Source organism: Ischnura elegans, chromosome 8 (assembly GCF_921293095.1).
Source record: "Ischnura elegans chromosome 8, ioIscEleg1.1, whole genome shotgun sequence".
In the NCBI taxonomy this organism is placed as follows: Eukaryota; Metazoa; Arthropoda; class Insecta; order Odonata; family Coenagrionidae; genus Ischnura; species Ischnura elegans.
This window is the reverse complement of record NC_060253.1, coordinates 105,272,117-105,344,205: the sequence shown is the minus strand read 5'-3', so window position 1 is coordinate 105,344,205 and position 72,089 is coordinate 105,272,117. Positions and strand designations below refer to the sequence as shown.

Below are 72,089 nucleotides of genomic sequence, written 5' to 3'. Positions count from 1 at the left end.
CCATTCGCCTAATTTTATATGACTATCATAGGGAATAAAGATGAAAAGGAATACACTCTTTGGAGAGAAATTTACTGCAGGTGAAAAAGGTACGCGAAGTGCTTTTAGATCTTTAGTATCTGTGAACTTGAAGTGAGAGGGAGCAAAAAAATTAAATGGGCTTGGCCTGAGCTTTCATCTACATCTATATCTACATAATACCCTGTGAGCCACCTCTAGGGTGTTTTGCTGGGGGTAATCAATCACCAGCATGCAGCATGCATTTGGACTCCCACATGCACACCACACCGTCCAAGAAACGTCCCGTATAATAACAAACTATACTACTATATGCTGTTAGAAATAGAATATAGAATAGAAATTCAGAAACATGCAGTAAGTTTTACATAGGTTAGTAGGCTACACTACAACTCATGCAATCTATTTACGAGTTCTATTGCTGCCGTTAAAATCTCTTATCGATCGTGGAAAAAATGTCATTCGGAATCTGTCTGTTCTGCAATCTATCTCTCTTATTTTATTTATATGATCTGATCTTCCGTAGTACGTTGGCGTCCGCAAGATATGGTTAACTTCGTCAGAAAAGACACTGCTCTTGAATTTATCTAAAAGGTTTAGTCTATTTTTCAATCTACGGTCCGACAGAGATTCCCATCCGAGTTTATCTAAGAGGTCAGTTACACTAACAAGACTATCGTAACGACCTTTCACATACCTGGCAGCTCTTCTTTGCACGCGTTCTAACTCTGTTATTAAGATCAGTCATATATAAGTTTCAGTCATAAGCATATGCTGACAAAGAGCTATTATTTCTGTCCTAATTGGTGTCACCTGAAAATGAGTTTCGGCCCAAGGAAGGAAGGAAATATCGTGCCTGATTCGCCGCACCCCTTGAACTTATATTACACGGTAGCGTTTCTTCAACGGTTGCATCATAGACATTTGCTCCATTTATCCACAACAATTTCGTATTTGCATTTAATTTTTGGAATTCATAGTCATTTTACCCGCTCGAAACTAAAACTTCCACTGTACAGAGTTTTTGCAGCCATAATATGGTGGAATTTTTATGTATTAATGAGATAACAGCTACAGAAATACATGATTGCAGGAAATACAATATAGAATACAATATAAGAAACATAGTATCTATGGAATTTGCCGGTAGCCTCCAATTTATCAATGAAAAGTTACATTTAATTTATTTATTTATTTTAAAAATGCCACATTAAAGAAATGGCTTTGCGTGAATCCATGACAAAATCACATCGCTCCGCACTGGAAGATACCTTTGACCATTGCTTAACATTCTTGGATGAAAATAGCTCTCCTGCACTCATCTAAATCCACATGGTACTTCATTGTGAGCGAACTCTGAGGTTTTTGATTGGCGAGAGCTTTCAGCAATATTCATTGCTGAGCAATCCCCATAGAATTGCGAAGTTACATACTGACATAAACTAGAGTTATCTACCCCCAGGCATACCTTGCTTGCTTTTACCTGCCGCCAAAGGCTACAAAAAGAAAACAAAGAGAACCGATGACCAAAATTTCACGAAATGAATTCTTCCTTCGTATTTAAATGTCAATGCATCTCAAAACCCATGGTTATTCTCGTACAAAGCTGGAGATACAAGATTCGAAAATCCGCGCAAATCAAACAAACGAGAAGCTACATAGGATAGGTTTCAATCACGACTTTCATTATCCTCTTTGCCAGTTAGCTTTGCAATATCTTGCGTGGCATAAACTATGCACTTCCGGTAAAGTTTGCCTCATTCTTGAATAATGGTATTCAGAAGTACATAATCAATTTTTCAAGCTTTCTACTGAGCTGGGTTATTCAGTGAATAAGGAGATAAATGGCTGAATACTATTACAAATGAGCGTTGACGTTCTCCCTCGAGGCACTTGTTCTGTGATGCTAAATACTGCTTCGATACTCAAGTTCCGTTCTCTTAATTCAACTCGATGTTTTACCTCGTAAGTGCGCTGGGATTAAGGTCTCAAAATTGCGTATTCGATTCGGAAGTGTTTCGTTTGTCGAGTGCCGCGGAGTTTCAGCGGACGATTCCCAGCGATCACTCTTTAAGCATCCGCACTCCCCTCCGTGCTGATGCAATCGCAGAAGCAAACATCCACGCTGGGCCTCTTCCAGCTTCCTCTCGTTCTCTGTTGCTCTTGTGAGGTCCGCCGAGAGCCGCTCAGTTCAACATCCGCACGATGGAGTGATGGCGTTTATGAGCCACGAATCACTAAACCAAGTTTGCATCTGCAGAAAGTAAATGACCTAGTATCTCCACACATTGTATACGATAACAAATATGAGGAAATTACATTTGAATGATGTCCGGCGATTAACTCGTAATGTTTTGCCAGAGATTTTCCGCATGCAATTGCACCAAAATCAGTGGTGACTTTGGTGCCACCAAAATGGCACGCGCACAAGTGTGGTCGTAGTTAACAGTGAGAATTTCTCGGGGTTTGCACCGGATAAGCTCCTCCATATCTCCTTCTCTTCGGAAGGAACGCCGGTAAAGAAGCAGACATAACATCGTGGTCGTGGATAGCTCTCAGCAAGCGTGTATCATTAATTTCATTTTAAAATAACCAAGGCCCAGCGATAGCTACACCATTAACTAATATATTTATATGCCTTAATTGACCCAAAACTGTTGCTCTAGTTGAAAAATTATTGCATTCATTCAAACTTCTTGCTCAAAATTTCCTAAATGAAATCAAATGAATAAGAGGTGAATACATAAAAACATCCACGTGTACCGACATGATACCCCGTGAGTCACCTCTAGGATGTATTGCAGGGGGTATTTCTATCCAATATGACATGAGCTACATGCAAATGCTTCCCCAGTGGTACGAGCACATATGTGCTATTATAACTCTCACCAAATTTGTGCCATTCATTCTGCGGCAGTGTTCACGCCCGAATCGACGGGTATCACAAACTTAGAGCACGCAAGGAAAGCTGCGCAATATGTCGAGCGTTTTGTCCAACTAGGTATAACATGAGGTAATATTGAATTTTAAAAATTGAACAAATAACTGAAGCGAATGGCCATTTCTTACACCACGTTGAATTCCGTTGTAGTCTTTCACAGTTCAAAGGAAGTGAGAATTTTAAAACTTGTTTCCTCGGTTATTTGCTGAGAACAAATTTAGTAAATAACCACATCTATACTTAAACATGTTCATCAATTCAACTATTTTGGAAGCATATATGAGGAAAACGGATACAGCAGTAAGGTCATCGAGAAGAAAATTGCCTTAGTAAAAGAGGTGTTCAAGAACAGGAAGGAGATTATGAGAGGAACGCCATGTAAGAGTTTGAAGAAAAGGCTAGTGAAGAGTCAGATCTTGAGTGTAGCACTTTACGCTGCGGAAACGTGTAAGCTTAGAAAGGAGGACGAGAGAAAGATGAAGGCGTTCCAGATTTAGGTTTGGAGAAGGGGAATTGTACAAAGAGGAGAAGAAACGAGGAAGTGCTGGACATGGTGGGTGAGGAGAGGCAGCATCTAGATGAGATACAGAGGAGACAGAAGGTATAGATAGAGAGAGTACATAGCGGGTAAGGCATGTTGGAAAGGCGTGTTCGGGAGTAGAATACTACACGGAAAAAAAAGATTTTACTAAAACTATCGAACTGGTGTGATAGGGAGCATTTTCGTTAAATATACTTAAACTTTGATGCAAATTATTAAGCACTTGATTTATTTTACCAAACGCTAGCGTGAGCTCTTGATATATTTCATCAAACATTTTGGTATTGCATAATTTGGTCAATTGTATGGAAGAGTTTCGTAAAAATAACCAAATTAATTCAATACGATTCTGAATTTGGTAACTTTTATCGAAGTTATGATTAATTTTACGAAGGTGATTGCTTGTTTGGTAAAAATTATCAAACTCTACATTGCTATGCAAATTTGGTTTCATAGAATTTACCAAGTGTTTCGTAATCTATCGAACGGTCTACCGTTCCTCTTATGTTTATACCAATACACATTTGCAGTTGAAATATTCTTAAACAGACTTTATATAAAAGATAGGTTGGTAGAAATGATTTTGTTTTCATTATTTGTGATGGCGATAACGTTTTAATTTTGTTTACGTTCATTTTTCTGGTTTTTTCCTGCTTTAAATTGCAATACTACCCGTTAGCTGGTGCATCAAAGACATTGATTGAATAGCATATTATCATAGATATTAAAGCTGTAAGGAGATGTTTGTGTGTTTCGACACATTAAAACTTTAATTAGAGGTATTCCTGAGGTATAATCATTCGCGATCATGTTTAATAACATGTGATAAAAGCCGTCATATTAGACCCAATCCATGCCATCCAAGGATATCACCCAGCACGTTTAAGCCATCTCTATATCGATGTAAAAAGCCTGCAAATAAAGTTTTCTTGCGCATCTGCACTAGATATTCATAAGGAGTAACTACGTAATGCAATTGTGTGCATCAAGTATTCCTCTTAAGCATACAAAGGGATACTGTAGTCACACCTTATTAACATTTCAAAACAAAGGTTAAATACTTACAATGACAATATATTATATGTGTTTAAGTAAACGTTAATTATGGCAACCGATTTAGACTAGCTGTTAGAGTACGTTGTTACCACGCGGGGGGCCCACGTTCAATGCTTCATGCAGGCTTGTTAATTTTCCACTTTTTTTATATTTCTTTTGCAGAAACTTACGTCAAACTCCTAATTTTATGATTTTCAATCAGAATAGTGTTTTCTGGGTTGAAAATCTTTCACATGTGCACGCTACGTCGGTTTTATTACCCTTTCGATTTTGATAGTTTTTATCGAACTGCTGTATCCATTTCGGTAACATTTACTAAATCAGTTTGATAGAATTTATCAAACTGGTTTGGTAATAATTACTGAATTTTTCAATGTGCCATATGAACCCAAAAGTTTGATAAATTTCATCAGAATTCGATACTTCTAACTAAACTTTTTTTCCGTGAAGGTAAACGAAGGAGAGGAAGGAGATAGATGATATGATATTTAGATAGAATGAAAGAGAGTAGGCCTTAAGGTGAGTTGAAGAGGGAAAAACATGAAGGAAGGGGAGCTGCCGGAATGCTTCTTAAGTACTCCTACCTTACTCGGTAGAATACTTAAATAGTAGTAATAATGATTTGCAATATGCTGCTAGGGTGTTGGACCCATACGAGGTAGGACTAATAGCTGAAATCAATCGAGTACAGCGCAGGGCGGCCAGATTTGTGATAAGTTGATACGACAAAAAGTGCAGCGTTTCTAGTATGTTACACGAGTTAGGATGGGAATCTTTACAAGAGCGTAGATCGAAGTATAGGCTTTAATAATTAGGAAATTCGAAGAAGATATTTTCTCAGACGACGTGAATCATATCCTTCGTTTACCATCGTACGATAGTAGAGGCGATCATAAGAATAAAATAAAAGAATTAGACTGCAAAACAGAGAGATTTTAAATTTCATTCTTCCCTCGAACCATTAGGGATAGCAACGTTGTCCCAATTGGTAGGCTTAATGGCGTCGCTCGCTGGGATCACTCATTGCATGTTTTTTTTCATAGTTATAACCTTCATCTACATCTACATAATACCATGCGAGCCACCTCTAGGGTGTTTGGCAGGGGGTGATCAATCACCAGCATGCATTTGGACTCCCACATGCACACCACACCGTCCAAAAAACGTCCCGTATACTAACAAACTATACTACTATATGCTGTTAGAAATAATAATTGAATTAAGAAACATGCATTAATTTTACAATGTTAGTAGGCTACACTACAAGTCATGCAATCTATTTACGAGTTCTATTGCTGCCGTTATAATCTCTTATTGATCGTGGAAAAAATGACATTCGGAATCTGTCTGTTCTACAATCTTATCTCTCTTATTTTATTTATATGATCTGATCTTCCGTAGTATGTTGGCGTCCGTAAGATATGGTTAATTTCGTCAGAAAAGACACTGCTCTTGAATTTATCTAAAAGGTTCAGTCAATTTTTCAACCTACTGTCCGACAGATATTCCCTTCCGAGTTTATCTAAGAGGTCAGTTACACTAACAAGACTATCGTAACGACCTTCCACATACCTGGCAGCTCTTCTTTGCACGCGTTCTAACTCTGTTATTAAGCCTTTTTCATGAGGGTCCCAAACACTGGCAGCGTATTCCAAATGTGGTCTAACGAGGGAAAAGTAGCTAATTTCTCTCACTTTGTCGTCGCACTTTCCTAATATTCTTTTAACAAAACCCATTTATCGATTAGCTTGACCGGTTATTTCTCGAATATGTTTATTCCACGATAGATCATTATTGAGTCTAACCCCTAGATATTTCACGGATTCAACAGTCTCTAATTGGGTACCCCGAATTCTATAGCTACGTTGTAGGGAGTTGTTCTTCTTCCAGAAATTCATTACGATGCATTTTTTCAAATTTAATTCTAACTGCCAAGCATCGCACTGAGCTTGGACAGCAGCAAGGTCATTCGTTAGTTCATCTATATCTTTGCTGGAACGGATTTCTCTGGAAACTACAGCGTCGTCTGCAAATAATCGTAACTTACTGTGTACTACTTTGCCAATGTCATTAATATAAAGAAGGAATAGGATTGGACCTATGACACTACCTTGAGGAACGCCAGAAGTGACTCTAACCTCATTGGAGACTGCACCGTCTAATACTACTCTTTGGGCGCGGTCGCTCAAAAATTCAACCTTGCATGTATTTGCTGTAGGAATTACTAACCATTAGTTATTTTTTATGAATAAGCATGTATATTTTGCTAGTGTGCGTAATATATCTATGACCGTGCGGTGTGCATGTGACGGTCCTCTTGCATGCTGCATGTTGGTGATTTGTCACCCCCTACCAAACACCCTAGAGGTGGCTCGCAGGGTATTCCCTTATTATTATTCCCTTATTTAAATATACCACATCAGGTAATAAACGTTGGCACTGTCGAAGGAATAAGTGACCATAGGGTAGTAACTGCAAAGTTTTCTCTAAATACCGCTGTAAACTTTAAAAAAGAGCGTAAAGTTTTCATTTTTAAAAGAGCTAATTTTGATGTGTTTAAGAGTCATATGAAAAATGCTTTCCCCGAGTTTCAAGAATCAGTATTAAAGTTAAATGTAGAGAATACTTGGAAAGCTTTTCTTTCGCTCGTAACTTCGGGAATAAATAGCTACATCCCTAGTAAAATAGTAAAAGAAGGCAGCGAACCGAGATGGTACGACGCGGAAGTGAGAAAATCATTGAGGCGACAGAGAGCGTGTCATGCTAAAATGAAAAAAGTCAGCACGGATTTATCCGCTAATGAACGCGAGCTAATAATTAAAAAATATAGGATGACTAAAGCCGCCACGAAGGAAGCGTTCAGGAATGCGTTCACGAATTTTAAAAGAAAAACACTAGTAGAGCAGTTACAGGATAACCCAAAAGCATTTTGGTCATATGTCAGGGAAGTTCAAGGTAAACGATCTACCGTATGTTCGCTGAGAAACGACAATGGAGATGTGTTGACAAGCAGTTACGATAAAGCCAATTTATTAAATTCCTACTTTAAGAGCGTGTTCACGGAGCCTTCCGAAAACTCACCCGAGACCGATGACAATCCCTGTCTACATAAGATGCCAGCTATTGACATTAGTACGCTCGGAATAGAAAATATATTGAAATCGCTTAGTCCAAATAAATCACCTGGTCCAGACGAAATCCCTTCTCGCGTATATAAAGAACTAGCCTCAGAACTTGCCCCCTACTTGCAGTTAATATTCAGTAAATCCATCAAGCAACACGAAGTACCTAATGACTGGAAAATCGCTAACGTAACGCCTATATTTAAAAGTGGAGACAAAGAACAGCCATCTAATTACAGGCCGATATCTTTAACGTCCATCTCTTGCAAAGTCCTTGAACACATCGTAGTCAGCTCGGTAATGAAACACCTAGACGCGCAAAACTTATTAATGGGAAATCAACATGGATTCAGGAAAAGCAGATCGTGCGAAACTCAGTTAGCGCTTTTCGCCCACGATATTTTAGTCTCCGGGGAAGACAACATTCCAGTAGACGCGATTTTTCTTGATTTCAAAAAGGCATTTGATAAAGTACCCCACGGAAAGTTAATAATAAAACTGAAATATTATGGTCTAGACGAAGATGTCATTTGCTGGATTAGAGAATTTTTGAGCGACCGCGTCCAAAGAGTAGTATTAGACGGTGCAGTCTCCAATGAGGTTAGAGTCACTTCTGGCGTTCCTCAGGGTAGTGTCATTGGCCCACTCCTATTCCTTCTTTATATAAACGACATTGGCGAAGTAGTGCAGAGTAAGTTACGATTATTTGCAGACGACGCTGTAGTTTACAGAGAAATCCGTTCCAGCAAAGATATAGATGAACTAACGAATGACCTTGCTGCTATCCAAGCTTGGTGCGATGCTTGGCAGTTGGAATTAAATTTGGAAAAATGCGTCGTAATGAATTTCTGGAAGAAGAATAACTCCCTACAGCGTAACTATATCATTCGGGGCACGCAGTTAAAGGCAGTTGAATCTGTGAAATATCTAGGGGTGAGACTCAATAATGATCTATCGTGGAATAAACATATTCGAGAAATAACCGGTCAAGCTAATCGTAAAATGGGTTTTGTTAAAAGAATATTAGGAAAGTGCGACGACAAAGTGAGAGAAATTAGCTACTTTTCCCTCGTTAGACCACATTTGGAATACGCTGCCAGTGTTTGGGACCCTCATGAAAAAGGCTTAATAACAGAGTTAGAACGCGTGCAAAGAAGAGCTGCCAGGTATGTGAAAGGTCGTTACGATAGTCTTGTTAGTGTAACTGACCTCTTAAATAAACTCGGATGGGAATCTCTGTCGGACCGTAGATTGAAAAATAGACTAAACCTTTTAGATAAATTCAAGAGCAGTGTCTTTTCTGACGAAGTTAACCATATCTTGCGGACGCCAACGTACTACGGAAGATCAGATCATATAAATAAAATAAGAGAGATAGATTGCAGAACAGACAGATTCCGAATGTCATTTTTTCCACGATCAATAAGAGATTATAACGGCAGCAATAGAACGCGTAAATTGATTGCATGACTTGTAGTGTAACCTACTAACCTATGTAAAACTTACTGCATGTTTCTGAATTTCTATTTTATATTCTATTTCTAACAGCATATAGTAGTATAGTTTGTTATTAGACGGGACGTTTCTTGGACGGTGTGGTGTGCATGTGGGAGTCCAAATGCATGCTGCATGCTGGTGATTGATCACCCCCTGCCAAACACCCTAGAGGTGGCTCGCAGGGTAATTTGTAGATGTAGATGTAGATGTATTATGTAGATGTAGATGCAGAACCCAGTTTGGCAATATCCATCGCACTTTCCTGTGCATTCAGTTCGAGAAAAGCGTTGACGATGCGATTGGTATGGGCCACAGAGTGCATCTTGAGCGAAGAGGTGAAGACGGTCGGTGTCGCGCTCCGCGCCACTTGTTCCCTCCTCCGACAGTCACTCACGCACGTTCGCATCCCTTCCCACAGTGCCTTGCGTCACAGTCACTCACATTCAGCCGCACAAAGCGTCAATTGGCATAACGAGCATTCAAATATTGGTTTCCTGGTCGAGCGCCCCCTCCAAGCACGCCAGTGGAATATCGCCAGTCCCGGAGAGCAGACGCCGAATGAGACACAAGGCAGGACGACGACTCGCAAACACAGTACACACAGTACACTCAATCACTCCTTCGCTCTGCATAGATATTACATGGGGCCGTGCATTAAGAGGACGTTTCACTCCCACTTGAATAATCTCTCTGCGCGACAAATCGCCCGTTTAACACTTTGCGTGACATGGGCGTAACATTACGTCTACATCTACATAATACCCTGCGAGCCACCTCTAGGGTGTTTGGAAGGGGTAGACAAAATCACAATCATGCAGCATGCAAGAGGACCGCTACATGCACACAGTACGGTCATAGTAATACTACGCACACTAACAAAATATACATGCTTATTCATAAAACAATTGCTAATGGCTAGTAATTCCTTGAGCAAATTCATGCAAGGTTAGAAATATGAAAAAACATGCAATGATTGATCCTTGCGAGCGACGCCATTAATCCTATCAATTGAGACAATGTTCCTATCCTTAATAGTACGAGGGAAGAATGACATTTTAAATCTCTCTGTTTTGCAGTCTTATTTCTTTTACTTTATTCTCATGATCGCCTCTAATACAGTACGATGGTAAACGAAGGATATGATTCACGTCGTCTTAGAAAATATCTTCTTCGAATCCTAAGTAAGTTAAGCCTATACTTCGATCTACGCTCCTGTAAAGATTCCCATCCTAACTCGTGTAACATACTTACGCCCTGTTAATCTTTCTGAAGAATTCCATGGACGCAATGTTGCGTATTTCTATTTTATTGGCTTTGTTTGCGTGAAGCTCTAATATTTCGCCCATAGTACTTTTCCAGTTTCCTGCTTAGTGGTTCTGTTGTTTCAAAAATCAACTTCTCAATTGAAAAAGAGTTCTTTTAATGTCTTGAGGACGAAAAGTCCTCTGTAGCTACCTGCACCCTTATCTCAGCCTACTTTGTGTGAAAATTCTTTGGGGGAAAGAACCGTTCGTTGAGAGTGCAGTGACCCTTTTGGACATCCAGGATTTTGAATTATTTGCTGGAAACAATGCTTTTGTATGATTTAAATAGTTTAAATAGTTCAAATTGAGCATAATAAGAAATATTATACATTTTATGGCGGTACATTAGTTATTGCAACTTTTTTATTTTTCAAAATCATTAGGTTTTTCTTTATTAAAATATATATTTAAAAGTTAACAATAAATGTTACTCAACTCATTCATAAAGAAGAGCAAAGTCCATATTTATTGAAATACACATCGATATAAATATATTTTTGATGCTAATGTTTAAAAAAAATTTGCTAATTTAGTAAAAATGGCTGAATATTTCAGTAGGGCTTTGAAATTAGTGGCCGGCACTCAAAGTGTTAAAAGAACGCCATGAAACGCGTTAATTTGTACATGTGAAGTCACACGCACCAACCCTGAAATTTGCCTCGGAAAAATATGGCCTAGTAGTGTTAAGTGGGAGCATCCAGGATCGAATTCAGGCTATGCAAGATATTTCTGGTATATGGATCCCTCCTAGCAGCAAAGTAGTACTCCAAAAAAATCGTTCCATTCTGGCTTACCTTGAATTACTAGTCCAGAAAATCGTGCATACAGAATCTGAACCATATAATCGTACCTGAAATTCCATCCATAAAATCTTACGTCAGAAAACCAGTCAACAAAACCGTGTCTCGGCTAATAATTCAATCTCCGTTTTGTGAACTCCATTTTCATTTATTTTTACACATTTCCAGGCAATACTGTTACATGAATGGTTTCATTAGTTTGGCTAAGAAACGCTACCTCCATAAATCATGTATATATAAGAACTATTTTCGAACCATTTTCCATGAAAGAACATCAAAAAGACCAAATCTGTCTGTCAAATACATCAGGTGGTTAAAATCGAGAAAATGGATTTTTAGAGATAAGACACGAAAAATTTGCTTTTTCATAAAATTAATACAATTGTTAAAAAAACGATGGAAATCGAGATTCCAAAATAAAAATTAAATTATTAGTCGAAATTCGGCTACCTGGGTAGACTAAGCGAGTAGCGCCATTCATTCCATTAATCTAGACAACGATGCCATTTTTTATAGTACAAGGAAACAATGACATTTTTGATCTCTCTGTTTTGCAGTCTCGTGTTTTTTTTAAACTTATTCTCCTGATCACGTCTACTATAATATGACGGTAAGTAAAGGATATGTCTCTCGTCGTCTGAGAAAATATCTTCTTCGAATTTACTAAGTAAGGTAAGCCTATTCCTCGCTCTACACTCCTGTAAAGATTCACATACTAACTCACCTAACATTGAAAATGCTGCAAGTTTTATGTAAACAACTCATCACGAGTCTGCGCTGTACTATGACATCGACTAGAATACAAAAGAGTTGAATTAAATCTCAATGCGCTGTGTGCGCCAGTTAGCTGTTATACTCCTTCAAAAAAAATGATGGATGGATGATATATTATAATAAAACATTCTTCCAACTATTCATTACGTCGCGCAGTGGGCTAGAAACGAAAAAAGCTGTCCAAAACCTCAAAAACGATTTCTTTGAGCTAGGAGGTTGAAACTTCGCATTAATATTCTCAAATAAATTGTGCATAACTCTCCAGATTATTTCTTACTTATTTTTTCACGTTAACAATATATATGTGGTCACAGTTGAACAAATTTAGCGAAAAACGACCAACCTCGATTTTTTCTGAAAATTGCCAACTTTATCATCGTGCAGTGGTTTCATGAATAATCGACAAAACTGTTATACCAACTTAATTGAAACTTCCTTTTCTTACATTTGAAGGGTTTTTAGAGATTTTGTTTCATCAATAACCATATATATATATATATATATATAACAAAATGGCGGAGCCTGGTTTCAGCCCATTTTTTTACATAAACGTAGAGAAAAAGTAGATATTACCACGGACGTCCGCCATGTGACCGATACCACGTCGTTCTATGAAGCTTGTACCTTGTGAGTCTAAAGTAAAACATTGCACCAACTTGCAACCCCGAATTTTAAATCGTTTTTTCGAGCGTGCGATTGACTCCGTTTCTGGCCGGCGGCGGCGGAGAATCCGGCGACGCGGCAAGCGTGTGAATGCATTTAGGTCTCATTCATTTTTATATGTGGATAATAGATACAGTAGTGATAGAAAATAATCACCAAAAAGTAAAATTAATAAATATTGCTACGAATGACTCTTATTATGCAATCGCTGGGCACTGCAAGAGGTGCACTGAAAGGTTTCTTTCTTTGAATGCATTCCATATACTACTATGGAGAATGGACTTAAATCGCGTGCTTAAAGTAGGGAAACGGACTGTTAATAAATAATTTCCTATTTATTAGCTATCTATTTATTTAAAATAGAGTATGGGGATTAGTTTAAAAAATGGCCACCAAAATCCGATGGCGGCGGTGCGTTCATTGGAAGGAAGATACAACATGGCAACACATTTGTTTATTCAAATAAAAGAAGCAGAAGTGAAATAGAAAATGTGGAAAAGAAGAGGAAGGAGCTAAAATGAAAAGATGAGAAACATAAGGTGGGAAATTTGCAATGTAATTTTTAATAAATGAAATTCTTCATATTTACCTTTTTTTTCCTAAGAAAAAAATTGTTTACATCAAAACGTATTCAAACGAAAAGAAGAGTAGGAAAGGTAGGAAGTTGGAAAGTATTTTTGATGTATTACATTCTGTGTATACAATTTCGGGGTTATCAAAATCGAAGGTGTAGTTGATATAAATTGCATGGTTAATAAGTGCACATAACTTAATGTAAATTTTAAAATATGATAATTGTTGTGGACTATAGTTCCTATCTAGCTGCATATGCACGATTTCTGTCGAAAGATTCCTAAACAAACCTTACCTAATAGGTAGGTAGGTAAAAATTGTATTATTTTCATTGTTTGTTATGGCGATAACGTTTTTATTTTGTTTACTTCCATTTTTCTGTTAATTTCCGATTTGACATGCAATTTCATACGTAAGATGGTACATGAAAGACACAGGATACTAGTACATGGATGATAAGGGCAATTATTGGTATTTCTTATTCAATTGTTTGTACTACGAAAATCACGTTTCATTGAGTGACTAAGTTATTTTGCGGTTAACATATTCAAAATCATAGCTTTCGTAATTCCTTGCTAATCAAAAGTTGTCATCCGCTACTCACGATATGATTTTTATTGCGTATTGTCACGGATATTAAAACTGTAAGGAGATGTTTAGTATTCCGAAACATTAAAACTTTAATAAGATTATTTATTATCTTGTTATTGCAACACTGCAAATTGACAATAATTGCTGTATGTGGGCTTATGAAATAAATAAAATAAAAGAAGTGCTCCTGAAGAATTCGCTATCATGATGAATAATCATGTGATAAAATCCGTCATACTAGACCCGATTCATGGCAAGGTTCCCACCTAGTTCGTTATAGTCAACTTGCACTAATGCAAAAAGCCTGCAAAGCAAGCGTTCTTGCGTATCTGCAATAGATATTGATATACATATTCAATACTTACGAAATACTATTTGTGTGTGTGAGTATGTCATCCTCTCCTAATCTTACGAAGGAAAACTGCAGTCGCACCTTATTCATATTTCAAGAATTTGGTTGAGTAATTAGAACAATTATAAATGAATGTGTCTGGCACTGATTATTATGGCAACCGATTTGCCAGGTCACTGGGGATCGTGTTCGATGCCCCCTGCAGGCATTTACACCTCTTTTTTGTGTTTATTTGGCGGAAATTTGCATTGAACTCCTAATTTTATGATTTTCAATCAGAAAAAGTTTTTTTGGGTGGAAAATCTTTCATATGCGCATGCTACGTTGGGTTTATTACACTTTTGACTTTGGTAGTTTTTATCGAACTGATGCGTGCCATATTGATAGTATTTTTGATCTTCATTTATCAAACTTGTTTGGTAAAAGTTACCGAAATATTCTATGTTCCATATGAGCCCAAAGGTGTGATGAATTTGATAAGAAACTACTATTACTAACTATACTTTTCTCAGTGAGAACTCGTTTCTAGTAATGCTTTATCAATTAAAATGTAATTAACGTTAGTTCATTGTACTTAGTAAATTCATTGCGTTATGATTTTAAGTATTAATTGTGTGCTATGATCGAATATGTGCCGGACGTCTTTCGTTGCATATGAAGCAAATAATTTAGAGACTAAGTAAGGCTCAGAAAATTTATTTTACGTTTTTAGTCTCAAAAAATGTATTCAGAAAAACGTTGCTCTTTAATAAAAAATCATTTTTATATTATAACCTATGTACTATATTCTCGTTTTACCTGTGGAAGGGGAGATATTACTTATCTATCGATATACTCTAGCCAATTGAAAAAAACGATTCTTAAGTAACAAACGGCGGACGAAAATTGTAAGACCTAGCAAAGTCCGATGTCCGACCATAACAGGCTGCCATTTGCAATGGGTTTCAATTGCAGAGTCCCTCACCGAGCAAAACCGAGCACATGCTCTCCAGAATTTTACATCAGTAGTTCTACTTCTAAATAAATTCAATAAATTGTGATAATAGTGGAAGTTTGGTGTATTATAATAAAATTTATTTGCAATTTTACACAATTATTTTAATGCATACGACGCGTTTCGGCTCACAGAGCCATAATTTGATACAAAGTAATAAGTACCGGGTCTTGAACCAGATGATGGCTCCGACAGCCGAAACCTGTTGTACGCATAAAAGTAAATGTGGAAAAGTGCAGTTATATTTCATTGTAGTTGTTATATTTCTAAAAATTTCAGCGGTGAAATCATAACCGAATTCTATCAATGTCCTGAGTCAGCTCCTGCTTTCAAGTTTGTTTCACCAACTCGCTTTTAATTCAATCGTCTCCTATTTCCTGACTGGTGTTCTCCTTCTTTTTCCTCCAGCTGTGTCTCCTTGCCACGCAGTCAGCCCTGCATTCTCCCACATTGAAATTCTTCGCCAGCCAGCGCCAATGCGCGCGAGTTGAACACGAAGCCGACGTGACGAACTCAACCAATCTTTGGCCATCCCGTGACTGCATGGCGGAGAGAAATGGACCGGAAAGACTGATTGGATGAAAATAGCGCCGATAATACATACAAAAGATCGCATCAAACATGTGTCGCACGACGTCCGTGGGCGATTTGGAATGATTGGGTGGTGAGCCGCGGAATATGCACTATCCACACTGAAATGATGCTGAAATACGACACAAGAGGACTTCAGAGTGACACTTATCAACGATAATAATCAGACCTTCAACGCTTCAACATAAAAACACAATCAGTAAGTACAACCTGATCTCACTTACGGGCAGTAACTGTTCGGGAACACTTGTCCTTAATGTGATTTTATGCTTTCCCGGCGAATAATGTGGGTAAACTTTTCTCGGGATTCCCACCGGGTTAATGTTTTTATAGCGGCCAACGTTTCAAGTACCGTCTGATGATGAGTGCCGAGACGGTACTTGAAACGTTGGCCGTCATAAAAACATTAACCCGGTGGGAATCCCGAGAAAAGTTTACCCACTTGTCCTTAAGTTAGAGGTTACCATCAGAAAATATCCTTTCTTGGTGCTTCGACCGAAAATTGTTTTGGAGTCAGACATAAAGGCAACAAAATTTTATAATTTTGTAACCCGGAATCCCGAGAAAAGTTTACCCACTTGTCCTTAAGTTAGAGGTTACCATCAGAAAATACCCTTTCTTGGTGCATCGACCGAAAATTATTTTGGAGTCGGACATAAAGGCAACAAAATTTTATCTGAAATGTCAAAACTGAAAAATCAATCACAAAAATAGGTGAGCTTTCAATGTATAGAATGTTATCAATGAGGATATTTCAGTGAAAAGTAACACTAGCAGGCGAGATGTAGTGGGATGACATCCTATAAGTATTGAAAAAACAGAGAGATGGCACTTTCCCACAGGTTTGTTATTGACATAACGACGCTTTTCGACCGTCAGGTCATTATCAAGTACAATGCAGTACAAACGCTATTACAACGGGACTTCGTGCTTGATAATGACCTGACGGTCTAAACGCGTCGTACTGTCAATAATAAACCTGTGGGAAAGTGCCATCTCTCTGTTCTTTGAATACTTATAGAATTTCAGTTGACAAAAGAATAAGTCTTTGGGCTACTCTTGTATTTACGAGTCTTAAAAAAGAATCAATCACTGAACACCGTGGCAAGAGGGGTAAAAAGGCCGTGGCGGGTTATGAAAGTCAAGTGAGTTTTAGAATTATTCGAACTCCCACCCTTGATTCGGGCGGCAGAAGACCCTTTCCCGTTGTGTTAAAAGGAAGTTTATTGTCAGATCCTTGATGGCAGATTGGTTGATCTGCTTGTCGAACCATTGCATTATATTCTTAGAAGAAACACTTTTTATTCTTGGGAGATGAATGCCACATAAATTGAACTTGGGAAGTGATGCCAGCTATAAATTTCTTAATTTCCAAACGAAGCTCGGTGTAACTTAAAACTAGTCACATTATATGGTCTCTCAAACGGATGCATCTTCACTCTTAAATAGCTGATTGGAAAGGCATTACTGATTTACTTTTAAGAGTTATATAATTGCTTCTTGATCTTTTTCTATGCTTATTACTCTTATTTTAAACTCAGCAAAATCATAATTCGGTATGGAACCATGAGTTTAGTATTTCAATCTACCCAGCCTCAGGTGGCAATAGCAAAAAAAAATTAAATACACTTTTCACTTTTTGGGTTTTGGCCAGGAATTTCGGAAAAGTCGCCTACTGGCTAATCATATAGGAAAGTATGTACCGTAATGGTGGATAATTTTAAAGAAATAAACTCACTATAGTTCCAAGAGTAATGACCATAGATATCCACTATTGATATTACACAGTAAATTCGCAGAAAAAGAGGCGATAACATTAATAATTAAATGTGTTAAAATTGGTAAATTTCCGGTCTACTTCAGTGTCTCTGGAAGTTTTTGGAATTGAAATCAGTTTTGGGACTTGTTAATTTGTCAATATCCTCTAAACGGTGGTTTGATTACCCAAATCATGATCATCCATTACTGACGTTGAATATATCAAGCTAATCAGGCTGTAAGCATTCCAGATGTCAAAGAACCAATCGTAGTTATCCATTCGGCTTTTCATCGTTAGACTCACTGAGTTCACCCTATGACAAAACACTAAGTCTCCCTTCAGATTTTATTTTGGACACGGTCGCTATTTTCTATTGCGTCCTAGGAAATTTTGAAGAGACTACGGTCGCATCACAACCGCTTGGCTCGTAGTTTTTCGTGCGTACGAGTGGCAGTGCATGATGCAGATTCCAACGGCACCCACCCAATCCGCCTGCTTTATCTCGACTCCGCATGACGTCAACGGCGCCTAATTGAATGGAATGCCACTCCTCTGCGCTCTGCTTCCGCCGCGTGGCGCCGGAGGGAGCCACCGTCGGGTGGGTCCACGCGGATCTCTGTCGAAAAACGCTCCTCTCCATTGACATATGTTGATGGCGTGCCTTTTTCATAACCATGGAGTGCACGTGGGTCTCACATGTGCAAAGTCACCCCCTGACAAGCACACTTGTTAAAAGAGATAAAATAGGAATAGAACCTGAGGTTTCAGGCGAGATGGAGTGGAAACGTGACATAATGAAGAAGCAGGAGCAATTTCCACAATTTTAAATTTATTGGCACTACCGGTTTCGCTTTACAGCATCAGTAGGGGAACCAGGGGCCTTCCCACCAACCCCTTTGGAGTGAAGACATTAAGGCCAACTTGCTGTATATTCGTCATACTTTCTCATTGACTCCATCCTCGGTTTTTCCAAGCACCTGTGATCGTACACCCTTCCCTTCCTTTCTTCCCCTTCCTCCACCTTCCCGTCTTACCACCCCCATCCTGCCTTCCCTGTTTAAGACGTTGCACACTTGATATATTGTACCTGATGATGCTGTAAAGCGAAACCGGTAGTACCAATAAATTTAAAATTGTGGAAATTGCTCCTGCTTCTTCATTGGGTAAAATAGGCTCTGCATGTTTAATTAATACAATATTATGCTTGTGAATCCTGAATTTTAGCATAAATTTTTTGTCATTAGCTCATGAATGAATCACTTAATACGACAGCTTGTAGTTTTTCTATTGCTAACGAGCGGCGAGCGATGGTAGGTACAGGCAGAAGAGAAGAATTCAAGGCTAGCATTAAATTAGGGAAACAAAGCCTGGAAGAGTTGGATGAATTCTGCTATTTGGGAAGCAAGATAACTAGCGATGGGAGAAGCAAGAAAGAAATCATCAGTAGAATAGCCCAGGCGAAAGGTGCCCTCGAAGATGCACCGAAAACTCAAACGGACATAAAAGCCATAAGATTACCATGTGCCCTCCTCGTTAACTCAACAGTACACGACAGGAAATAAATCCCTAACCTTTCCAAAATGTTTTAAGCTGAAATAATTGAGAAACTTCAAATTGTTGGATATAATCACGCAATCTGATGGAGTGAGGTTTAACAAAGCATAAGCTCCTCCATATGCTAAGAAAATCAAGTGTTCAATTCCCATGTAAAATACAATGAATAGCTGAATAAAATGCAATATACAACCATATTCACGGGCAGAATGTAAATAAATCGTACTGTAACGGGTAATTGCTTGTATTATTTGCGAATCATTGGAGACGGGATGGATTTATAATAATAGCTAAATCGGCCTGTAACGCCTCACAGTCTGGTAGTGTTATGTTTTTAATTTTCAATCGAAAGAGTTTCGTTCAGGTGTCTTCGTCATTCAGCGAGGAAGAAGAAAAGTTTTCAACAGCAAAACTTTGATTGCTTGAACGCCTCCTTGATGCATTTAAAGAATCCCTCTCGAAAACAAACTTCTGCATTACCTTGAAAACAGTTTAAAAAAAACTTAAATTGAATGAATAACCAAAAACAATGCTGAAAAATAGCGAAACTAAATTAAACAGAACAAGGGCGTGGTGTTACAGGCCCTTAAAATTTGATATTATCTGTTTCCAAGTCCGAATTTACAGCTCCATTCCCGCAATACAATAGACTGTAGGTTTTATTATTCATCCTGATTCAGCCAAAGGTGGCCAGCACCCTTGACTGTGGTCCTTAATGGACGATCTGGATGCATTTGTGTGTGCAATGATCTTAAAGCGAAACTTGAAGTTTGTACGTAGTGGGAGGTCTCCATATTATGCATAACAAACACTTTGTCACTTCCTCAAAATATATTTTTTAAATTCTATTTTATGACCGGTTTCGGCTGTAACACCATTATCAAATACAGAAAAAAAAACAGCGGTAGATTTCTCTTGACAGAGAGAGATAAACGTGGTCTTATCAATATGAACCCCTCACCAACAAGGTTTTATGGCCTCCTTAAAATACATACGATCAATTATCCCATCAGACATGTAACATCACATGTCTCATTTCCAACGCACGGACTGGCATACAAGTTGAACTCCCTTTTTCGCAGCATGCCATCATACATCCCGAAATTCGGAATTAAAAACTCATTTGAGCTTTCACGAACTTTTGACTCCATGATTCATCTACATCTACATCTACATAATACCCTGCGAGCCACCTCTAGGGTGTTTGGCAGGGGGTGATCAATCACCAACATGCAGCATGCAAGAGGACCGCCACTTGCACACCGCACGGTCATAGAAATATTACACACACTAGAAAAATATACATGCTTATTCATAAAAAATGGCTAATGGTTAGTAGTTCCTAGAGCAAATGCATGCAAGGTTAGAACTATGAGAAAATATGCAATGAGTGATCCTAGCGAGCGACGCCATTAATCCTATCAATTGAGACAACGTTGCTATCCTTAATAGTAGGTACGAGGGAAGAATGACATTTTAAATCTCTCTGTTTTACAGTCTATTTCTTCTATTTTATTCTCATGATCACGTCTACTATAGCATGATGGTAAACGAAGGATATGATTCACGTCGTCTAAGGAAATATCATCTTCGAATTTCCTAAGTTAGTTAAGCCTATACTTCGATCTACGCTCCTGTAAAGATTCCCATCCTAACTCTCCCGAGTAATTCTTTATTGATTTCTTCTGATATTTCGAATTCTTTTACTTGAGTCCCCGTTAACGAGGCTCTCAAAGAGGAAGAAAAATTCCGAGATAATTCGGAAGTCGCCACCGAACTCTTAACACTAATGAAACCCCGTACCAGTCAAAATTATTTTTCATTTGACCACAAATTGTAGCGTATGAATGAAGCCATGGGCTGTCCGCTTTCGCCTCTTCTAGCTGATTTTTAACGCTAAGGACGTTTTACCAGAGAGGAGAAGAATCCTCGTTTTTACTTAAGAATGTTTTATTAGGATAGATATGCTAATGATATGATTTGTTGGTGGACAGGCAGCAAGCGACAACTTGACCGATTTTCATCCCTTTTAAATGGCCTCCACCAGAAAATTACATTAACCATCGAAGTTGGAGGACCAACTTTAAATTTTGTAGACTTGACCATTTCCATTGAAAATAATAGGCACAGGTTTTCTATTTGCAGAAAACCCACCCATATTGATGCCATAATACCAAACAGCTCATGTCATTCCCACTACCATAAACACGCGTCCTTTCACCCTATGGTTCACCGTATAGTTCAAATTCCCCTACGGGGAATTGATTTTAAACAGAAATTAAATGCTATACGACAAATTGGTCATAACAACGGATACGGGCAATCTTTAATCACACGGATTAAATAGGAAATTAAAAAGGATAGACAAAGGTGTAAAATACCTTTAATCGGCCCTATACAATGCTATAACCCAAGAACTCACTCACTCCCATAGCCATTTATACCCTAAATGGTATTTAGCCTCGCCAACTGTCTGCCTCCAACTCTTTCTCACTTATGCATCCGCCTCGCTGACTCCCATTTTCCCCATATCAATCTTCACCTCATCCTTCCATCTTTTTCTCGGTCTTCCTGGAGGTCGTCTTCCATCAGGATTTTCTGCCCAGACTTGTTTTACTAGGGCCTCTTGCTCTCTTCGTAGTAGGTGCTCTGCCCATCGCAATCTGCGGCTCTTGGCTTCGGCTACTGCGTCTTGCGAATTGAAAAGGTTCCTGTAAAGAAGTATTATTATTAAATTATTTTTTCCGATAAATGTAGGTTTCCATGGGGGAGGAGTACTGAGTAGGTTTCAGATCTTCGTCATTCCTCCTCCTGTCCGTCCATTTCACCTTCTCCATTCTTCGCCATACCCACATCACGAATGACTCCAGTCTTCTCTCGTCCTCCTTCCTTGGTGTCCACGTTTCATCTACATCTACATAATACCCTGCGAGCCACCTCTAGGGTGTTTGGCAGGGGATGATCAATCACCAGTATGCAGCATGCATTTGGACTCCCGCAACGTAAAGAGCTACACTCCAGATCAGAATCTTCACTAACCTTTTCTTTAAACTCTTAGATAATGATCCTCTTATTAGCTCATTCCTGTTCGTAAACGCCTCCTTTGCTAGTACAATTCTCTTCTTGATGTCCTTAACCACTGTATCCATTTTCCTGTAACGTGCTGCCTAATTGCTCAACCTGCTCAAGTTTTTCCCCACCCACCTTTATCTTAGTCTTACATTCCCCACTCGCAATGCTTTACAAAACCGCATAACCTTGGTCTTCTTGTGATTAATCCTCATCCCATACTCCTCGCAACGCTCCTCTAACGCATCCACTGATCCACTGATAACACATCCTGAAGCCCCTTCGCTGACTAGCTAATCAACGCCTAATCATCCGCGAATCTCACTTATTTGAACATCATTCCTTCCACTTTTATTCCAGCTTCTAAATTATCCCACGCTTCCCTTACCATCTCCTCAGAGTATACGTTAATAAGCAGCGGCGATAGGGGGCAGCCTTGCCTCACACCTCGGCCAATGCTTGCCCATCCAGATTCTCCGTCCGCTACCCTCACTTGCACAGTCTGGGCCATATACAAATTACGAATGAGCCGCCTATCCCTCCAACAGACACCTATTTTCTTGAGTGTATCCATTAACTTTGCCCAGTTCGCTCTATAAAACGCTTTTTCAAAATCCACGAAGCAGGCATACACGTCCTGGTCATATTCTAGGTTCCTCTCCACCAGGGAACTCATTATCGCTATTGAACCACGAGTTCACTTCCCTTTTCTAAAACCAAACTGATCTTCACCCAAATACTCGCTTGCCCTCGCCTCCATTCGTTTATTCAATATCCTCCGTACCTACCACTTTCGCAGCGTGCGATATTAGACTAACGGTCCTATACTCTCCGCATTCCACAGTTTTCTTTTTTTTTTGGTGGCGGAATTAAAACCGTATTCACGAAATCCTCCAGCTAGCATCTTTCCTTATAGATCCTGCGTACTAGGTCGAAGAAATCTTTTCTTAATATACCTTCCTAGATTCTGCAGAAGCTCACATGAGATATTGTCCACGCCCACTGCTTTCCTAGCCTTCATATCACGAAAGGCTCTCTCGATTTCCGCATCTAAGATCCCCGGCCCAAGATTTTCCTCCTCCAATGCACTTTCATACTATAAAGTCCATCTCTCTGGTCTGTTCATTCCGTCATACAGATCCTCCACGTATTCCTTCCATCTACTCTGTACCTCTTCTCTCTCAGTTAGCATCCTCCCACCTTTGGCGTTAACTTTAGACATTGTTTGCCCTCTTTTTCCCTCAGATAGCGACTTAACTTTGGCGTTCTAGACGCCTACCTGCCCTTCCTTCTGAAACTTTTCCATTTCCTCGCACAATCTTTTCCACCAAGCCTACCATGTCCTCTAAGTTTCACGCCGTAATTGATTATTTAGTTTAGTTCCCTATACATCCTTTAGCCCTGCTCTGTGTCCACGCTCATCCACTTCCCCCTTTCTTCCATTTCTTTTATCATTTCCTCCGTTATCTGCGGTTCCTTTATCCATCTACTTTTAACGCAGCCAATTGACTTCTCAGTCGCTTTGACTAATCCAACTTTAATATTATCCCATTTCCTCAACATTTGCGTATCTTCAATCTCCCGGATGCTTTTTTCCACTAGTTCCTGATATTCTCTCCTCATACTCCCCTTCAGAGCTTCTACATTCCATTTCTTCGCCTTCCTCACCTTCAAACATCTTTTGAATCTGACGTTGCATTTTATAAGTACTAGTTTGTGGTCTGAATCTGCATTCACTGCAGGGAAACTGCGCGAGTTTTACACACTATTCCTAAACATCTGTCTCACCATGATGTATTCCATCTGATATCTCCCCGCCTTTCCCCGATTAAGGCGTTCCAGTCCCCCAACACCGCCAGATTTTTCTTACCCGGTGTCTCTCTAATTATTTCCTCGAGCTGTTCATACACCTCATCTACTTCTTCCTCCCTATGATTGCTAGTGGGCATGTAAACTTGAACCACCACGAGGTTGGTGAGTCGTGCTTCAATTTCTACCTCAAGAAGTCTATCACTTGCCTGATCTATACCTACCACACGCTTACCCATCTTTTAGTTTAATACTAAAGCTACTCTTCGTTGACTTTCCTCACCACCATGGGCGTACCCAGAATCAAAACTAGGGGGGCGAAACTAACTGTGGTGGTTCAGTTGTAACTTTTTTGCACAGAAAAGGTTAATGAAAATGAAATTTTGAGAACATTATGAGAGCAATTTTTTAGTTTTCATAATTATTTGCTTGAAAAAATAATGATTTTTATTTTAGTTCCGTATCATATGCTAATATCATTTTTCTTCAAAGGGAAAATTTGTTCGTAACTTTTCTTTTTTGCTAAATTTATTTTCGCTTCTAGGGGGGGGGGGGGGCAGTTGCCCCCAGCTGGGTACGCCCATACTCACCACTTCTATGTATAACCCTGTACCCATCACTCCATTAGTCTCACCCATCCTTCCACCTCACGTCGCATAATCCTAAGATATATATCCTTTCTTTATCCATTTCCCTTTTCATATTATCTAGTTTACCCGCCCTCATCATAGTCCTCACATTCCACGTCCATACATTCATTGATGCCTTCTACTTCTCCATTCTCTTGGTCTTCTTCTCCCCCTCCTTGGATGCTGCCGCTGATGCTGAAAAAGATGACGATGATATGTCTCTGCAAGGATTTCGCGTGATTAGGACCCCGAGGACCTTAGCAACCTCGTTGCCACCTACGACACCCGCCTTCAAGGGCTGAGCCGAGTGATTCTATCCGAGGCTCGTTCGATCAAACTCAATGTTTTAAGGGAAGAGATAGTTGGCAGTGTTCCCCACTTCCATTCCAACAGTGTTTTTTACGTGACACTATCACGTGGACTACCTTTCGTCTGGCTACTACCCTTCGACCTATCTGGCATGGGTAGCCCTACCGGGAATAATTTATAATTAATCCCGCCAGTGGCTGCTCCATGGGAACGTGCAAGCCTTTCCACCGCGACAAGATTGTAGCCCAAGGGAAAGGTCGGAAAGTATACAGACGAATATTAAAAGTGTAATTCAAACAAATTAGCTCATTGCGTAGGATAATTAGAATAGACTGACGTAGTTATTGCGATCCAACTTGCAGAACTTACACTATGGTTAAAATCATTTAATCGACCCTAAGCATGCGTCACTCTGCTTCACTGCACGCGCTGAAATTCGTTGATAAAGTCTTTTAGCGTTCAGATTCGGAAAACGAGCTCCCTATTTTCTCATAGTTAACATCCTAAGTAGTATCATTCAATTTATAAGCATTTTAGATCTCTCATATGCTCTCACGTTGCAAACTCTTTCCTTGAAACATATTCACAATTGTACAAGCTGCTCCTTTTATTTGCTTCCCATTTGAGACGTTGTTACCAAAGACAATTAGAAAGGCCACTTTAATTCTCATGCAGGACCAGTGGCGGATACCCCTGATAGCGGCGAAATAAATGTTTTTTTTTCTTCTTCCAACCGGGACTGAATACCTTTCAGAATGCAGCCGACAGGTTTTGCCGCGAGCGGAACGCGTCGCGACATTCATTTTGTCGCCGAGGTGGTCCGAATTTCAATTTCAGGAGAGAGAGTTGAGAGGCACATTGGGGAGGAGAAATGTGGCGTGGATTGAAAGAGAAGGAAAACACAAAAGGGGAGGCTAAGGCATCGAATGCCAGGAGAGCGCTGATATTAACATTCCTTAATATTCCATTAAAAAATCAACGATAACGGGAATTTCATACAGACCTTTGACTTTCTGGGCTTTTGAAAAAGCTTTCACGCTACCTATAACCTTTCATTCCATGGCACACTTGTCAAAATCCATCACTCTAGGTTTTATGACTATACACTGAATGGAATCATTATCTAGCACAATTAACCGCCAGGGCGGTAGCGCCCCCTTTGGGAACCACTGGTCTAGAGGCCCACGGAAAGCCGAGGGTGTCCGCTGCTTGGAAGTGGTGCAAAACTTGTTCATTTATATTTCATCTACACCAGGAAGTTATATTCAAATAGATGATTTTGAAACAGTCCTCAGCTGTTTCTTATTTATAAATCAAGCTTACAAATTATGATACATAATTATTATCCATTTTCGTCAAAAACTGCTACGGCTGTACAGACAGTGGTACCCAGATGTTAAGCGAATTAGGCTGGGAGCCGCTGGAGACGCGGAGGCTGCGCGCTAGGCTTAGATTGCTTGAGCAATTGAAAATGGATATCTTTAAGAGCGACACAGAGAACATAATATTAGAGCCTCACTATATTTCCAGGTCCGAAAGAAGCGTAAATTAAGAGAGATGTTTTGCTGAACGGATAGATATGGGAATTCGTTTTTCCCCCGAACCATAAAGGACTTTAATAAACTCTAGTCCCAACTTCTTTAGAGCACTTCATTTTTTTTAGCTGTAAACGGCTGGTGTCCTAACACCCCCAGCCAAGCGCCTTTTAGGCGGCTTGCGGGGTATTATGTAGATGTAGATATTACTAGTTACGCTTCCAAGGATTTTTAAAGTTTCACAACGGCAGACAACGACATGATAAGAATCCATCATCTAATTCATTCTATTCCTGAAGTGTCGTCCACGCTTCCAATTCGGAATCTCTAGCTTTTTTGTTTTCGCCGCGAGGGAATTCCACGGCGTCGGCCATGGAGAGACTTTTGCGTTTTCCCACGGTTATCGGCGATTCCAACTCTTGAGACGCTGGTTCGGAGGCTGGGCGGGAGCGTTGATCAGAGCGACGTCAATTGATTGGACCAACGAGGCGACCTTGGGTGTGGTCCCACTAATCCTAGGTCAATCGCCCTCAATGCGAAAAGAAATGCTTCGGGAAAATGATGGAAATGAGATTCAGAAATGGACCAGAACGCTGGTCGCGCGTGAGATATTAAGGCTACCTTCAAGTACGATTCGCCACGACAACACGCTTTCATACATACGCTTTTTTGAAGTTTTATCCGTATTTATGAGTATATTGCCACTTTTCACGTATGAAATACCCCAGTGATAATCACTGAAATTAGGCTGCTACATAGAAAAATACGGTGCATATTTTTCTATTAATGATTTATGCAGATTTCGAATGAACTTTCACTCATTTTCAACCAGCTAATGATTTTCGGTCTCCATGGATTAGCTTATAACAAATCCTCAATGCCGATAGATTTAAAGGGAAATATTTCAGACTGGATATTGCGAGAAGGATATTCAATATCAGAGTTTCAACCTTCGGATGGGACGCTCAGCTGTGGACTCTTTCGTTTAGGGTCGAATGATTCCTTCGCCAGGTCTTTCTCAATTCTTTCAATCAGCTTAGCGCTTATATAGTGTGAGCTATCTATCGCCTCCTCCCGAATTCAGTGCCAAATACACGCAGTTAGGTCAACTGGGGTAACTTTCACCCTTTCCAGATATATTTGGCTCAGAGACGTAAAAAAATTCTTAGTCCTGTATTTTGCCATTCGCTTTGAGTTATCGACTTATTTCTTGCATCAGTAACAGAAAGAGGAACTGGCTTCAGTTCTGAATAAGTTCGGGTTTCATTTCCGAGTCGTGCCCATATTAAAATAATAGTGAACCTTACTAAGTTTTTTTCTTTATTTCCAATATGGAGAGATTTCACAAAGTAAAGCCTGAAGTTATCAGTTATAGTTATATATACATTGCTACATTGCAGTATTATATGATTTTTCCAAGCAAAAATGTTTTTTATTTTTCATTTTTAACAGAATAAAATTAATTTCCATGTTAAAATCAAGTAACACTTGAAAACAGTTTACTGAGGCAATTTTTTGGGGGTATCTTTGCTCCAACTCACGGTTTAGAACTAGATTTGTATTCCTTCATTAGATTGGGCCAACGTTTTCCCACTTCAAGATTACTTTGGCCAAAATTTTTGAGAAAATACTCTGGTTGTTAACATAGTAAGAGGTTCATAAACAGACAAATCAAAGGCACATGATCAGTCAATAATTTAAACCACTTCATAGACATTGTTTATTCATATTAAAATCAGATAAGGATGTTTGTTTCCAAGAAATCATGAAAAATTGGGCGAAAGTTGCCCCAGTAGACATTAGCTGCAATGTATACTTATTAGTCCGTGAAACTTATCGTTAGTGCTTCCGTGTATTCATGCCGGGAAAAATCCTATGTTAGCATTTAGCATGTCGTCAACGTCCATATTCCCTTGAATTTCTTCCACAATCGTAGTCCATGCCCAGAGATAATTATTTCGTATAAGTTTTATATCCAGCGCTTGCGATTTTTAGGGACCTTACATTGGCGGCTAGCCCATAAGGACTCTCGGACGCTGCCCCTCCCAAAGATTTGAAAAAGGGAAAAAAAATTAAATACCCATTCAATTATAATTATACATCTAATTAACCAAAGTGTTTTTTCAATCGCATACATCGAAATTGTAGGAATACACGCAAAAATAGCGCGAGAAGTTCGCAGTTGTAGCCGCGGGGCGCTGGCCAGAACGTCCCAATCCGTCAACATGCAGTTATATGAAGAGTAGTAGTGGTGGGGACTGCTGGTGCTATGACGCGTTTAAACTTGTGCCTTATGGAAGTTTTGGGACGCCGCCCGAGTTTGCGCAGAGCGACGTATCTAGTGAGTTGGCATCGCCGCGCCGCCCGGCGGCCGTTTAATCTTGGTGTTGCAGAATGCCTTGTTTTGGTGACCAGTTGACTCATTATGTGTAAATTGTTTTAATGTAAATAGGCCTAGTTGTAGTTGAGTTAATCGAGTTAGTGATTATTAGTGTTTTAGTGTTATTGATTGTTTTGTGTATAATTGAGTCATAATGGTCTCTAGATTGCCTTAAAAACTCACTAAAATGTACAAAATATTCAAACATTTTGACTCCCCCGGTGGAGTGTGCCCCTCCCAGCATTTGTTTCTCGAGCCGCCACTGGGACCTTACTTAAGTTTATCCCTTTGAGAGCCTAAAAAGGCATTCGAAATACAATTATCAAATAAAGTATTATAAGAATTTCTGTCGAAAATGTAAAATATGCAAACGTCGTCGGTCGAATCATGCATGAGAGCATTATTTCTGCGAAGCGAAATTCGAAAGCATAGGATATAATTCACCCTTCATCGAGATCTATTTTGTTCTGGCTGATGGTTTAGGGGCTCATCGATGATGCTGAATGAATGCCTCCCCCCCCATCGAAAGCGCGCCTCAATAGAGAACCCCTCCTCTCCCCCCCCCCCTCCCTACGTCGTCGGTTCGAGCGCCGCAAATGGCTTTGATTGCGTTCAATAGGGAGGCTGAGTCAATCCGGCGACGATCATCACTTTGCCCTCAAGAAGCAATGCGCAAGGCCACCACTGCCAACCATAGGACCTACGCGTACAGTGATCGCGGATCAGAGCAGAGTTGACTGCGGAATAGCCTCGAACATGGCGAAATGAATACCTATGCTAAAACTTCTTAAATTGGAGTTCTCCACGACAGTCGAAAAATTGTGCACGATTTATACAGGGTGTCCCATTTATCTTGACCACCCGAAATAACTTCTTGTCCAGATGCAAATTCAAAAATGTGTCAAGCAAATGTTCATTGGCCGTCAGGGGGACATTAATCAGCATGGTTGCCTTCCTTGTAGCTTTGTTATTTACAAAGATGTGAACAACGGTATGTATTTTATAATGGCACGCTAGACGTGGACGCGGTTGTGGTCCCGGCTCAAAGTGACATTTGTGTTATGTTTTGACTTGCTTGTCATTTGTTTACTGCTAACTCCAGTAAGTGGACGAGTTTCTTATGCTTTCATAACGTTCTGTTTATGTTAATGGTCCACTGTGCAACATTTTAAATAAGTCTTTAGGAGAGGAAATGAATTGCCGAATAAAAAATATCGGATGCCATTTAAAAAAAGATATACCGTTTTTCATATCTTTGTTAATAACAAAGCTACAAGGAAGGCAATCATGCTGATTAATGTCCCCCTGACGGATAATGAACATTTTCTTGACACATTTTTGAATTTGCATCTGGACAAAAAGTTATTTCGGGTGGTCAAGATAAATGGGACACTGTATAAAAACCAAGTAGCCGTGACTAAATCTGGACCCAGAAGCAAGAATAAAGACAGGAGTGGGACATGGGGGGGGCTCCGACAACCCGTCATTTTCAATGTTTTCATTGAGAGAGCTATCGAATAGGGAGTGCTGGGAGTGAAAATCCACAGTTAGAAAATCGTCATGCAGATTGCATAGCAGTGACCGCGGAGACAGAGAAGCATCGGAAGAAAATTCTTATTAATATGAAAAGGACGATTATAGCCGAGTATAAGCTAAAAAACAACGCTAAGAAAATCGAGATATTGGTTTATGCATGTTATTTTTATATTATTACGATGAGAGAAGAGGCTAAGACCAACATTAAACTAGAGTTTCATAAGCATGAGGAGTACTGCTGCTTGGATAACTGAGTGTCTTGTGATGGACAAAGCAAAAACGAAATAGTCAGTAGAATAGCCCGAGTTAAGAGGGCATTCCTCTATAGTAGAGAAGTCTCTTACCGCCTGTGAATATGAGCGTTGAGGTAAGGAATCAATTCATTCGGGTGTGGTGATGAGACGTGGACGTTTGCGGCTGTGGAGAAATCATGGTTGGGATATTTCAAAATTTAGTTAATGGAAGAATGATGACGAATGTCGTGTAAGTGATGTGGAATTAATAAAGAGATTAGGAGAGAAGGAATTATTTTTAAAACTTTGAGTCGTGGGCAGGACAATTTGATTGGCCACGTAATGTCGCACGCATTTCGATGTTAGTGAGATGTGGCCCCAAGCTGCTTGTTCAGCTACGGCCATTTTTCTTTATACCCCAGTCCAATGGCTGCACTGTGTTCCTCCATACTTTGTTGTTTTTGTAGTTTATTCAGTGTCTCACGGCGTAAACTTTCTCGTACGCATTGCATTTCATACTTTGTACTCCCTCCCTCTCCATTTTGTCCTTAACATTCTAAGTTTCTAATGCATTCCTCATCCTTTTTACGTTTTAAATATCGAGTGATGTCACATTTTGATAATATTATTGACATTTTATCATTTATTTCTTGGATAGTCGTCAGCTGTGGCGTAACTATGGTGGGATGGGGGGATATTCTACCCCCAAAGCCTCAGAGAAATAAATTAAAATATTTAAAACTATTGGGCTGTTTTTACATTATAACTGCATCTACTTAAAGTTAAATTTTTTGTGCTAAAATTATGTAAAATATATTTCCAGGCATGTCATTTTTCAAAAATTTTCCCGAACCTCCACGTTGCCTGAGGGGGAGGGTCGCCAGCCCAGGTCATCCCTTTCCACCCCCCCTCCCCCAAAGCATAGTCCTAGTTACCCCACTGGACGTCAAGAATGCTTTTCTACTGTGGACCATCCAGTCGTCTCCTCAAGAATGTTGAAGCGGCTTTAATTTTCTCGCAACCGTCCCATTAATAGGGTAGTTTCCTTCATCAAAGAAAACGAAAGGCATTTATTGCGACTCGTTACCCACCATTAGACGCGCAAAACTTATTAATGGGAAATCAACATGGATTCAGGAATAACAGATCGTGCGAAACTCAGTTAGCGCTTTTCGCCCACGATATTTTAGTCTCCGGGGAAGACAACATTCCAGTAGACGTGATTTTTCTTGATTTCAAAAAGGCATTTGATAAAGTACCCCACGGAAAGTTAATAATAAAACTGAAATCTTATGGTCTAGACGAAGATGTCATTTCCTGGATTAGAGAATTTTTGAGCGACCGCGTCCAAAGAGTAGTTTTAGACGGTGCAGTCTCCAATGAGGTTAGAGTCACTTCTGGCGTTCCTCAGGGTAGTGTCATTGGCCCACTCCTATTCCTTCTTTATATAAACGACATTGGCGAAGTAGTACACAGTAAGTTACTATTATTTGCAGACGACGCTGTAGTTTACAGAGAAATCCGTTACAGCAAAGATATAGATGAACTAACGAATGACCTTGCTGCTATCCAAGCTTGGTGCGATGCTTGGCAGTTAGAATTAAATTTGGAAAAATGCGTGGTAATGAATTTCTGGAAGAAGAATAACTCCCTACAGCGTAACTATGTCATTCGGGGCACGCAGTTAAAGGCAGTCGAATCCGTGAAATATCTAGGGGTTAGACTCAATAATGATCTATCGTGGAATAAACATATTCGAGAAATAACCGGTCAAGCTAATCGTAAAATGGGTTTTGTTAAAAGAATATTAGGAAAGTGCGACGACCAAGTGAGAGAAATTAGCTACTTTTCCCTCGTTAGACCACATTTGGAATACGCTGCCAGTGTTTGGGACCCTCATGAAAAAGGCTTAATAACAGAGTTAGAACGCGTGCAAAGAAGAGCTGCCAGGTATGTGAAAGGTCGTTACGATAGTCTTGTTAGTGTAACTGACCTCTTAGATAAACTCGGATGGGAATCTCTGTCGGACCGTAGATTGAAAAATAGACTAAACCTTTTAGATAAATTCAAGAGCAGTGTCTTTTCTGACGAAGTTAACCATATCTTGCGGACGCCAACGTACTACGGAAGATCAGATCATATAAATAAAATAAGAGAGATAGATTGCAGAACAGACAGATTCCGAATGTCATTTTTTCCACGATCAATAAGAGATTATAACGGCAGCAATAGAACTCGTAAATAGATTGCATGACTTGTAGTGTAGCCTACTAACCTATGTAAAACTTAATGCATGTTTCTGAATTTCTATTCTATATTCTATTTCTAACAGCATATAGTAGTATAGTTTGTTATTATACGGGACGTTTTTTGGACGGTGTGGTGTGCATGTGGGAGTCCAAATGCATGCTGCATGCTGGTGATTGATCACCCCCTGCCAAACACCCTGGAGGTGGCTCCCAGGGTATTATGTAGATGTAGATATATATGCAGATTAGTGTAATCACAATACACATATTATTTGGTTATAGAAATCCCAGTTTAGACGAATGGCAATGGTCGATTTTAACCGCGTTTGAAAAAGGCCTGATTGGCGCCCATGCGATGCCACTCCACGTGACGTCACAGGAACCTAGTTTCTGTTCGAGTAGGTAGTAGTTTTGCATCGTCTGGGATTACCAATGCATGCATGAGGCACAGACTTCAGGGAGACATGTCTTAATAATCACCTATTAAAACTGGCTAAGGTCGGAAAGATTCCTTCGTTTGATAAGGTATTAATAATCCTTATTTAAGCCAAGCGCTACCAGCTAGCAGGATACTCTGCTGCCTACTAGCATCCTGCGTCGTATCAGCGCTCAAAGCCTCGTCCCAAGGTCCCCTCAATTGAGGCAGAGGGAAACAGAACGACGTCACACGGGCTTTTCCCAGCATTCCTACTTAGCCGTCGCGTTTTCGCGCGCTTGAAAATTTTTCTTTTCATTTAATGGCGAAAATTAGATATCGTCATTTAAAAATCTAAAAAAGAAATGCGTACTCCAGGAGTAATAATCTTTCGATATAGGCAATGAAAAACTAATGGGAAACCACCCTATTTCCTTTCTTTTTTTCGTCTTCATTTTCCGAATATCATAGCAGCCTGATAGCGAGCTAAGGTCGAACATAGACTCATACTCTGCTCTCGCAGCCTTTTTCGTGGATGTCTTACAGCAAACGTGGGCAGATTCGATATATTTCCCATTCTCTTTTCACCATAGAGACACAAATACCATCATTCAAAGGCGATTAGCAGGGGTAGAAAGCTTTGATTATCTTTGGGGCTGTTTTTACTTCCATCGGAAAGGGATTGGGGTGTCCCAATGGAATATTTCACCATTTATCCTGCATTTAATTTCCACGTTTGTACTTATAAATAACAATGACTGAAGGAAATCACCAGAAGCCGTTTCAGTGGGAACTTTTTCCAACAAAAACGAGAACGAAGTGTTTTTGAAAACCAAAACAGGTCGAAAACTTTTAAATATCTAATGAATAACAAATATGAAATACTTGTGAATTGAAAGACTGATCTGAAGTAGTAATTAACCAGGTGAAGCGTAATTCAAGTCAATTTGGCTAATAAAATGACGTCAAATTGACGAGAAAGCTATTTTTTCGAAATTTTACTCTTGCATTTTGCTATTTAGAGGAACTATATAGTCGAAAACTCGAGCAACCAAGCACTTACAAAGTCAACACCCTTACTGATTCCGAATTTGACCAACTTTTCACAATGGATGTACGCCATAGAAGCTTGTGTCGCGAAGCAAATTTGATGTCATTTTCATAAAAATTTCAAGGTTGTTTTCATTGTGTTCTATCTGACTGTCATGAAAAGAAATGAGTTTGTTTGTCTCTGATATTTGATTAGAAATGTCTACGCCAAGCAAATATGCACGACTAAATTAAAAAATTGACGCTATTATCAAAGACGTGGTTGCTTTATACATTACAGAGGAATGAGATGCTGTGAAATTGCATGAGCCCAACCACCCCGCTTGAGCGAATCCATGAACATAAAATAGAACCTTTTCTGATTGTGATCATCTTACATCTATATAATACCCTGCGAGCCACCTCTAAGGTGTTTGGCAGGGGGTGATCAATCGCCAGCACGCATCATGCAATTGGACTCCCACATGCACACCACACAGTCCAAAAAACGTCACGCATACTAACAAATTGTGCTACCATATACTGCTAGAAATAATATTAAAATTAAGAAACATGCATTAAATTTTAAGTTAGTTGGCTACACTTCAAGTCATCTACTATATTTGTGAATTCTAACGCTGCCGTTATAATACCTTATTGATCGTGGAAAAAAGGCATTCTAAATCTGTCTGTTCTACAGTCTATCTCTCTTACTTTATTTATATGATGTGATCTTCCGTAATATGTTGGCGTCCGTAAGATATGGCTAACTTCGTTAGAAAAGCCACTGCTCTTGAATTTATCTAAAAGGTTTAGTCTATTTTTCGATCTACGGTCTGACAGAGATTCCCATCAGAGTTTATCGAAGAGGTCAGTTACACTAACGAGACTATCGTAACGTGCATGTTCCTCTGCGGTTCATCAACAACTTTCATGCATTAACGGCTTCATGATTGTGTGCCATAACTAGGTCTTATGGCCTCCTTTTGCTCACTTGCCACAGTTCATCTGTATTAATCCGAAGCAATGTGATTTCAGCGCACCTTTTGGTTCCTGCACTGCCCGAGTCGAGCTCACAGTTTACCCATACCAACTCTCTCGGGAAAAAATAACCGAAGGCGAGGGTGCGCGATTGTCTTTTGTCGTGCATTGTGGAGGAGGGTGGACGTCCCCCTTCCCCTCTCTTGCGGGTGGCGTGGGTGGGGGAGGGTGTTCGGGACACGATATCTGCCGCGAATGAGGGGGTGAGTGAGTGAGAACCGGTTCCCCCTCCGCCCCACCCCCGCGCGATCGCACTATCGCGAGAGCGCATTATTATATCGCCTCCCCCCCCCCCCCCCACATCCAATGGCCATCCCCCTCCAAACTCGTTTCATCCCCCCCTCCCTCCCTTTGGTCCTCAAATCTTTTCTGCGTCTCGGATATCGGCGGCGCGGCGTCGGATTCGGGCCCTCTACACGAAATGTTTACTAGCCTTTTACTGCCAGCCCATTTCAGGTGGGATGCACGAAGACTGCCGAGGCTATTTTCCGGAATTAGCAACATTTCAGATTTAAAAAAATTTCAGCTGCTTAATTTTACTTAATATGTCTAGATTTCTTTCCCAATTCTTAAGGTATATTTACATCTTATAACCATAGATAGATTATGGGGGTTTAAATAAATTACAGCCGTTGAAAAGGCCACAATCACGAAAAAAAGTGAAATAATTTGATAAATCGGCCCCTGGCAGTTTTCGCTCAACCAGCAAAGGCCGATATATCAGTCCGGTGGCATTAAAAGGGCTAGGCTAAGAATTCAGCCTATCAGGTGAGACTCACATCTTCAGGATGTCTCCATGTTTCTGGGTTTCACCGTGTGGATTTCTTTGTGACGACAGTTTCTCCGGATGACTTTCTCCTGAAGACGCCGGTTGGAATACCGGAGAAACTGTCTTCACAAAGAAAAACCACGCGGGTAAACCCAGAAACATGGAGACATCATCTAGACAACGCCGCGGAAAACTTCGCATCAACCTCACACCTTCAGTATGGTACGGTATTTGGAGGAGGCGACCGACAGCTTGGGTGATTTTCGTCATGAGGGCAGGGTGGAGGGAAACTCGGCGTTGGCATTCGCCTGGTCGTAACTTTGGGCGCCAAGGGGAGCATGGCTTTACGTCCCATCTGACGGAAGGAGTGCTGCGCGTGAAGTGTCCTCCACAAAACATTCATGTAGTAGTCTCAGAAAAATCACCGGGATTTGAAAGCAGGACTTTTGGGTGGGGATCTAACAAAGACTGAATTAAAACTTAATTTTTACTTTTTTATATTTTCACTAAATTTTTGACTATGCATTTTATTGTACCCCTTGGGCAGTTCGGGTGTTTGGCAGGGGGTAAGCTTTCCGTTATCCAGGTATTGCACACACGAAATTGGAATAACATACGAATGTCGTCGGAAAATGAATAGAATGGCGAGTTCGGTTAAAGTAAACGCCATTTATGTATTATCAAGTGTCATCAATTTCTAATTAACCACTTCTTTCTTTAAAAAAAAAAAACAAATTATTGGTGAATACAAAAGAAACAATATTTTTCATTTCATCACGTTTTTCAACCGATTCTTTCTGCAACAAGTATCTCCAAAACAATATTCTATACCACAAGGAGGAGTCCCTGACTGGGTCAGACACATGCCAATAATACTTGAAAGATAATCGGCGATCCAGACGAATCTGATATTTGAGAGTCGTAGAGGTGAACTGCAAGAGGAAGCTTTGGAAATCGCCAAGTGGAGTCAGACGTGGGCAAGAGTTGGTTGTGCTGAATCAAGGATGACAATGCTCGTTTCCTTTTGATTTCTAAGGTAGTCTGTGGTGCTGAGTCGGGGGTGAGTGCTAGAGCGAAGGACGAAGAGTGCGTGGAGTGGGTTTGAGTGATTGACCTTCGGTACCAGACTTCCTTGGCCGCCCTCCCCTCTGTCACAACACATTCACCTGAAGGTCAAAATCCCGCGGAGACACACGCACCTGAACTACATAGGGCCATCGCTTTAAAATCTCCTGAACATTTAATGATTTTTATGCCAATCCTCTATATTATTTCTACTGTATAGATACCTTTTTCTCAACTTATTCGCAACCAAACTCTACAAATTAGGTATCAAAATGCACAAACTTTATCAGAGAACATGCGACGGCATATCTTACTTCCTAAATATTGTTTGTGCTATTGTTTCCTAAAATTGGTTTTTAAATAATTTTAAAAAATCCGGTAAATATTCCTGACGGCGCACAAACTGATACATTTGTTCATTTACAACAATATCTCGCATTCTTTAAATAACTTTTATCAAAATGCGGCGATTCCACATTCAAGTCTCCTGTTGATACGTAAGTAGGAGTCATCATGTGCAATTAACAGAGGATAGTGTAATTACTTCCAATGTTGTGTTTTAAGAGGTCCTCTGACCTCAATTTGTACATGAACATTCCAATTAATCTTGTACATAAGACCCTGCCTTTTTTCTACATTTTAAAATTAGAAACGCGCCTATTCCTCTGTGGACCTGCATTGAAAAGAGCGGGGGAAGCCCGCTGGTAGCGGGCGCATCACGCTAGTAAAATAATTAATAGAAAAACAAATTTACTTGGCACATAGTGGTTTTGCGGAGGACAAGGCTCGATTCGAGGTGCGTTCAGTCCTCACGCGGGAGAGATAGGCAACAGCAACTTCTACTTTCACTTTCCTTACATATTGATGATCTGTAATGTAAGAGGAATTATCACTACGGCTCAACTGTTTGCATTTTGTCTCGATTTCCTGCAGGAATATTTTTTCGAGTCCAAACAAGGAATTTAAAAAAATCTCTATGAAACGGATACAGCAGGAAGGACGTGCAGAAGAGGGATGAGTTAGCGAAGGAGGAAAGGGTGATGAGATGATCGCTATATGAGAGCTTTAAGAAAATGTCAGCGAAGAGTTTGATCTGGAGTGTAACGTTTTACGGCACGGAAAACCTTTGGAAGGAGGACGAGAAAAGACGGGAGCCCTTTAATAAATGGGTGGAGAGAAAAATGATATTTATGAAGACAGAGAATGGAGAAACGAGAAAGTGCATGACATGGTGGGTGAGGAGAGGCAGTTTCTAGGTGCTATGGGGATTAGAGAAGAGACAGCAGAAGCGAGAGTTGAGCAGGAAGGGCATGGTGAAAGGAGTGTTGGAGAGAGAAATTTTGGGTTAACGAGGGATGGGAAGGAATTCTAGGCGAAGAGGGAACTTCTGAATTAATGGGGAAATGAAGTTGTGATCTGGAAATAAGGCAATAAGATATCTTTTTACGTAAAAAATTCTCTGACAGCGAGTTGAAACACTACGCAAAATGTGAGTCAAAACATGCTTTTCAAGTGTTCATCAACATCGGCATACTATCCTAATGCTGCCTCAACAGTTGTGTGGCGGGGATGCTCGTATACTAGCCGCTAACAAAAACAAAAAAAGGACATGCGCGTATTTAGTTTCTGTCGGACCTAGAAATACACAATGAGGTTCTGAGATATATTATTCGTGTCGCTTATATCGAGATATCTATTCTCAAATAATCCAACAATCTTATCTTAACATATACTTTATTAAACTAACATATCGTTTGGACTCCACCCTCGTGTACTGTGACACGTGTCGTTTACTAATGAGGCAAACTTATTTTAAAAATTGTAAGTAAAAATTAGAAGGGTATATTTCGTAATTTTAAGCATAATCAATAATCACGATCCAATACAGATGTCATGTTATTAATAATTTAAATGCACAAAAGAAGCACAAGTAAACGCCGAAAATAAGCAATATGCCTGGTCGTTCCCCGAAAGAAAACCAGTGTTTAATTTTAGTTCGGAGTTCTTCGATAATCACTCCCATAAGTACTAAAATCGATCCTCCTCAAAACTATCATTAGTGTTTATCCATCTACGCCAAATACCGTTCACTCTTTAGATAAAATATGAGCTAAAAATTTGGGAGAAAAGGTTAAGATCTCAAGCTAAAGAAGTTTGACTCGGCCAAGCACTCTGGTAGAGCTACGCAGTGCGAGTAAATGATACGTCCAGTATTTTCTCAGAGGGGAGTTTTTTTTTGTTGTATCTATGCAATTTGTAATATCTACAGGGGCACGGAATCTTTGAGTTTCCAAACAAAGTTGTTGGTGGGCTGTGTCGCATCTCTTTTACAACAGCAGATTTTTTGTGCGGACCTCACTTGCAACAGTGACTTAATAAGTGCATTCATCAGCCTAAAATACGGCTGGCACTCCGTATTTGAAGGGAGATCAAACCCTGAATGCACCTATTGAATGTAGCGTACACCTACCGTTAGCTAACTTACCTTGCCGAAGCGGAGAGGCGAATACAAACCATGCACCGAAGACACCAGCGGAGACAGACTGAGGCAGCACGCAATTCAGGGAACGGGACTAATAACAAGGAAAATACAACCCAGGGATATTTTTTAATTATTCTTTAATATCTTTTTCTTTCTCTTCAACACTCTCACAAAACATTCGCATTCAACAATCATACAATAACATACATACTCTCACTTTTTATTATTTTTCACATGAGGTCATGTTCATTTTTTGTCAAATATTAACACCCTATTTATTTATATATATATTTATATAATTTCTTATATTCATATGTAATATAGTACGGTACATGAATTTTTCTTGCTGGTACACACTTATAAAAAATCCCTGAAAATAAAAAACCAGTCCGCACTACATCCGAGATACAAAAAACTTAACCTCGCTCCCTCTGTGATATTCTTTCCCACACGCGTCACACAACCCCTCCCTCCCCTCGACCCCCCTAATCGCCCCCTCCCCTTAGCAGTGGCTGGGGGTGGGCCGCGAACCCCCCACCCCCAACTCCTTACCACCCCTGCGTAGACTTCAACCACCTGGTTTTTTGTACGTCTTATATTTTTTTAGATATGCCTCGTTAAAAAAAGTTGAACGATAGAGATGTCGTCATTCCCAACCCCCTCTATCCAACCAATTGCATTTAAATACTTGTCCATCATCTCATGTGGAAAGAGCAGTGTCGGAAACGATCACTTCCCCCTCCGCCCCTTAACAACCAGACTACTGGAGGAGTGTATTCTGGTAAACATTGGCAACGTCATCGAAAAGAATCCTTCCCTACGCACTAGCTGCTTTGATCCTTCATTATTACTATTTAAAATTGTTGCATGAGGTAGTTGCACCGCGCAAAAAACTATTAAGAATAAAAAAAAACTCACACACACCTCCTTCACGTCGCAAAACTAACCCGTCCATTGATTTGAAAGCCGGGTCGAAGTTAATTACTAATTTTTTGGAAAAAGAAATTTCCCATGAAGTAACTAATTAACAACCACTGTTCAACCCTCGAGTGGCCATGATGAATATTATAACGTCAACAGTGCCCGAGAGTCCCGCCCCAATAGCGATGGCAGCACCATCGCAGAACGTGCAATTGCTAAGTCGCCACCCTTGCCGAATAGGTAGAAATGAAGTGGGCAGGGTGCATGGAGAGGGGGGGGAAGGGGAGACAAACAAATGAAGTCACTCTCCGACCCGCGCGCACCATAGGACGGCGGAACTTGATTCAGAAAAAAATAAACAAATACGACAAACACAAAACAACACAATGGAGTCACACACACGGCTATGTACAGTCGTCTTGAGAGTTTCAAGGAACAAAAGACGTCGGAAGAGCATAATACTTCCATAAAGAGAGCAGTTGACAATAATAAAATAATTATTGATAAAGAAACTAATTTACACAACTCTTGAAGTCCCCCCCTTCTACCTCAGGGTATCTGCGACGAAGTTGTCGTGATGTCATATGCGCACACGTAATAATTAAAACAAAATACAACCAGTCCAGACAATTCATGGGGAAAGCAACGTGCTTGAAACTTTGTTGCCGAAGAGGATGGAAAGTTGTTCACTCACGCACATAGTACGGAAAGCACACTAGCAATGCACTCAAATTCAGAGGATACTCTCGCACTTGGAATTGCGGGGAAAACCACAATCCCGGACTTGTCAGGAAAGGCGATACATAAAAGCCCCTTGGCACTTGTTGCTGCTACCGTGCGATACACTTGCACTTGAGAATTCATATCCAAAATGAAGCTGCGAGACACTGCATATTTTGATAGATACAAACATAAACAAGATGTTTCACTTGCAAGCACGTGAAAAAATAAAAAAAGGCCAATAAGATTTGTAGGCTGACAGGTAACAATTTCTTTCTGTCCCTCCAATGACATTCACTGTTAATTGCGTCCACACAAACCTTTCAGAAGATCAAACATTATTTTTCATTAGAATGTTTACAGTCAATTTAAACTTTTGTCAACACGTTGATGCAAATAATTTATTAACAATTTGTTAGACCGTCCCCCTCATCCGAAAATAAAAACAGTTATTGGAAGCATTTCCACAAAACATATTGCAGTTGAGAACCAGCAGCAAGTTATATGGCAAGAGCGATCTTAGGGTATCCACTTAGCAAGGGGGCATAAGGTTTAGAACTCTCGCGCAAAATAGGCGCCACATTCATCGTGCATCAAAAAAGTCATCCCAAGAATTTTGTACGTGATCGGTTGAATTAATTTCTATTTATAAGTATTTTTGTAGCTTATACAGTCTATGTCAACACATTACAAGGGATGCAATGCACAAACACTCTTCGCCGAAAATTACGCCGAACGATTGAAAATTCACCTCAAGAAATATATATGTATAAATGACAAGTAAATGGCGTGGTGTCTGCTTAGATATGTCGATTACTTTTCAAAAAGAACATGCACCGACTTGTGGCGTACATAGCAGCGCCCAGTTCGGTGCCCCGAAAGGCTTTCATGAAACTACAAGTGGTGAACAACAGTGGCAAGAGGGCAAGCACCCTGATCACCTCTATGAATTGTAAATAGCGTCACCTACATGTCCACCTTCCGATGAACTACGTCAGAAAGATATGGTTTTACAGATTCACATCCCATAAAATCTATCGCAACGAAGACGGCATCACACGGAGTCCGGCGCCGTCGTTATGATAAGAAACCCTTACTTACATTACAGGGGCAAGTGTACTGAAGGGGATGATGGCACGTCACCTGAGAATCACGGGAATGAATCAAGTGGGGGGTGAGGAGGTCGGAATGAGATTTGTACGAGGGCTAAAAAGGAGACCTCTTCCGGAAGATCGCATATAAAATTCTAACCAAGTCCCGCTGAACGTGCCCCCAGGGAATAAAATACCAAATGCTATCTCCTGGTGGGAGAGGCGAGCCTCACGACTCACGTCCCCTGATGAAAAGATATCAATAGTGCACTACAAGAATATACAAGGTACGTTTTTTCATATAACAGATATATATTGACCTGAATGGCTGGTTGTACTTGTCATTTTGGTGAGTGATATGGGACGCTTTTAAGAAAATAATAACTATCGAACGCGTGGCGCTGGCTTACTTACCGGTGCGCTTCTCGCCCCCTCCCCTCATACTTAGTGCTTCGTTGGCGAGGAGACCGAAATTTTGGAATTGCTCATCGAAAATTCGCAGGGAGGAGAGGGGGGGTGATGGCGACCTATATATTTTGCGTGTGTTTATAATCATTCATCATAAACCGATACTAATTACAACAGACGCAGAGAGAAAGAGGGATGCGCATACCGACAAGTCCTGAGCAGGTCACCAGGGCCGCGGGCGCCGCCCATTGTACACACTGAACGGACAAGAGGGGTTTTTCTTCATTATTGCATGAATTGAGACGACAGAGGAGCGGCGACCCGCGGCCCGGGTGCGCGAGCAACTTACTTGTACGCCCAATATTACATTTATGCGTGCCTAACTAATATATATTTACATACATCGACACGTTTCGCAGCAGACAGGCTCTCAAAACTCACTCGGACAACCCATTCGCACTCTCTTTCACGCACAAAATTTAACCAAGTTGCACACTCACAAACATATTTGAATACCCTAACTACGCGCTGATTCCAATACTCTCCTTGCGTCTAAAACAACAGACCGTATCCATCCTCAAAGAGAATAGAAATGAAAAACCATCTCCGTCCCCCTCAGAACTATTTACAACAATCAGATATGGTGGTGTGTTATTAACATGATTCGACAAAGCTCCCAAGATCATAAAATATGCACTTCAACGCCATCTGCCAGAATGGAAACAAATACGCGAGCTCCCAGCCTACTTGTGGAACAAAGCCCTCGACACCAATCAACGCACGACCACAAAAGCGTCAATAATGCGTACAGTCAGTCTATTGCTCATGATACAATCCACACGTGATCCCCTTATCAAATGGTGTAAAGGACTGATTACGGAGCCTCGCAAGAACCGGAAAGCATTCCTCTGCACATGACCGGAAGTTAACAGTACGGGGATATATGAGGAGGAAATTGGTATTTTGAGAGAAACGCTTTATTTTTTACCAACTTAGCCGTAACACCTCTACCGACGACACCATGTTGATTACTAATTAATGCACTACTTCATTATTGCTTGCGGTATTATTACATCGTTCTCCCAACGTCATGAGTACTTCAAAATACCCCCCAAAGCCCTTAAATTGAAAACCAAAGCGACAGCACATAGAAAAATACGGAGCACAACAACTTATCGTTATTTTATTGCTGTCTGAATGCGCGTTTCCTTCGTAGGCCTTCGTCATCGACAGGACAGGGTTGCAACACACACAGCAGTGCGCAGAGAACAGCGAGCACTCAATAATAGAAATAGGAGAAAGAAGTCTCATTAGCTATCGCCTCGCTCATCCACAACGGAAACAACTTTTGGAACACAAAATATTAACCGAGCCGTTGATAGTTATCCCTAGGAAATATGGATGCACCAACGAATGGCAAAAAAAGACGACAGGTGAGGAATACTGAAAGCATAGTTATAGCCAAAGTATCACAAGGCATTTCTGGATGGATTCCCTAGCTAACACCGTGAAATTTTTCATAAGAAACATCGTACCGAAGAGAAACCAAGAAAAAAATCTAATGAGATTGACTCGCGAAGGCTAACGAATTCGAAAAATCTTTGAACGTTTTTGAATACTACGTAAGCACATCGAAAGTAGCAGTGAGTGAATTTCCTTGATTACGTCGTGAGTTATTATTTATCAGCGACAAAATCGACTGCACCAACCGCCTACTGGGAATCGGAAAGATGACCATCATGAAAAGGGATATCAATGCCTTTAGCAATTCTCTTGGCAAAGGGACAACCCACTCCGAAATATATATGAAAAGAACGGAAAACAAGGAGCGGCGTGTGTAAAAAAATCCCTTCGAGATTTCGGCGAATCGTGACACTTTCCCATTGAGAACTACCTTCTCCTCCTCCTGAAAGGGACGAGGGTGAGGGAAAGGGTGGGGGGTAAGCAAGGCACACACCCCAACCCCTTCTCCGCGTCCATCCAACCACCCCCTTCCGCCCCCCTCACCCTCCAAAGGGCCATTATCGATCTCAAGAAAGCCTTCCTCCCCACAGCCCCTACGACACGGACCAAGGGGCGGGCGGGGGGGCCTTCGGCACACACAGAACAGGGAACTAACTCTCCGCCGCCGCTGCCGCCCCTTTGTAGCGGTCGGGGGCAGCAGGGGGGGCCGAGGAGAGAGGAATCGGGGATCGATATGGCTTCGGCCAACCCTTCCCTACCCCCCCCCCCCACACCAACCCGTCCTTACTCCTCCTTGGGAGAAAGTGAAAGCGAATCTCAACTGCACCGCACCCCCGATATTGCCGCGCCACGAGTCGCCAGCCACGCGGGTGCATCACTGCCGAAGTATAAGACACTGCGATCGACAATTCTCACGCGGAAAAAAGAAAATTCTGCCATCCCGTATCGGCTCCACATTGCACGCTCTTCGAATCATTCGCATGAGGAAATTATTCTCTCATCTCGGTAGAAATTTCATGAAAAAATACTGAGGAAAATTGTATAATAAATTTAATACTTTCATTGAACAACTGAAGCTATCAACGTCCTAAAATACCCAGACCTATCATTTTAGAGCCCCTAAACTCCTCAACAAAAGGAAATATAACACTTCGAATGAACGAAAAATCTTTGAAACCGAAATAAAACTGCCGGTTACCAAGCTCATCGAGCCCTTTGATTAAAATGTCTTGAAAACTAAACTTAATACATGGGAAATGAAAAATCATCAATATGATTCCTATTCATTGATTTCCCAAGTGCTCGACTGCCTCATTCATGACCAACCTAAAAGTCATATTTATATTCCTTTAAACATGTACCAACCCTGCACCGCGAATGAACGCCACCTTGAGCGAACGCCAAATCTGCCTCCATTTCCGCTCATACATCCACCTTCGCACACAAGTCTACCCTTCCGTCCGCCTCGAATGAACTTCCTGAGTGATGATGAAACAGGTGGAATGTGTTAGGCCACACCGACGTCAAAAGTTGCCCTCTCGTACACTCGAGAAGTGGCGCATCACAAGAACGAACCCTACGCACAAACAATTGCAAAGGTAAAGGGAAAAAAATCAGACCAAAATTGCATGGTTGGATCATGAGCATAAAGAAAAAGTGAGGTCTTTCTCTTACTGCACAATAGGCTGCTCTCTTAGGCCATAATCATGCAAGCAATCATAAAATAACATTGGAGCGCATATTCAGTGATACAACATGACTGATAAAACGTCAACAATTGATGGGATGCTTTCCATTAATAGAAAAACAGTTGAGGAAATATGACTTTTACTTCGAACCACTTCAAAATAAACCGGAAAAACAATGAAAAAATAATGAAATGCCAAGAAATATTAAAATAGGACAATGGAACAAAACACAAAACAAAACATTTTTAAAAAGTGCTACCACGAGTCCATTCCAAAACGTCAAAGGCATATTTAACTTAAATTTTCATGCCTTATTGAAAAGAATAATAAAATAAAATCCTATCACCAAAATATCACATTGCATGCGTTGCAACTTCAAGTCAGGTATTCACCGATAACACAAATGGCACAAACACGTTTTTTGATATAACCTATTGTATTTGGATACAAAAGAGAGCACGACCATAGCAATAATAATCAACTTCAGGAACTAATATAAAGTGCTCCATTCCCTCCTAGTCGCCAAAATAACACCCTGCAAAAGGCAGTCGTGGGGGAATCATACAGCAGGTACAATTGCATGGATCAGAAGAGATGAAGTACCAGTTCGGTGGGCGCAATGGCACGGCGTCGTCTTGGTTGTCCCTGACCGTCTCGCCAGGAGCCAGGAGGCGACGAGCAGCAGCAGAACGGACGCAGCCATTAGCAATGGCATCATCACCACGGGGATAACAAGAGCAATGGCGGGGAACGGCTCACCCGCCGAGGCAAGACATCATACAGCCTGCTGCTGCAGCGGGGGCGGCCCAGGGGTGCTGTTCTGCTGGACCTTGCGCTTGTGAGTCTCGTTGTGCTTGAGCATGTGGTCCTTCCGGATGAAGCCCTTCCCACAGGACTGGCACGAATACGGCTTTTCCCCAGTGTGGAGGCACATGTGCCGCCGCAGGTCCGTCTTGTGGTTGAACTGCTTGGGACAGATCTCGCACTTATAGGGTTTGTCGCCGGCGTGCTTCGTGAGGTGCTCCTGGTAGAGGTATTCGGCGGGGAACCTCTTGCCGCAAAGCGTGCACTTAAACGGCTTGTCCCCGGAATGGAAGGTCTTGTTGTGCTGCGTGAGATAGCACGCCTTGTTGAATACCTTGTCGCAGTCGATACACTTGTGCAGATCACCGTTGGTGGAGGTGGAGCCACCACCCCTGCCGCCCTTTGTCTTTGTAGTCGTCGTGGTGATCTTGTTGCTGCTGGCAGGAGGCGGCGGTGGCGGCTTCTTCTCCGGAGGAGCCAGGTGCGACTCCGGAGACGGCGACCGCTCCCTCTTAATGACCGGCTTCTTGTCTTCGTCTTCCTCCTCCGGTTCGGCGGTAGACCTAGTCACGTCTCCGTTCATCTCATCCGAAGCCATGTCGGCGGCGCTCTCCGCGATTACCAGACCACCCTCCGTCGTGCTGTCCATGTCGTAATCATCGTGGCCGTTCATCAACGCGCCGTCAGTGCTATTGTTGTCGTGGACACCGCTGCCCTGCAGATCAGTGCTAGTGGTGGTGACGTAGCTCGGAGCTACCCCGGCCTCATAGCTAAGCTGATGGTGTTGCATGGGGCCGTTGTGGTGGTGGTGAATTTGCAAACTCCCTCCGTATGGATGATGTTGCTCCATCGCCAATAGGTTGCTCATGCTGCTGAGCCCCCCCACGTTCTCACCCGCGTGCTGCGGGACCAATGACTGCTGCTGTGCGAATCCCTGGTGAAACACCAAGGCGGCGGACGACGAGGATGGGATCTGAGGGTGTGGGACCATGGCCCCGAAGGGAGGCAGGCCAGAGGCCATGCCGTGGTACTGGTGGAACTGGTGGGAAAAGCTGGGCAGGGGAGCCTGCTGAGAAGGCGGGCTAAGCAAGTGGAACCCATTTAGGTTCTGGAGTGGAGAGGGAACTGGGGGTGGGAAGGAAGAGGCCCTCTGGATGGCCACTGGGTAGGGTGCGGGGGAAGCGTCGTCGCCGTGTCTGTCGTCACTGGCTCTGTGGACGGTCTGGGCCGACTTGGGCTGGCCACCGTCCGGACTACCACTCGTGCTGGCTGCTGTGCTGTTGCTGGTAATCGCTGTGGTAGTAGTAGAAACGTGGGGGGGCAAGCCGTTTGGGAACGGCGATCTGATCTGCGAGGATTGCTGCTGCTGCATACCACTCTGCATCGGCTGTTGGTGATGGTGGTGGTGTAGCGGCGGAGGCTGCTGTTGTTGCTGCAGCTGGTGGTGCATCATGTGCATCGGCTGCATGTGGTGCTGCTGCATATGGTGCAGGGGGGAGGTCGACGGCATCATGGGCCCCTGGTGGTGCAGGGCCTGCTGCGGAGGGACGTGGTGTTGGGGCGGTCTCCCTCCACCTGGATTGGCAGCGTACATCATTCCGCCCATGGGGGCCCCGAGCTGGCCCTGAGAGGGCGAGGACGGGCTGCCGGACATGGGGGGCGGATGCATCGAGAGGGGAGGGGGTGGTGGGGGCGGCGGCAGAGGGCCAGGCGCCCCCTGGGGCACGTAAGAGGGGTGGTGGTGGCCGTTGCTGTCCTCACACGCTGAACTGCGGGAAGACTCCTCGCCTCCGAGGCTGGCAGCGGGACTGGGAGTGGCCGAGGAAGAATCTCCGCCGCCGAGGATGCCAGAAGCCGTGGAGCTACCTCCGCCACCGCCCCTGGAATTAGTAGTAGACGAGGGAGGAGCCGGACTGCCGATGGAGTTGGACCCACCAGAGTCGTTGTGAGCAGCGGCGTTTGCTGCCGCATTGTTACCATTGCCTGAGCCTCTTCCGGAGCCTTTAGTCGGCGGTGCAGTGGCAGGGTCCGCCCCACCGCCCGCCTGCTTGACCGCGTTCTTGTGCAGCGTCGTGTTATAGTGCCTCTTCAAGTGGCCGCTGCTAGTAAACCACTTATTACAAGCCGAGCAGTTGTAAGTCTTGGGCCTCCGCGCCTCGTTAGACTTCCACGAATTATTCGACGAGGCCGACGTCGTGGTCGTGGGCTGCTGTTGAGGTTGCTGTGCCTGCTGTTGCGAAGGCGGCGGCTGTGGGGGCGGGGGCTGGGCTGGGGCCGCCGGGGGCGGAGGAAGTGTGGGCCCCGACTGCGAGGCAGACCCCAGTTGCAAGTGGTGCGGGGGCGGCTGCTGCAGCGATGACACGTGGTGGTGGTGATGCGGGTGATGGTGGTGCAGACTAGACATATCAGGAACGTGGTGGGGAGCCGGAGATCCCGGGCCGGGCTGCGGCACTGGGTGCATGGGCGGCACGCCTCCCAGGGGGTCCGGGTAAGGTGATGGGGTGAGGGGCAGGTGTGGGGGTGGGGGGTGCAGGTGATGCGGCGGGTAGCCGAGGTGGGAATGGTGCGCGGTCGACAAAGGAACTAAACCGTCGGAACTAAGGTAATCTGAGGAGGAGACGGGAGTGGAGCCGAGGCCCATGCCGCCCATCAACTGGTGGTGATGATGGTGATTGGGGTGGTGCTGGTTGGGGTGAAAGTGCTTCTGATCCAGGGGATGGTGCTGATTAAGGAGGTGGTGCTGGGCGTGGGAGTCCGCGCCTGAACCCCAGATGGTCGCGGCGTGGTGGTTATTCCCCGACTGAGAATCTGGCGGCTGGTAGACGTGCACTTTATGAGAGTCCAGGTCCAGGATCTCAGCCGCCTCGTGACCCTCCTGCTTGATGGCTCCATAGAAGGACCCTCCGCCGGAGTCCATGAACCCCGAAGGCGGAGGACCAGCGTTGCTCCCGGCAGAGGAGACGGGGGAAGGGTGGGACCGCCGAGAGGTTGATGTTGGCGGCGCCGCGGGACCCGAAGACGCGGTCGACGACGGCCTCTGCTGCTGTTGAGGGTGCGCCGCGCTGATGTGCTCTAACAGCGCGGCGGAACTGTCGCACACGAAGCCACACTTGTCGCACTGAGCCTGCTGCTGGCCATTGGGGGCGGATCCAGGGGATTGAGCAAATACGGACATAGAGCCAGGGCCCTGCTGGGGGCTCTGCGAGGGGGGATAAAGGGAGGGGGCGCCACTGCCGTTGTAAGGGTGGTACCTCGGATTGGAATGATGCTGCGTGTGCTGGCCGTACCCAGCAGGGGAGGCCGGTCCGTTGCCTCTGATGGGCCCGCTGAACTCCGACTGCTGGTAACCGTCCTGAGGGGGGTACGGTGGATACCCACCGCCCTGCGAGGTGGTTGATGACGAAGGCGACCTTACCTCCGTTGGGGGCATCATGGAGAAGCCCTGGTATGGCGATGACGGCGGCGGATCCTGACCAGGACCGCTGGAAGCAGGCCCGGAACCGAATCCCGGCGAAAATCTGCTGTCAGGCTGCGGTGGTGGGGACTGCATGAAGGGCGACTGAGCGCTGTTGTAGCCGCTCCCTGGCGTCGGAGGCATGAAGGAGGATCCCGCCGGTTGCATGGTGGTCGGCGCCTGGTGCTGCTGTTGGCGCGTGGGGGAAGAGGAATGGGTGGACGAGGATCTGCCGTCCCCTCCATCGGGAGCCTCCTGCGGCTCGCAGCTCCCATTTGTCACGATGGGCTGCTGCTGGTGCTCTCCCCCGGTACCTGGAGGCGGCGCTACGCCCGGGCCGGAGGAGGCGGGAGGCGGCTGGGAATTCTGGGAGGACGAGGAGATGGGGGAGGAAGTGGACGAGGGCGAGGAGACCCCGGTGGTGCCGTTGGTGCTGGGCGGGTGCTGCTGGTTGGGCGCGGGCGGCGCGGCGCCGTCGTGCGATGGCGACTGCGAGGTGCCGTTGCTAGACACCCACTTGCTCAGCAGGTTCTCCTTGTGGTAGTGCAGGTGCACCTCCAGGGACTTGGCGCTCTCGAAATACAGACCGCAGTCCTTGCAGTGGTGCTGCCCAGCACCACCGCCGCCGCTCCCAGCCTGCTGCTGCTGGTGATTGTTGGTACCCTGCCGCGGGAAATGGCAACCATCAATCGATTAGAGGAGAGAAACCATTTTGTTCCAAAAAAAGATTTCGAATACAAAGAAGCAATTAGCATTGAGAATTGCGAAACCACATTCAACATCACCAATAGGATTTTTCATACCCTCACAACACAACGCGTTCAAAATGACTGTAAAATGGCTTCACAAAATAATGGCGGACATAGTACTTTTAATTCCAACACGATTGGGAAAGCTGTCATAATCCTTCGTTGCATACACTATGACTACTAATACGCGACCTATTTTCCAAAAAGAATATTTCTAATAATTATACTACTTTGTGCAAGTCAGCAGAGAACTTCCGGTATTATTAGCTTACGATATCCTGTATCACTTGTATAATCTTCCATATCTCCAACGCGACTTACGCGAAAATTTACGAAATTCCAAGAGTGGTAAAAAGACAAATGAAGGAGTTCCTTCACTCACATTAACTATCTTTTTCTCAACATTAACTAATTAGTGTCCTTTTCAAATAGATTATAACGTTATAAATTTTAGACGTGCTAACTAATAAATAGCTTTTTCCCGTACTCTCACTATCAATAATAATTGAAATTCGATACATGCTGAATAGAATGACAGTTGAGTGTGACAACTGAACGAACAATAAATCAACGATGACGAGTCCAACCGACATCATCAGAGTTATGATCTCAGCATCGAAGGATCGAAGGCCACCATTAAGGATACAAGCAACGCATCCGTCGAGAATAATGCAGGTCTCAAGATTGAAATAACAGGCCTCCTCCTGCTGAAAAATGCAGTTAATTTCTCAAACGCCCATGTGAAATCACGAGAAAATACTGGATCAAAGTCAATCAAAACACAGAAAACCTGGCACGGTTATCCATCAACAATAAATGCTTACTTCATCGAGGTAACATTTTTGATGCGCAATTAGTAATGAATAACGCAAAAATTAAAATCTCCAACTTCCTCTATCCTCCTTTACCTCGACCGACATAAACGCTTTTGTGGCATTTTTAAGAAAAGGCGCAAATGGTATGATATCGGTCGACGTCATCTATTGAAAATAGGAGGTTCGAGTGTTATCAAGAACCTGTCAAAGTGTTTCTCTCCATCCGAAAGACGTCATCGACTATTCCCCTCGGAGTAGGCCTTTCTCGACATTAATCTGATTTCACTCATAAAAGAACGGAAAAATGATACGTACTTTGATACTATCCAACAAATTTAGGTGTTCATTTAATTTGTCGCCGTAAAAAAAAACGAATAAACGCTTACCTGCTGCTGCCTAGGCGACGGCGGTTGCTGGTGCATGGCGTGCAGCGGGTGTGGGTGCGGTCCATGGTGGTTGACGCCGCTGGCCATAGCTGGCCGGCGCGGCCGCGACCCGTGGGTGCGGTCGCGAGGTTCGGCGCTGTTAGGCGACCGGCCGGCTGGTGCGGTCCCTGGCTAGCGATGCGACCTGTGGCTGATGGTCTGGAGGACCGGGAGGCGAGACGGCCGGCATCCCGGACCAAGGGAGGGTTGGCCCGGGCCGTCCACCTTTACACTCCCCTCACGATCTGCACATTCAAGATAGAGAGAAAACGACAACGTTAACAAGTGGTACAAAAGAGAGTTGCATTAAAAATACATTTTATAAAAATCGTCCTCAGTTTTGTACCTCACATTTTATTTTCCGTTAAGTTTACTCATTTGAGGTTATTGCCGAAAAGGCTGCAAAAACAGAGCTTTGAAGTTGTTGGAATAAGTTGGAAAAACGGGGCACTTAAAACTTTGAAAATAACATTTATACACTGGCACCGCTAAAGGCAATGAATAATCTTTAAAACTACAAGAGAGATTTTAATAATAACTCATAGATGACACAATTCGGTTCTTCACCAAGAAGCGCGTGAAGACAACCTCGGCTACCTATGAAGTTATTCCCATTCATTGATCTATCTTCAAGTTAAAATCCTTAGTTTTGGATTTTAAATGGTAACTACATTTTTCACTTGTCTTGTTACAGATGCTACTCTCTTCGGATCAGAGCATCGACGATACCGATTATTCTCCATCCGAAGACGTCGCAGAGAAACAAACAAAGCAAGGTGAGCAAACAAAATGTTCATACATTTAATAAATCACTTCTGCTCTATACAATAGCGATAACGAAATTGAAGAAAAAACCGAGATGGGGGCAAGGGACGTCTCCTTCCCCCATCTTGAAAAATCACACACTCCATTTCATTATCAAATAAGTAATCCCTGCTTTTCCATGACGTTTATCAGTTGAAGAAATAGGCGATGAATGACTCTGACCGCTTGCAGTCACTCTCGCACGCTCCATTTCCCCGGAACTGACCCCCACACACCGTAAGACAAATTTTTCGCTACACTTGGGCAGCGGGAGAGGATCGCGTGTCTACAATAATCCGTCCTCCTCACAGTGCGAGGAAGCTATACACTTCCACATCCCTGCTCATCCTCACGGAGCGGTATAGGCCAATTGCAAAGCATTCTTTGAATTTGTCACCCACCTCAGATAGCGGTGGTCGATCAATGCGAAGGGTGGGCTATTACGCACATAGCCAATGAAAGAGCCTGAATCCACCACAGCATGAGTGTTCAACAGCCCGAAGCGGATAACTATTAATATGTCTCGAAGGGTTCCATTAAAATAAGTTCAAGCAGAATTATTTAACTATCGACAACCATTCATTTACTCGCACCTCACTGCGTTGTACAGTGAAGGGTCATTTAATCACCACTATCGGGACTAAGATACAATGACCGAATTCAGGACTTGTCATATGTAAGAACCACGTTAGTATTCCAGCATCATTCTTCACTATATATTACGTTGATTCACATTGCATGCTAAACTTTTTCAAAAGAATTATTTCAAACGTTTCCAAATATTTTCTCGGAACCGCTTTGCGGCTATAACTTCCAAACTCCAATGCCAATAGGAAGGATTTTAAATCAATCTGTCAACAATAATCAAATTACAGGACGAGTGAACCAGAGTTACAAACATTAGTTTAACAATTAAAAAATTTTCGAACCAAAATATTTAATTGAATACCACCGCCTAAAATCGTGCGATTTATGTCAACGCGATTCCTTGTTACCGTAAAAAGTAACTCACAAGATGCCAATAATAAAAGGTGTGCAATCGTTCAGTGGAACACTTGGGAATACAATTACGGGGCCTGTGTATTCAATACGATTAAGGATGTTTCGGCTGTAAAATTCGGCAACGGTCATAAAGTAAACCTGTATCACTCACGAGCAATCCCAATAATTAATATTGTATCCACAGATCGTCTATAGAATGTTGTCGGCAATGCGTGGCGTACGTAATTATGAAGTTGTCTTCATTGCTGCGTTAGCCACAATAAGCGATTATTGTGCATTGTCAACACCAGCCCCATTCCACACACTCTCAAGCTGAAGGGCAGCAATGTTTTTTTTTCATCCAAACCGTCACACTATAATATTACGCACTCAGCGTTATCTAAGATTTTAATGGCAAAATATACAGAATGAAAACAATGAAGTGTTTACCCAATAAGCAACAAGTATTAATGGAATTATTGTAAGACAATTTAAATGTTACAAATACACCTCTAACACCCCTTAAGCCATCTCGCAAGTACTTGTCAGGGGGCGCGCTTCCTTTCAGTGTAACAATATCTTATTGCGGACACCAATGTATTCACGCCCACTGTATGCTACAAAGTTGTGGATTCTCCACGTCTTGGATTTGATTTATACTCCAATGCAATATCACAAAAACTGTCAAAAACGGTAAAGGTTACTAAACGATACGTCATTAATTCGATTACCAAAATATATATTCCCACGAACTTAAGCCACCAACGATTGAACCCCATTTCTTGATTATGCCATGCAACGACAAAATGTCTACAATTGCAAAAGGCTACATGATGTGCAATGGATGATGAAGCCAATGTGGAAACCCTCGCCGGATGGTCACTCATCCACTTCCTCCGAAAGCTACCCCAATAGCCGGGATTACGTAACAAAGGGCAGAGGCGGTTTCGCTAAGGAAATCGGTACTGCGTAGAGAGTTCCGTGCACTGACGGCACAAACATCACCCAATTTTAATAGCGGAAAAACATAAGAAATATTTAAATGAAAATTATAATCAGCAGCATCAGACACGCCAATGACACGAAATGACGGAAAATATGCATTCCAACGGAATGTGAATATGAAGATCTCAACTATGAGCGCGGCATATAGGAAAATTGGATTCTCTCATTGAATTCATAGGCTAACAAAATTAAACAATTTATCATTTATGCATTATGAGCTCTGTGGTATATTTCATCCACAATTTGTTCTTAACCTTTTCCCTACCGTACACGTATATATACCTACGTGTGGACGTTTCCTGACCCGGGAGACCACGGACGTATATATACGTGTGAGAGCTTCCCGGTCAAGAAAACGAAACCCGTATATATACGTTTTCTAGCTCTCCCCCTTTCAGGACGGTCGTGGGTTTGGGTCGCCTTTGTCTCGGGACCCAACGCTTCGGGGTTTAGGATTAACTCTCCGAATCCGGGAGCAGGTACCCGGACCCTTCTTCTTTTATAACCCCTCTCAGCGGTAAGGGACAGCGGTCATACAATATTTATAGAGTCAATTTTCGAAATAAATATTTGTTCATTTCTCAAGAAATATAAACTAAGAATTGAATTGTTTGTCTTTTGAGCCACGTTTAGAATTTTTAAACGAAATTCTACGACAAATATTAACTTATATCTCGAGTTATGTATAAACATCAACATGGAAATTGTTGCTGCGTTAAATGCTTTGATAATGGCCTTAGAACTTCGTTTAAAATTTGACAATGCTCAGATAAAAATGAGGAATTATATTCTATGTCTGTAATTTACGTGCAATCAACAATTATTCATTTGCTAAATACATATAAGCAATACATAAGTTGACCGCGAACCAATGCCGCAGGATTGGTCGTAAACCCGGAAAGGAGGGAGCACAACTACTCTCGGAGTCCGAGATAATGCGGAGTCCCACCGTGGAGGGGTCGAAAAAGGTTCAGCGAGACCCTTCTTAACGAATGCCCTCCAAAAATGCTCCGTACCACGAGAAAGAAGAGTCTCTTGGGGCTCGGTACAGCAGTCAAGCTAAGACGAAAACTCCGCGGTCTCGAAAGGGTTAATGAACCACGTCCAAAAGCAATTAATCATACTATTATTATCAAATGCCTCTGAGCAAGCAATTGTTAATCGTGGAGCAGCTCAAATAAATGCCAGACACCTAATCAGAAAGATATCTCTCGAATATCGGCATGAGAATACTCTGACGATAATATGGTACCTCTCCACCTTACCTCTTCAAGAACTCGGCTATGATTAATTAGCGAAAACGGAATTTAACAATGATGATAAATTAAGCAAAATAAGATTGCACTCTAGGCTGAATTTCACCGGTTGTGAAGAAGGCCATGCAAAATTCTGGTCGCGCCACGACCGCCAACATTTTATTCGACCTCTTCCGTAGAGACAGACATGCTGGGCAAAGACCATCAACCACCTCACGTCGAATACTTGCTAAAAATGTATCCGAGGCCACGTGTAATCATGCTCTGAAAAATTAAAAGGGCAGAGCCGTTAACCGAGAGTAGTAATGATCGCTTGAAGTTAAAAGAGGAAAATTATCGACAACAGAAAACTTTCGACAAGTCACCACCTTCCTCAATTGCGGAAGTACACAAGCGCAAAGCATCGTGACTATCAAAGTAATGCCCTCTCGGATAGCCTCCAAAAACAGTTTCATTCACAACAAGGAGTAGGAGTATTCAACGGTGTCTGGCGAGATGTTGCGGAACATATTGCAATTATAAATGAAAGTGCTTGTCGTACTTGCATAAATACTGTGGACATTCACAAAGTTTTTTCACTTTCATTTATAAGGAGCAGGAGAATGGAAAATGACTTTCCTAAGCCCCACCGTGAGCCCCGCAGCAGAAGTTCGCGCGAATAGATAGACAAAAATCGCAAGAGAACGTCAAAGGTAGGAAAGGGTGGTCTTAGCGGGCCCAAGGAGGGTACACACCGTGACACGAGTGACATACGTTGGTGAGAGAGGGGCATATCATAACCGAAATCGAGCATTGCGCGGAATAAACAATATGAACGGACAGCCGAAGAACATTATAAGAAATAATAACGGAGAAATAGTAAACTTAATAAATCCCTTGAATGAAGGGTATCGACATGGCGAATTGCAACTGATAAATTATTGATAAAAAATAAATAACGTTACACTGAGGAAGCGAATCACGGACGTTGACAACAGGAGAGAAGAGAAGAGTGAATGTATTGGAAACGATGCTACGAAGAATGACGAAGATAATATGGATTGAAACGAGGAAATGCTAAGAAAAGTGGGAGAAAAGAGGAGTCTCCAAAAATCCATAAGGAGAAGACAAGGGGCAGCTTAGTTGGCCACATTACGAGGGATGATGGCCTGATGAAAACAATCGTAGAAGGACAAGAGGAAGAATAGATGGGCAAGGGACGGCCCAGAATGAGTTACAAATGAAAATGAATAATAAAGGATGTAAAAGAGAAGAATTACGTCTCTATGAAATGGCCAGCTGGGAATGGAGAACCGAATCAAACCAATATTAGGATTGTTGAGTAATGAAAATAAACCGAACTTCGGTTGCGGGAAAGGTGATACACCGAAACGACCGACTGCGCCAATGTACCCTTAAAACCAACACTACTACTACCACTACGGAAATTGCGATGCGGTGAGAGCGGGAGATCTCCTTACCTATGGAGAAGCCTGCGGTGGGGTTCGCGAAATGCACTTGGCGCGCGGAAAAGAGCGAATTCGCGGAGAGAGTGTGTATGCAGGAACAAGAAGAAGAGTTGAAGCAACGCCCCCCACCCTCATCACCCCCCTCCATCTCTCCCCCCCCCCCCCTGCGCAATAACAACAAACACACACCATGAGAGGGACACTACTACCCCCCCTTTCCCAACTTCCACACGAGGGAGGGGAGTCGACGTCACAGCGCCACGTGACGCTGGGAGGCGGCGCCACCGTACGGCGCCCGCACTCGCCGGCAAACGCGGCACCCACATGGGCCGGCGAACTCACCCGCACCCCCAACAGCACCCGGAGATGCAGTGCAGCTGTCCACCGCTGAACTAAGATACTGAATTGATTTCTTATTCACACCATGACATGAAGGGACACCCATTACCATTGACATATTAAATCATCCCTAAACGTAATTATCTGCATGTAGTCCGAGATTCTTAAGACATTGCAATATTTCCACTGAGTTTTATTATGACACTACGCGTTCCGTCGTTACAAACAACATTATCAAGTGCTGCGTGTAACGACGAAACACGTTGTGTCATAATAAAACTCATTGTCAGTGTAAATATTGCAATATATTATTTCACTTATATTAAGAACTTCCGCCATATCGTGCCCAACATCATACAAGACATGCAAATATCACTTCGAAATATCCGGCGAACGGGCGCTTTCCTCATTACGGCTAAGCTCCGCAGATGAGTACTGCATGCACGTGAAATCACCCCGTGCCACACGCCATTGGTAGTGGCTTGCTATGTCTAGCACTTACTCGAATATTTTCGCTGCGACATTTGCCCGTGGCTAATCTCCTGCATGCCTACATGGCCTCAAACACGCTCTGATCGCAGAAATGTAATAATCTGCGTGTAGGTGTACATGAACAAAGGTCACTCGAATCCAAGGAAAAGTCGATTCCGGAGCGGCTAAGTCACCTCCTACATGTCAGACTTCGAAACCACTTTTTATATTATGCATTCAGCCCGAAAAAAATAGTCCGGACATTCATAAATAATATTAATCTACAAATCCATTTCAAGTAAAACACAAAAATAATTATTTAACACGCTGCCAGATCCCTGGTTCTTACTTAAGTGTATACGAGTCATAGTAGTTACGTATTTGAAGGTGTGATCACATTTACTAAGTAGGACACAAGAAGGTATCACTCAAGTACCGATCATAACCCCGAGTACTGAATGTTGAGAGTTCTCCGTAAAGTAACCAGGGAATGCTGTAAATTTAACCCCTAAAGCAGTATTGCGATATTATGAATAAGAATATTACGAATACCACAACGAATGTATATCTTTACATTGGTAATGCTTCGCAGCCTTTTTACCATATTTACAAATTGATGAAACTGGAAAATCTTACCCATGGATGTAAGAGCTAAACACATTTTTAAACCGCCACCACAGACATATTGCGGAATCAATGGAACGCATCGCCATTAAATATTGACAATACATTAAGCATCTGGTGTTGCATTCGCAAATCATTGGATGGGAGGGATAAGATATGAAGTACGACTGTCCGCTATCGAAGGAATCCGGCCTTGTTCACATTGGATACTCAACATTTTCGCATTAAAAGAAAATGTGTTTAAATTTTGGCATGAAAGCGATAGTTTTGGTCCGTTCGACAGCGCTCATTCAAAAACAACCATCAAACGAAAAAAATAATCGAATCGTCGAAGGCCCAAAAATCAAAGGAACCTGACTCACAAAACCAAAAACGCCTAATAATTAGTAAGTAAGAAAACAGTCGAGCATCTTCGCTCTGAATTCTTACTCCTTGGCGTATTTAACTTCGTCACTAACCCATGAACCAACCAATATATTTTTAAGTTGAATGCCTGTTAATGCGCAAGGTAGCAATGAGAATTAACCACTTACCACTGAATAAAAGAGTTAACGGAAGGAACACTAAATAGAAGACATCGTTAAATAGGTCGTCGCGCCTCAATCTTCACATCGCTAACCTTGGACTAATCACTATCGGTGCTTCGCAGGGAGTGAGTGACCAGCATGCATCACCACTCCGTCATCACAGTTTTGAAAAGGCACTATGAAACACAAATAAGCGAACGGCGTGAGCACCTTCTCCTAAGTAGCGAGTTAGGATGGGAATCTTTACAGGAGCCTAGATCGAAGTATAGGCTTAACTTACTTAGGAAATTCGAAGATTACATTTTCTCAGACGACGTGAATCACATCCTTCGTTTACTATTGAACTATAGTAGACGTGATCATAAGTATAAAAATAAAAGAAATAGACTGTAAAACAGAGAGATTTAAAACGTCATTCTTCCCTCGCACTATTAAGGATAGCAGAGTTGTCTCAATTGATAGGATTAATGGCGTCGATCGCTAGGATCACTCATTACATGTTTTTTTCATAGTTCTAACCTTGCATGTATTTGCTTTAGTAATTACTAACCATTAGCAATTTTTTTAATGAATAACCATGTATATTTTGTTAGTGTGCGTAATATTTCTATGACCGTGTAGTGTGCATGTGGCGGTCCTCTTGCATGCTGCATGTTGGTGATTTGTCACCCCCTGCCAAACACCCTAGAGGTGGCTCGCAGGGTATTATGTAGATGTAGCAGTCCTTAAATGTCCATCCCTCTAATACTAACGAAAAATACCCACAGAAATTTAGAGCGAATACACGCGATTGACCCAGCAAGGTTAGCATAAAGAGAAGGAACGAAAGAAAATAAAAAGCCAATTCGTGAAAAGGAAGTGAACGAACTGACTTTTCGTCCGATGCGATAACTAAAGGCGATCTATTTCATGCAATCGCAACAGTTGACATTTCCGGCAACTTGTGGAAAGAAATGACATCGAAAACCTTGGAATCTGATAGCTGTGTTGAAAGTGGCAAAGAACTACACCCACGAAAGCAGAAGCGAAAGACCGATATTTTTGCAACGATCGAGTACACAATACAAAAGTTAGGTCAGGAAACGACAGTGAAACACTAGCGCGGGGAAATAAATTTCATCCGGAGTAAAATCTGATACACCAAGATCCTCCGCTTACACCCATTTATGAGCACGGATTCACTCCAAAAGTAAAACATCATACCTTACTGTTTAGTCAAACCCTGAATTACGTCAAAGTAAGCGCAGCATTCGCTGTATTCCCTTCAGTGACTTCCGAGGGGACAAGTTCGCATTCGCCTCGTCGTTACGCATTCGTTGATGGTAAGCTCCCCGGCTCGCCAAATCACGTGACGATCGCCGATGGGTAAGTGGACGACAAAGGCTGGACGTCGACAATGCTAAGTGAATGATATCAACACGAGAGTCAGCGGATTGGAAGATTGAAAAAGCGCGCGATTTCTTCTCGCACGTAGCGAAAGGCCGTGGTCGCTAGGCGACCGTCGATAGAAGACGAACGAGAAGCGTGAAGTCTCCTACAGGACACGAAAGAAGGCGCACTTTCGCAGGCCCATGCGGACCGGTGTCCGCATCCTTGAAGGCGGGACAGAGCGTGGAATGGAGAGGGCAGCACTGGACGATAGCGTTGGCCGTCTAAACATCAAAGATCACGCCTGAAGATCGTCCCCGAGAATACCAGTGAGCTCGAGAGACGAAAACAAGGCGGGATAGCGTTAGTTCTCAATGCAGTCGGACCGAATCGCGATCAAAACCAAACATCAGAATGATAGGGCGGCCAATAGAGGCGCTTTCAATAATATGCCACGATAACGAAGACAGAAGGATACAACGAATTACATTTGATTGATCCCGCCTAGGGCTTGAGCTTAGAATGGTGTGCCACATCCCTGTGGCAGAAGGTCGAAGAATCGCCAATTGATACGTTTCGACCAGTCCGACCCACTAAACTCCATACAGGACGGATATTACTCGAAACAATGCATTTAAAACAGCAAGCACGCGAGGCATGAAAAAAACACGCGCCCGCACCCCTCTCCCGGCGGCACGGCCGTGTACGAGCGCGGAACAAAGCGCACGCGTCTCCTGTTCGCGGTCCAACTCCTTGGATCAACACGTGCACGCAGCAATCGCGACGTGCGACACGTAAATACATACGCACGCAGAGGGAACGCGTAATTAAATATTCCGTGCGCAAAACGCCAGGAAATTAGGAGCTAGGGCCTATGCCACCAAATTATGTACTTAAACTGATTTTTTTTTCAAGTATGAATTTTCGAGAAAATTCATTCCCCTTCCTATGTTGGCTAATTCCATCGTAAACGATTAATACATGGGTTTTGCATAATCATCAGTAAATATAGCACTCCTCGTCATGCGTAATGTCAATTGTGCCGTGCTCTTGTGCCATCTCCTTCGCTTGACATGCAGATAAAACGGCAAGAATCGGCCTTCGGGGAAAGATATGCTCGTAAAGTAAGAGTAAAAACAATAGCTTTAAGTCATGAAAAATTTTGTTAATTATGGATGACAAGGAAGAAAAATGCAGAGTTCACATACGAACGATGGGTCCGAATCATTCATATGTAAAACTACGTTCCGATCTGGAAGTGCTCACTTATGAACGGTTCGCAAACTTAAAAGAATTCCAACTGGTGTCGCATCAAAACTAGGCAAAAGTTTATCTATCCTCATCTGGGTAAGACTCCCCTTAGTCATGTGATCGCCAAGGCAAGGTATTGCAACGCGCTAAAATTTAAAATGTGTCTAGGGCATAACAGAAAAAAACTTCATTAACCATTATGATACCTTAAAGCATGAAAAAAGTTACAGGCGTGAAAGTGAAAATTTCATGTTTCAAAATAATCATCGATAGGAGTGATACCTTCGGAACCACTCCGCGCCGTCAAGTCACTCCAATTTAACTCACCATTAATTCGCAAGATCGCTCACACTTCGCCCGAAAAATTCGAATTTAGTACGAAAGAGGCCAAGTCGAAAGAGAGCACGGCCCTCCAACAAGCATGGTAATTTCATTTTCCTGAAGTACTTGTCTAATCCATACAACTTTCTTAGGTATAAAATCTACCGGTTTCAACATTCCCGTGACATTTTCACGATGAAACAATACATCTATTATGCTAGTGTTCTCCGATATTTCTTCTTGAAAATGGCTCGGAGAGGTTGGAACCGGCAGAGGTGGTACCAAATAAAGTTCCGTGGAGTAGAAAAAGTTTTCCATATATTAGTTCACGCAAGAACAAGTTCCTCAAAGTTAGCTCACACTCAAATACGAATAGCGAAAGCGAGAAATGAGAAAGAAGGTAAGAGGATGACGAGTAGAGGAGAGAAATAGGCGCCAGGCGCCTGGTCAAGGAGTGCGGCAAAGAGAGGGAATCGATATAAGAGACAGGGAGAGATGAGGAGTTCACTTTCACCTTTCTCGGATGCAGCGCCCACGACGCCTTCGGCCGAGTCACGTGCCGCTCCCGCCGTGTGGTAGCCGCGCCGCCCCCGGCCGCAGCACTCACCGCCGGTCGACTCCTCTGCACCCCAAGACGAGACAACACCACTCACATCCGCGGAGAGAAAACTCTTTTTGTGTCGAAGTCGGCGCGAAACAGTCAAAAAAACGATAACTCCTCCCCGGACGGTGAAATCGCTACGAAATCCTTTTCTGCTTTTCCACACGAGTCACGCGGAGTTTCATGTCACGCTCTTGAGGGCACGCATCGCAGTAGCGGCGCTTGATTCACGAAGAAAAAGGGACTTCTTGTCGAAGAACAGACACCGCCGGTCCTTCGCGGCACTCCGCGGGTCGAGGCACAACCAGCCGTGTCCTTGGCGGCAGAGGCGGCGGTGGTCTTCTGGCTTTCTTCTCTCGAGCGATCCGCAAAATCAAAGTCTTCCAAGCAGCGGAGTCGAGTTTACTGTGTCCACGGAAAACGACGCAGTAAGTAGTACAACACCTCCCACGATCCGCAGGCCCCTTCGTAGTATTCGGCCGTTACCACTACCCCCTTGCGCTTCCACCGTGGGCGAAGGACCAACGTGTAGTAAAGGCGCCGAGTTCCGCGCTTGGAGGGAGCCTCACTGCGCACACGAAGACACACGGAACACTCTTTGAGCGGCGGACGGCGGGATACGGTCGGAGGGCGCGAGAGGGACCACGGAGCAATAGTGGGGGGGGTGAGGTCCCCTCCCCTCCCGCGGGCTCTCGTCCAATCCCCTCTCTCCCTTCCCCCACACCCCAGGCCCCCTCCCCTCCCTCGCTCTCGCCCCCTCCGCCGCCTCCAAAAAATCTCCCCACTCCACCGAAGCGGCAATAGCTCGCTAGTGCTCACAGCGCCCACTACAATCCACTCGCGGAAGATGACACACACGCATGCACACGCACACCCTCCCTCCGATATCACACGAATTGGCGGGCTCAGCACTAAAACGGGCTGAATACAGGATCCTAAATTCTTGCGCATAAAAGAGCAAACAAAAGTGCTCGTAACTTTCATTTAGATGATAACATGCGAGATATTTCAAATGCCCATGGCAGGGGGTGCTATTTCACTAGCTTTCGATACGTAATATTCTATGTCAAGTACCTATAGAGAAGGCTAGTGGAAATCATCGTTGAATGGGGTCGTTTGCTCGAACCCGAATGCTTCATTAAGACAATTCCACAGATGGATTGAAAAGATGAAGTTAAAACGAATAAAAAAGGCATACTCATTCAGCCATTTTCCTGTAACTTGAAATTGATGATATGCAAAAGTTCACGACCACTTTTCCTAAGTTCGTGACGTCATTGACGTTGCGGTTCATTAGCTTGTTCAAATAGATATTAACTTTGTCGGAAAGAATCGCTCATTAGAGTGCTGTTAATGACTCCGAACTACTTGATAAACATCTGCTAGGTCGAGAAAGAGCGGGGAAGCGGGGAGCAGCTCGGCAAGAGTCAGTGACGTATTGAAATTTTCATCGAAAGGGTTAATATCGTCGATATTACGCCGCTAAATATCCCGAGAATCTCGATGGATCGAAAAACGGAAAAATGCGGGTGTATTTATTTGTCAAACTCTCTCGCAATCGACAATGATAAAAAAAATGGTGGGCGAGCCCATTTAGCGAGTGAAATACGGATTACGAAACAGTGGCATCAATCCCGCAGCTCAAGTTATAAGTTAATAAATAAATGCTTCTCAATATATACTATAATTCCCGAACTAATATCTTAGTACCTATTCCAGTCAAATTTTATGGAGTAAATGAAAAGGCACTGAAGCTCCTCTCGTGTATAAACATGTACACATTACTTGATTATATCTAGTGGGATAATGCATTTGACTGAAGCAAGTTTTGCTATAATATTTCTTATTGATAATTATTATTATTTCTAACTTGTATGCTTTCGAAAAATGCAGGAATTAGAATTGCTGCAGTACCCGAAATGCTAATTTGTCATTGGCTTTCATTTTATTTCTTCTTATGCCAGGGCCGGCCTTAGGGCGGGGCGACCGCCCCGGGCCCCGCGTTCGTGAAAAAAAATTAAAATATACGATATTTTTGAAAACGCAATTTCAACCATTACTGTATTGTTAAGTCCGTGCTAGACAAAAATTAATATTATGAAAAAGGAATAATAATGCAGTAAGTTTTATTGTCCATTTGCGTTTCTCAGTACAGTACTGTGTCGTGTGAGTGATAACAACGAGTGAGAGAACTTAACAGACGGCGTAATTACGAAGTCTGAATTTGGGAGGGGAACACATACTTATAGCCAGAGAGTGGTAGGGATTCAAAATGCTCGAGTTTGTAGACGGGGTATAGAGTTTAACATTTTAAGTGAAGGGCCCCGCACTGAAGGTTCGCCCCTAGCCCCGCACCTGCTAGGGCCGGCCCTGTCTTATGCTTTGGATCAAGATGTTAATTTTTTTACCTTTGCGATTAATTTGAGATTCAACGATTACCATGATTAACTGCCTGGGTATTTATAAATTACTCTAATTTTAGATATTTGTCATTTGGCAACAACCCTTTTAATTGAAAAAAACGGTGGTGAAATTTTGCTTTTACCCACTTTGTTGTGATGGGTCATTTTATTAACACGGTCGTGGCTAAGATGCCCACATCCAAGGCTCGATGCGATCAATAAAGATTTGCCATGGCCAAATTTATTAATGCCTACGTCTCCTCTAAAATGACGCAAATCTCACTCCTCTGGCAGCCACCCTTATAGCTGTTTAGGTCTCACACGATATGGAATAATGCACCCTCATGGAGGCTCTTACCTTTTGGACTGACTACCGGTAGCATAGGGTGGCCTGAACGAGAAAGAAATATTAAACAATATCGACTAGCTAAATGTTTCCGAAAAGATATCGTTATTGGATTCATAGCAATAAACTCGATAATTAGGTGGCAGTCCGAACAGTGATTTCCGATCAAAGCGCAACATACCATTCGCATTGACCTCTGATAATACGCAGGAGAGTAACAATACGAAACTTCACTTAACTTTTGAGAAGCACCCCCACCTTTGGAGAAACGGTTATTGGCTGATTCTGGTGATAAAATTGTTTGAGTCTCAGGGACGAATATCTCACAAGTTGCCATTTCAATTGAAAATTTTATTTATATAACATTTAACGGTCAATAAGGAGAGGTATCAGAACTTTGAATAAATTTGTTTTTCATTTTTTTCCTTTTTCCATGATAATAGCGATATATATACATATGTATGAGATTTAGGCGTGTTCTAGACTGCAATTTCCTTTTAATATTACTGACTGCAAAGCCACCTTGAGTTCACCGTTTACATTCACTGTGAGGATATTGATAAATAATAATTTACTGGCGACAAATGCTTGAAGCTGATTGCGCATTAAGACAATCCAAAATTTATTGAAAGCTCTCTTAAATTGAAATTAAAGCATCCGTGGAAAATTGTCAAGTACTTCTTATTTATTAATTAATTAGAATTTCAACACATTAAGCCTGAAATTCTATTTTACCGCACAAATTCGCATTTTCCTGTCATTATTTTTATTTTGAGGTTTATTTTTGACCGCGTACCTGTTCCTGTGATCGAGATTATAATGTACATCGACATAATACCGTGCGAGCCACCTCTAGGGCGTTTGGCAGGGGGTGATCAATCACCAGCATGCAGCATACTATTGGACTCCCACATGCACACCTTAAGGTCCAAAAAGCGTCACGTATACTAACAAATTATACTACTATATGCTGTTAGAAATAATAATAAAGAATTAAGAAACATGAATTAAGTTTTGCATAGGTTAGTTGGCTATACTACAACTCATAACACAACAAACTACAAGTCATGCAATCTATTTATGAGTTCTATCGCTGCCGTTATCATCTTTTATTGATCGTGGGAAAAAAGACATTCTGAACCTGTCTGTCCTACAATCTATTTCTCTTATTTTATTTATATGATCTGATCTTCCGTAGTATGTTGGCGTCCGTAAGGTATGGTTAACTTCGTCAGAAAAGACACTACTCTTGAATTTATCTAAAAGGTTTAGTCTATTTTTCAATCTACGGTCCGACAGAGATTCCCATCCGAGTTTATCTAAGAGGTCAGTTACACTAACAAGACTATCGTAACGACCTTTCTCATACCTGGCAGCTCTTCTTTGCACGCGTTCTAACTCTGTTCTTAAGCCTTTTTCATGAGGGTCCCAAACACAGGCAGCGTATTCTAAGTGTGGTCCAACGAGGGAAAGTAGCTAATTTCTCTCAATTTGTCGTCGTACTTTCCTAATATTCTTTAAACAAAACCCATTTTACGATTAGCTTCACCGGTTATTTCTCAAATGTGTTTATTCCACGATAGATTATTATTGAGTAAATATAATATCATGGCGAACAATAACTGAAAATTCTGTGATGTACAACACGAATTCATTGGCAAATAATGCTACCTTTTTGTCTACATTTCTTTACAATACTATGTACAGTTCAATGTAGGTGCACACTCGGGTATTTGTGAGGATATTCTCTATAGGAAATGAGCGCGCCCGCGGCGTGTCGTGGGCAAAGGCATCTCACTATCCGGAATAACTTTCCATTCGTTTCCATGCGTCTCTCGTGGAGGCACTGATTTCGGCCGAGTGCATGGTTAAAATATCTGGCTGAGCTGAGCTGCCCTGCCGAGCCGAAGGTCGCGGGTTCGGTTGCCGTCGGGGCAGGTTTGTCGCGTTCAAGGGGCCGGTGCTTGTCACGACGAACGATTTCTTTGGGAGATAAAATCATTCATGCAAGAATCCATCGGAGGTCGAATGTGATTTATGTGTCTTTACTGCCCAGAGTGTGGCTTATAAGTATAATAGCATTTTGGATGTAAAATTCTGATAAAATATCACTGTTACTGCAGTTGAACATGATATCATGAAGATATAATAACTGAAAATTCTATGATGTATAACACGAATGCATTGGCAAATTATGCTACCTTTTTGTATAAGTTCAAAAGATTCAGGCATCAATTGGTGGAAGTTAGACATATTTGAATAAAGACAAGATCGTAGCACTTTTCCACAAGAACAAGAATTTTTGTGGAAAAGTGCTACGTTATTTTATTTATTTAAAACTACCTTTTTGTCCGCATGTGTTTACAATACTATGTAGAGTTCGAATTTCTAAGAGTGAAATTTGACTGGGAATATTAACATTATTGGGGAGATGGAAAGAGAAAGGTTTTTTGTAGTCTAATAAAGTTTTGATAAAATTTTATCTACTTAAAAAATTAAATATCTTTTGACGGCTGGCGGGAAGCAGAAAAAGCGTAAAATATTATTGAAAACCGCATTGAAATCACAGTGCAATAAAATGCCGTCCTCTTACCTATCTTTGTTTTATGCTTCTTCACACATTGCGTTGGTTGGGTCTAGTCACGTTACCTCCATTTATTATGGCAGAAATTGCAGTAAGAGAAATTCAGCTTAAGGGCTCATGCTAAGAAATGATAATGAATTGGAAAAAGGTGTAATACATTGTACCAATTGTTTTCCTATGGCAAGGTTGGTTATTTCAACGTCGATAATTGAATTACGTGCATCATAATACTACGTACCTAAAAATACAGCGTAGGCCTAATTTTTTTTCATAAATGCCTTTACAATTTATGCATTGAATGAAAAGGGCGAATTCGAGGGCGGACCCAGGATTTTTTCTTGGGAGGGCACAAGGGACAGACAGGAAAACGGTCTTCTCATAATATTTCAGAATATAAAAAATGTACAACTATTACAGTACGAAATATATACTCTTTATTTAAATATGAAAGTTATTAACATGAATAGGATTCATATAAAATTTATTTTATTATTATTTATTATTATTACATTAATTGTTACAAGTCGACCATGAAGTCGGGTGGTAAATTAAATTCAGGAAGTACATTAAGACAAAAATATAAAATGCGAAGTAGCAGCTTGGTTGATAGGTTACATCACACATAAAAATATACATAAACCAAAATACAAAACAAAATACTAAGCACAAAAAAATTTTTAAAGCCCTAAAAATACCATTTCTTACACAATACATGTTCCCATGTACATAGCACCAAATCAGCAAAAAACAATACATGACTACATTTACATTGCCCTCAACATCCATTTTTATACAATAATCTACGAAGACCAAAGTAAAAAAAACAAGAAACACCAAATTCAAAAAATATACGTTTATAAAGCCCTCAAAATTCAATTTTATTCATCCTAATGATAAATAAAGTGGCGTTAGTTGGGAAGGGCTCAATAAAAATTTCCTCCGGTACACCATTCCAATCCTCTCTCCTCCGATGTAGGAAGAAAAATTTTAGTCTATTTGACAGCTGCCTTGGAGCCTTAATCTTATAATTATGATCCCTCCTCGCCAGATAACTTGGTCCTTTTAACCGCTTTGTTAGGTCCCTCCACGCAGGATCACCACTGCAAGCTTTAAATATACACTTCAAGCGTGCTTTCTTCCTCCTTGACTCTAAAGATTTCCAGCCCAGCGTTTTTAACATCTCCGTGACGCTTCCATCCTTCTGAAATTTCCCAAAACAAATGTAGCTGCTAATCGCTGAACTTTTGTTAGTTGCTTGATCTCCCGATTCAGATGAGGATCCCAAACTGACGTATTCTAGAATAGGCCTAACAAATGTTTCATACGCGAATTCCTCTGTGTTTTTACAGCCTTTTCCGAGGGTCCTCATCAAAAAATGTAATACCCTGAAAGCTTTGGTCGCAGTTTTTTCGATATGTGGTCTCCATTGCAAATCCCAGCTTAATGTCACTCCTAGGTAATTGCAACTTTTGGTTTCTGACAGTAACTCACCTATAATATGGTAATCATATTGTACACAACTCCTACCTTTCCGAAATCTACTTAGATTAGTATTGCTGGCATTGATGACCTTTTATCCAAAGTATTTAGTCATTTTGTAAGCTAATACAATCATCTACTTGGTCTATGACTCTAAAAATAATGCATTCATCTGCAAAAATTCTAATTGGGCTCTTTATATTCCCACTAATATCATTTACGTAGATAATAAATATCAAAGGACCTAACACACTTCCTTGTGGTACCCCTGAAGTGGCAGTGAATTCATCGGAAAAAATATCGCCGACTCTAAGACGTTGTGATCTATCTAAGGTAAAGGAATTTATCCATTTTAAGACCCTACCATCCAAGCCGAGCGCGTTTATTTTTTTAAATAGAATCTCATGATCTACCCTATCAAAAGCTTTTGAGAAATCAATCAGAACCCCATCGATTTGCTTCCCGTTGTCAAGCCCCTCCTCCAAATCCTGATAAAGAAATGCTTATTGACTTTCACAGGAGTAACCCTTACGGAAGCCATGTTGTCCTTCCCAAAACCAGTTCTTTTTTCTTAAGACCTCCTTGATATGGTCCGCGATCAGATGCTCCATTAATTTACACACGATGCAAGTTAGACTAACCGGCCGATAGGAATTGACACTCTCGAGGCCCTTTTTTGTAGATGGGAGCTATGATGGTATGACTGTTTCCAACCATCGGGTAAATCACCATTGTTAATTATAATACGACAGTTTTCTGAAAATGAGTTATTGAGATGAAATATTTTAAATATTTGAGATTGAAAATTAAATAAAAAGATGAAATATTTAAAAACGTAGACATGCCAGTGCAATAAATGATAAAATTAGCCGTTTTGTCAAATTCAAGAACTATGTTACTCAGCCTGGGGAAATTACTGCGTCTACAGGATTCAATTTCCACAATAAGTTGAAAACATTAATTTGGATAAATAAAATGGCTTTGGCGTATTTTTAGAAGGCATAATTTGTTGTTATGAACGAAAATTTTTAAGCATAATATAGTCCTACAATTAACATGGAGAGAAAAAAATAAAAATGATAGAAACACAATTTATTTTTTTTTGTAATTTTTTAATGATCCGAAAATACATGATTGATATGTACCATAAATTATACATGTACATTAAGAAAGTATGCTGAATGATAATGGTTTCTTCAGCATTGGCAGTCATTTTTTTCACCGGCGTGTAATTTTTTGGATATTTCATAAAACAAAAATAATAAATCACACTTTATTTAAAAAATTATCTTAATAATGACGATTCTTCACTATTTTAGGTAGCTCTGAAGCCCAGATATAAAGTCGCAACGTAAAGTGGAACATCATTTTGACAACGACAGTAGCAATGACCAATGACCTTTCTTCTTGAGATCTTGAGCTTAGTGCTTAAACGATTGAGGCTTCGTAATACACAAAGCGAAACGAACGTTTTTATAATGGGACCGCATATAAAGTCCTCCCCTTCTTCCTTCTTTCCCCCTGCCAAATACCCTGGAGGTGGCTCGGAGGGTATTATGTAGATGTAGAGCTTGTCTATTTCTAAGGCGTCTTGGGAGGGCAAGTGCGTCCCCCCCCCCCTCAAAATCCGCCTATGGGTGCATTGCCACCCGCAGTATCTTTATTCTACATCTACATAATACCTGGCAAACCGCCTAAAATGCGTGTGGCAGGGGGTGTTAGGACACCAGCCGTTTACAGATAAAAAAATTAAGTACTCTAACGAAGTTTGGGCTAGCGTTTATTAAAGCCCTTTATGGTTCGGGGGGAAAACGAATTCCCATATCTATCCGTTCGGCAAAACATCTCCCCTAATTTATCGCTTCTATCGGGGATTCATTATTCACGAAGGATAAGCCAAAATGAGAAAAACGGTGTTTTTAATGTATAAGAAGTTTTTTGCCCCAAGTATAGAGGTACCTACGGTTTCTGTTGATTGTATATACATTTCACACATTTTATTATTAAATATTGTACTAAGTTTAAAAAATTTAAGGAAATATTATAAATAATTGATAACAGTT

The 72,089-nt window shown here is 42.0% G+C and overlaps 1 protein-coding gene across 1 annotated transcript; it reads right to left on the bottom strand.

Annotated features, from left to right (window-relative positions):
• Nucleotides 1–39,800: 39,800 nt before the first annotated feature.
• Nucleotides 39,801–63,842, bottom strand: LOC124164541 (trithorax group protein osa-like). Its single transcript, XM_046541908.1, has 3 exons — nucleotides 63,129–63,842; nucleotides 52,181–52,464; nucleotides 39,801–50,893 (listed from the first exon to the last, which is right to left on the bottom strand). The coding sequence occupies exons 2-3, from the start codon at nucleotides 52,265–52,267 to the stop codon at nucleotides 46,748–46,750; spliced, it is 4,233 nt and encodes a 1,410-aa protein (XP_046397864.1). The 5' UTR covers nucleotides 52,268–52,464; nucleotides 63,129–63,842; the 3' UTR covers nucleotides 39,801–46,747.
• Between the last annotated feature and the right edge of the window lie 8,247 nt (nucleotides 63,843–72,089).

Bases quoted from the DNA above. Each gene is read 5' to 3' on its own strand.
- LOC124164541 (XM_046541908.1), bottom strand. From the start codon at position 52,267: ATGGCCAGCGGCGTCAACCACCATGGACCGCACCCACACCCGCTGCAC. The intron at 50,894-52,180 runs GTAAGCGTTTAT...TTCCCGCGGCAG, and splicing joins CGTCGCCTAGGCAGCAGCAG to GGTACCAACAATCACCAGCA.